We start from the raw sequence: 72089 nt of genomic DNA on the forward strand, positions 1-72089 counted from the left end.
GGTACCAGGGGGCGTTAGGGAAGTTTAATCCCTTATGTACAGACTCAATGAAACCGAGTCTGCAAGTTTCATGTAATTATGTTGCGAGTGATGATTCTGAGAATTCACACTTTCTCAGGAGTTTCTATACTTTATATCAGCAAATGCTATGTGGCAGCTGTCAAAAGCTGCCCCGTACTTTACTTCAGTTCTGTTATATTTTTCTGCTTCTGTCGGGGTTATTATTTACAGAAAAGTAAGTGTTTGAAAATTGAGTGTTTACCACTTTTTCATAATTCCCATTCATACACCACTGGGAGATTTTAAATAGATTTAGGCGCGCTCAAAGTTTTCCTTGCAAGCAATTATGAATTTTCTATTACTAGGGTAAGTCCAACAAACCGAACTACGAGTTGATTCATTGTACTTTTTTGTGCATTGGCAATATTTCCCCTCTACGAAAGCGATTCTGCAACATAGAACGAAAAGAAACCACAGCTTTGGAAGTCGGAATGATTTGAACTACCGGAAGGTTCTGAAGCAGACGAGTCACATAATTTTTAAAAAACAGTTCTTATCATGGATATTAATGATCGTTGGTTTTTGTTACTTTTTTATATTACAAATGTCTCATTTTTGATAGTGATGTGATAATTATTAAAAATTTTATCACATGTATTTGTAACTCTTCACTGACGTTTTCCATACAAAAGAAAAAACGGTTTATCCAAAAAGCCCATACAATACCAAAGTACATTTTAATCCATTGCAAAGACCAAAGACGCCCATCACAAAACATAACTGACTGTTCATGGACTGCAACTTGTTCATGCATAGCTCAAAAAGATTTTGACCCGTAGGCCTTAAAGTTTACAAAAGTGCTAGGGGCGTGGACGGTAACTGCAGTCCATGAACAGCAATCGAACCGAGCACTGCAGAACATTTTACAATTTTGCCGTGTTGGCTTTCTTTAGGGATTCTGTTTTTCAGTATTTCAATGTCACATCCGTGTTATTTCTTCCGTGTGGCAGCTGTAAAAAAGTCTCCCCGTACATTTAATCAATGATGTTATATTTTCGATCCTTAAAGATCGTTCAGCACGACATTATTGTTGTGTATACATTTTTACATGTATTTTTTAGTTTCTGGTTTTTTGGCCTTTTTCAATTTTGGGTTAATTTCCAGTATTCCTACTTGAATACTTTATAATCACGCTTAGGATAGAGTTCCTGCTTTTTAAATTTGTCTTTTAACGTCGTATCTGTGATATGTAGGCTTCATAACGTCAGATCCCCTTTCAAATTTCCATTTTACTAAGTTCGCTTATTGTTTTCTCGTTAGGGCCACACGCATTCTTTTACTTGGGGACCATACGCCGCTTTTCATAGCATGACACTATTGTGTCACATTGAAGGTTCCATGATAACCCCCGTATGAACACATCTGCGGATGCTTCTAAATTCAAAGTTTCAACCATTTTAGTGTTTAAATGTTGAATTTTTGCTTAAGCCGGTGCTAGGGGGCGTGGACGGTAACTTGCAATTTCCATTGCAGTCCATTAACAGGCTCAATCAAACCGAGCCTGCAACATTTTACAATTTTGCCGTGTTGGGCTTTCTATAGGGATTCTGCTTTTCACTACTTTATTGGTCAATATGTGTACTTATGCACCTTGGGATTTGCCTGTTCAGTGTTTGTAAAATTCTTGTCCTTTAATTAGTAAATGATTTTTAGGTTACAACTTGTGGCACATGTAGCCTAAAAAAATATTTGACTAGAGTCATAAGATTTACAAAACAGTAGAGTGTGGGAGCACCCGTGTCCTATGGCCACATTTTTAGTTTCGAACTCAATTTTTTTCTCTTCAATTCATTTTTTACTCTCCTGTATATCAATTTTGGATTATCAATGTCGGTTTAGATTGTAGCAGAATTTATTTAGCAATTTTTATCACTCTGAATTTAATTCTAGATTTTAATAAATATAACTTCAGCAATTGAAGTTAAATGAAATCAAAATTTTGTATAAGAATTTTATAATTGAGAACGTACGTCGATAAAAAAATTCCAAACACCGACAAAAATGCCAAAAGACACTTTAAATCAAAGAAACAAAAGAAAAGAAGTAAAAATCACAAGTAATCTTAAAGCATCTGACCTCTAGAAGAAAAAACTGCCGTCTTGCTAATATTTCAAAAATCCCCCCTCAAAAACATTATATACTTGAAAAGAAATCGAAATGACACTCCAAAATGCTCATATTTTAACATTATTGCTCTGAAAACAAACAGTTCGCTTTTCCACCAACGGGAAATACCTTCTTTTATTATACCACGGAATTCTTTCACCCGGGTTTTTTTTCTAGTATCACGTGATCGTACAGGACAATATCGCGACCTGTGCTCCGGAACGCACGGAATCCGGGATTTTATCAAACATATAGAGATACGAATAACTGCTTTTGTTTTTATATTTGTATTAATTCATGGCACTAAAAATTGTAATTTATTAACTATTTCATATATATGATGACCAATTTATCGATTTAACCTTTAGCTTGAAATGTGGTAGGGGCCTACTTAATGACGAAAATTGATAAACAATCCCGGGCATACCGGATACCGGGATTTTTCCGGATCACTGTTGTGACACGTGACTGCGTTAAATGAATTTTCTTCTCCTATTTATATTGACTACTGCGTTAGTAACGTAGTAGATTATGGAAAATAAAACCCGATATATTAACGCTTTTGTCAACATTCTTTCTTGAATAAAGGTGTCAGTAATGATGGATTTATACAATTAACCTAACTAGATCAGTATCAGTTATTAACATTTTCCGAAAAGTAAAATCAAAAGAATAGTTTTTTATGATAGCCAATTTTAAACTACTTGCAATACGACTGAAATGTTGCGAAAGCATGACTAGGTCCTTAAACTTGGTGATGTTAAACAGTAGGCCAGATTTTACAAAGCATTTTCAGTCTCAAAGGCAGTCTAAAATCGATTTATTTAAAGGGTTATAGGGAGAAACTGGATTAATGTAGAGTTAACATTGGTCCTTTGAATGTTACAAATTGAAATTGGAAATCTTATTGGCCTTTCTGGAATAGTAAAATAATAGAAAGGGTCTTTATGAAATGGTGCTTTTAATTGATCTCAAGTATTTCCGAATACAAACTTTCTTCTAGAGATTCTCAGATTTTAAGTTCTTACACTTTCTAGTTAAGTTTTACAGATATTTAAGTTCTGTTTTATTTTATAATATTTCATTTCATTATTCATCTATACTGCTTTAAAAATATCCTTATTGATTATTAAATTTTTTTCTCATGCGCATGTGAAAATAAAACGCACACACGCGCGCGCGCGCACAAACACACACACAACTTGTACTCTCGGTTATTTATACTTTCATTGTCATGAACTTTTAAATATGAATGAAATACTTATATAACCGCTAAAGACGGTTTGTCAATTGTAATTGTACTTTTAAGCCACTGACCTCCAGGTGGTAAAAAAAAATGAAACAAAATTTTAAGTAAATGGTAAATACTGATCTAGTTAGGTTAATTGTATAAATCCATCATTACTGACACCTTTATTCAAGAAAGAATGTTGACAAAAGCGTTAATATATCGGGTTTTATTTTCCATAATCTACTACGTTACTAACGCAGTAGTCAATATAAATAGGAGAAGAAAATTCATTTAACGCAGTCACGTGTCACAACAGTGATCCGGAAAAATCCCGGTATCCGGTATGCCCGGGATTGTTTATCAATTTTCGTCATTAAGTAGGCCCCTACCACATTTCAAGCTAAAGGTTAAATCGATAAATTGGTCATCATATATATGAAATAGTTAATAAATTACAATTTTTAGTGCCATGAATTAATACAAATATAAAAACAAAAGCAGTTATTCGTATCTCTATATGTTTGATAAAATCCCGGATTCCGTGCGTTCCGGAGCACAGGTCGCGATATTGTCCTGTACGATCACGTGATACTAGAAAAAAAACCCGGGTGAAAGAATTCCGTGGTATAATAAAAGAAGGTATTTCCCGTTGGTGGAAAAGCGAACTGTTTGTTTTCAGAGCAATAATGTTAAAATATGAGCATTTTGGAGTGTCATTTCGATTTCTTTCAAGTATATAATGTTTTTGAGGGGGGATTTTGAAATATTAGCAAGACGGCAGTTTTTTCTTCTAGAGGTCAGATGCTTTAAGATTACTTGTGATTTTTACTTCTTTTCTTTTGTTTCTTTGATTTAAAGTGTCTTTTGGCATTTTTGTCGGTGTTTGGAATTTTTTTATCGACGTACGTTCTCAATTATAAAATTCTTATACAAATTTTGATTTCATTTAACTTCAATTGCTGAAGTTATATTTATTAAAATCTAGAATTAAATTCAGAGTGATAAAAATTGCTAAATAAATTCTGCTACAATCTAAACCGACATTGATAATCCAAAATTGATATACAGGAGAGTAAAAATGAATTGAAGAGAAAAAATTGAGTTCGAAACTAAAAATGTGGCCATAGGACACGGGTGCTCCCACACTCTACTGTTTTGTAAATCTTATGACTCTAGTCAAATATTTTTTTAGGCTACATGTGCCACAAGTTGTAACCTAAAAATCATTTACTAATTAAAGGACAAGAATTTTACAAACACTGAACAGGCAAATCCCAAGGTGCATAAGTACACATATTGACCAATAAAGTAGTGAAAAGCAGAATCCCTATAGAAAGCCCAACACGGCAAAATTGTAAAATGTTGCAGGCTCGGTTTGATTGAGCCTGTTAATGGACTGCAATGGAAATTGCAAGTTACCGTCCACGCCCCCTAGCACCGGCTTAAGCAAAATTCAACATTTAAACACTAAAATGGTGAAACTTTGAATTTAGAAGCATCCGCAGATGTGTTCATACGGCGGTTATCATGGAACCTTCAATGTGACACAATAGTGTCATGCTATGAAAAGCGGCGTATGGTCCCCAAGTAAAAGAATGCGTGTGCCCTAAACGAGAAAACAATAAGCGAACTTAGTAAAATGGAAATTTGAAAGGGGATCTGAGGTTATGAAGCCTGCATATCACAGATAAGATGTCAAAAGACCAATTTAAAAAACAGGCAACATATCCTTAGGGTGATTATAAAGTATTCAAGTAGGAATACTGGAATTACCCAAATTGAAAAAGGCCAAAAACCAGAAACTAAAAATACCATGTAAAATGTATACACAACAATAATGTCGTGCTGAACGATCTTTAAGGATCGAAAATATAACATCATTGATTAAATGTACGGGGAGACTTTTTACAGCTGCCACACGGAAGAAATAACACGGATGTGACATTGAAATACTGAAAAACAGAATCCCTAAAGAAAGCCCAACACGGCAAAATTGTAAAATGTTGCAGGCTCGGTTCGATTGAGCCTGTTCATGGACTGCAAGTTACCGTCCACGCCCCTAGCACTCTTGTAAACTTTAAGGCCTACGGGTCAAAATCTTTTTGAGCTATGCATGAACAAGTTGCAGTCCATGAACAGTCAGTTATGTTTTGTGATGGCGTCTTTGGTCTTTGCAATGGATTAAAATGTACTTTGGTATTGTATGGGCTTTTGGATAAACGTTTTTTCTTTTGTATGGAAACGTCAGTGAGAGTTACAAATACATGTGATAAAATTTTTAATAATTATCACATCACTATCAAAAATGAGACATTTGTAATATCAAAAAGTAACAAAAACCAACGATCATTAATATCCATGATAAGAACTGTTTTAAAAATTATGTGACTCGTCTGCTTCAGAACCTTCCGGTAGTCAAATCATTCCGACTTCCAAAGCTGTGGTTCTTTTCGTTCTATGTTGCAGAATCGCTTCGTAGAGGGGAAATATTGCCAATGCACAAAAAAGTACAATGAATCAACTCGTAGTTCGGTTTGTTGGACTTACCCTAGTAATAGAAATTCATAATTGCTTGCAAGGAAAACTTTGAGCGCGCCTAAAATCTATTTAAAATCTCCCAGTGGTGTATGAATGGGATTATGAAAAAGTGGTACTCAATTTTCAACACTTACTTTTCTGTAAATAATAACCCCGAAGAAGCAGAAAAATATAACAGAACTGAAGTAAAGTACGGGGCAGCTTTTGACAGCTGCCACATAGCATTTGCTGATATAAAGTATAGAAACTCCTGAGAAAGTGTGAATTCTCAGAATCATCACTCGCAACATAATTACATGAAACTTGCAGACTCGGTTTCATTGAGTCTGTACATAAGGGATTAAACTTCCCTAACGCCCCCTGGTACCGGCTTGCGCGATACTTAATTTTTAACATCTAGAAGTGTTGTAATCAATGATCCCGAAGGACCATAAACATAAAACATCATTGAAGAAATGTGTGAGGAGATTTTTTACAGCAATTGACACCTGCTGTTGTTAAGTATGAAAATCTGCATGAAGTGGGATCCCTTGGAAGCATAAGTGAAAACACAATTTCATGATTAAATTTGCGTTTTGACAACTGAATTTCGAACTGTGAGTTACACTTTAGAATATTTGTTAAATTTGAATCGTGGGTAATTGTGAGTTAAACGTTTCTTTCATATTTTTTGTTGTATTAATGTAAATTACTGTTTTTCTTTTATCAAAATTGTAAAATTTTGTTGCTGCCTTATCTTCTCTGTTGCGTTTAGCTAAGACAGACACAAAATGTCAATCATTGAAAGAAATTATTTACTAGTATATTGTAGCCACTTTATCAGATCAAAATGTTGATACCCTGCATTTAATAAGAGATGAATTATCTCAGATAAGTAATGAACATCTCCAGCTATACCTTATAAGATCAAGGGTTAAATTGTCCCTTAGATGCGAATAACCTACTAAAAAAATATGGAAAAATATCAATACATTTCAAAAACAATTTATAGAATATAAGATGAAAATCGAACTGTAATATATTTTAAAAGAAACAGAAAGATATAATAAAACAATCAATTTTAATGATTTTACATATGATAAAAATAAAACTGAACTCACAGATGCAGAAAGCCAAGAGTTAGAAGGTGAAATAAATTATAAGGAGGCATCATTTGTTTTACGAAACACGTCAAACAACAAAAGCCCCAGCTCCTCTGTGTTGGAGCCGATTGTTATGAAGTATTTTGAAAACAAATTGGACAATTCATTGTAAGAGCTCTAAACGAAGCATATAATGTCAATCAGTTGTCAGTTACACAAACACAAGGAATAAGTACATGTTTACCTAAGGAGGGTAAATCTAACCTTTCCTAAGAATAGGAGATCAATAAATTTGCTAAATACTATATTTAATATTGGATCTGGGTGAATTGAATTTTTAAATTAACTAATTAGCAAAGATCGAAGGGATTTACAAAAGTAAGATATCGGAGAAAATAGTGGACTGATATATGTTATAATGAATTATACGGAGAATTTAAAATGATATTCCATGATCACTTCTTCTGCCTGACTTAAAACCCAATTGATTCGCTATCTTGAGATTTGTACAGAATACTTTATCATTTTTCAATTTGGTGCATCATTTTAAAATGGTTTGATATTTTTTATGACAATACAACATCAGCTGTTTGTCAATGTGGATTCTTATTCAATTGTATCAATGTACAGCGAGTCTTAATTAAATAAAAGTTTTGTTTGCAAATCTTTGTATGAAAAGGGAATTCACTGTATTTATGATATCTTACAAGACAATTGCCAGTTTTATACACTAGAAAAATAAGGCAAGACCTACAATATAAATATTAACTATCTTTTATATTTTAGGAATTAAAAAGCAGTTACACGCTTTTTTCCCAAAATGTCTGCTTCAGCTCTTTAACGTTTAAGAGAGAATAATTCCCAACAATTCCCATACACAGTAAAAGGATATTACGAGACCAAAATGGCTCAAAATATATGTATGATTCGCTAAATATCAACTCCAGCTAGCCCGTTTGTTAGTCAAATGATCACAAGAACTATGCCTCGCAACGGATGTTGAATACTGGAAGAATATATCTATTTTACCATTCAAATTGATAAAGGATACTTATATACAATAGTCCCAAGTAAAATATTTGGAAAAAATGTATTCACTCGGAAGCATTAAAAACAACAAAATTACATGAAATTGCGGACACGATGTGATTGAGTCGTTATTTGAGGGATAATGAAAAAGTGAAATATCCCCCACGTAATCTACCACCGGCTTGAGCGTGACACAATTTTCAACATTTAACAGTGATGAAATCAATAATCTTGAAGGACTAGAAACATAACAATACTGAATTGAAGTACGGGGCAATATTTTACGGCTGCAACACAACACATGACACCTGCTGTTGTGATTTATATCTGGAAACTTCTCTCTATTGATCAAAAACTGCATGTTTATCAGTTTGTTTTGGTCCAGTATCTTTTTTAAAAGTGTATAAAGCTATATTATCTGACGCAAAAATTATTGTTCGAATTTAAAAATGTTAACTTCCAAAATGCTTCAATGAAATGAATACGGTACAAAATCATTGCTAAACGGATAAAATCCTACTTAAAACAGCAAAATATGTTTTTGTTCTGGAACAGTTTATTCTGTTTACGTACATTTTTACGTGTATTAAATAACAGAGGCATTCTATGTTACAACTTTTTCGGACATGAGGAAATAAGGTGAGTAGCTAGTACACTCATGTCGCGTAGCGTTTTAGGCATGCACTAGACCTGGAACATGAGCGTTCCAGTCGGACTTTTGATGCTCTTCTAAGGTACCAAGCATCTTGAGTAATGTTTGGTTAAACCTCTCCAACATTCCGTTCCCCATCGCGTGATACGGTGTTGGTCGAGTCTTCTTTATGCCAGCAAGCCAAACACAATTCCTTGATTAGGGCCAATTCAAAATTTTGACCTTGGTCGCTATGTATTCTGGACGGAAATCCATAATGGACAATGAAGTTGCCGAACAGAATTCTGGCTGATGTCTAGGCAGTTTGGTTTCGAGTAGGAAATGCCTGTGCATACCTACTGAAATGATCTGTGAGGACAAGGATATTCTCGAATCCATCCTTCGATCGTTCCAGAGACAGGTAACCAATGCATACTATATCCATTGGTGACATTGACTGTACAGGGACCAACGCAGCATTATTGACAAAAGCCTTGCGACGAATACAACGATCACATCTCCTGACATTAAGTTGTCCTTTCATGGACAAAATACCTCTCCTTAATAAAGAAGTTGTCCGACTACGGCCCTGATGACCGAGGTTGTCATGTAAAGCTTTAAACAAATCAGTTCGCAAAGCTTCGGAAGGACAAGTTGAAGATGTTCTTCACCAGATACAGATGTTTTTATGTAAAGTACACCCTGAAGTAGAGTCAAACGGAACCATTCACGCAGGTAAGTAGATAAATTGCGGTTTTGTACCGCGATTCAAATTATCCACAACAACTGATATTATTGGATCCTTGGCTTGTGCTTTACACAAGTCTTTAGAGGATAAACTGTTAGACTGTACAATATCATCTGGTATACTGATGTCATCTATGTGAATTGGTAGGTCGGGATTGTGTATGGACATGACCGAGGTTGTCATGTAAAGCTTTAAACAAATCAGTTCGCAAAGCTTCCGGAAGGACAAGTTGAAGATGTTCTTCACCAGATACAGATGTTTTTATGTAAAGTACACCCTGAAGTAGAGTCAAACGGGACCATTTAGCAGGTAAGTAGATAAATTGCGGTGAAATGGCTTAGCCGGTTTTGTACCGCGATTCAAATTATCCACAACAACTGATATTATTGGAGTGTTAGACTGTACAATATCATCTGGTATACTGATGTCATCTATGTGAATTGGTAGGTCGGGATTGTGTATGGTATCTACAAGTGGCCGAGAATCCACTGTTGCAGCGTTGGTGACTGCTTCTACAACATCACGGGGTATAATTCGGCTGAGTCCATCTGCGTCAAAATGGTTTGAACCTTTCCTGTAAGTGGCAGTGTAATTGTAGTTTGCTAGTGCAGCAAGCCATCTGTTGCCCGTGGCATCTAACTTTGCTGTTGTACTCACATACGTTAGAGGGTTATTATCAGTCACAACCTCGAATTTCGCACCATACAAGTAGTCATGGAACTTTTCAGTGACAGCCCACTTGAGGGCGAGAAACTCGAGTTTGTGAGCTGGATAATTTCTCTTACTCTGTTTTAGGCTCCTGCTTGCGTATGCAATTACTCGGGTCTTTTCTTCTTGCTTTTGATATAATACAATCTCGAGCCCCAGTGACGAAGCGTCTACGTGAACAATAAGTGGTTTGGTGTAGTTAGCATATCCGAGAACTGGTGTACATTGTATTTGTCAACTGATTCTTGATGTCATCGAATGCCTTTTGTTGTGGTTCATCCCAACGAAAACCGGATCGCTTTACATTCCTTTTAAGATCTCTGGCCTTTTTCTTGGTAGGTTGGCCTATCAGGAGATCACTTAGAGGTCTGGCTAAAGCTGCAAATCCCCGAAGGAATTGTCTATAATAGCCAGCAAATCCAAGTAACTGGCGGACTTGTTTGACAGATTTTGGTATAGGCCAATTCTTCACGGCTTTTGTCTTTGAGTGATCCGCTTTAATACCATCTTGGGATACCACATGGCCGAGGTAAGTTTTTTTTTAAAGAATTCGCATTTTGGTGGCTTTATCTTGAGATTAAATTCAGCTAGTCGTTTAAGTACTGATTCAAGACGATCAAGATGGGTATCGATATCGGTACTGAAAAAGATGATGTCGTCAAGGTAGATAAAGCAGTCACGTAGATTGAGGTATCCCATACAGCGTTCCATAAGACGTTGGAATGTAGCAGGAGCATTACAAAGGCCGAAGGCCATCCTGTTACATTCATAAAATCCGAGGCCATCAACTTGAATTGCTGTTTTCTCCTTATTTTCCTCTTCAAGCTCAACCTTGCCATTACCCAGACTTAAGGTCCAGTTTGAAAAAATATTTTGCTCGAGCAAGTATATGAAGTGTATCTTCTATTCGTGGTATTCCATATGCATCCTTCTTGGTTCTTGAATACAGTGTGTTATCTATCAAAAACCTGTATATATTTACCAATAATGACATTCTGTAATAATCTAATAATTTAAATGATTACTAACCTGAAATATCCAAGATATTTATTAAACAATTTACTTACACAATATAACAAAACTTTAACTTGTAATGGTCAGATATGAAGTGCAATGGAGCATCACACAACATACCCGAACATAGCATATCAAGTTTACGGGTGAATGGTTAGTACCAATGAGAGATAAGAATAATAGAAATATAGAGAGATATAACGGTACAGAATCAGGGGTCAAATAACATGTAACGCATTCAGGTACAGTTAATATATTTTATTTGAAATGAATAACAGAATATAAGGCAATGTTTATTTTATTTTAAATAAATTCTTATCCTACGACACATTGATTAACAAGAAATGTCGAACGACACATATGCCCCCTTTCAAGGCATTGACTCATACTATTGGTAATTTTATTATAGAAACGTGCCATAAATGGGTTCATGGAAGTGTTTAGTTATAACCAATCAATATGTGAAATATGAAGACTTAATAACTAATTGATGTAATCAGAAGAAGCGGAAGACCATTTTAATATTCAAAGTTATTGTGAACTTGACCTTTGACCTACCGACCTAAAATTAAATAGGAGTCATCTATTAGTGATTATCAATCAAAATGTGAAAGACAAAGACTTGTTAACAAGTAGTTTTGCAGATAATGAATGGACACCATTCTGACATTTATGTTCCTGTGACCTTGACATTTGAATTAAATAATCAAAAATCGACTGGCGCCATATTCTAGTTACAACCTCTTAATATAAAGACGTGATAAATAGTTTTCAAGATAATAAGTGGAAACCATTCTGACATTTAAGGCCCCTGTGATTTTGACCTTTGACCTAGTAACCCGAAAATAATTACAGGTCAACTTCTTTATATGACCATTTAATATTTGAAATATTACGACTATGCGGTTCAAACTTATTCAGATAATGAGCAGAATACAGTTTGACATTTACGGCCAATACAACCTTGACCTTTGAACGAGTGAACCAAACATTTATAGGGGTCATTTAATAGTTATGATCAATCCGTATGTGAAATATAAAGACTTTGAGATAAATAGATTTCAAGATAAGGATTGAATATCATTCGACATATAAGGTCCCTGTTACATTGACATTAAACCTAGTGACCCAAAAATCAAAAGGGGTCATTAACTAGTTATGACCAATCAGAATAAGAAATATGAAGACTTTGCAATAAACATTTTAAGATAATGAGCAGAAACCATTCTGAAATTTAAGGTTGCTGTGACCTAGACTTGACACCAAAACCAATAAGAGTCATCGTCTAGATATGACAAATCAATATGTGAAATATGAAGACTTTGTGATAAATAGTTTTCAAGATAATGAGAGAAAAACAATGTCAGTTTCAAGACTAGAATTACTAAGTGTTTTGATAAGTATAAGATGTTTATAATGTGTACATGAACAGTTGAAATAGAAAATTGGCGAATCATACATTCGGACAGATTCCAGTTTGTAAAAGAAGTCTGGCTAAAAACGAACAAACCACTTCCCGCCTTCATTAACAACCGCATCAGAGAGATCGATTCATCTAGATTAACTAAATTTAATTATGTGATTCAAAGGAAAACCCAGCCGACATTGCCTAAAGAGGAGCAACAATTAATGACCTACACGTCAAGCTTTAGTGGAAAAGACCTGCAAGACTAACATACACTTTTAACGTGTTTTCAAATATATCGAAGAGTGATATTGAATTCAGATATTGAAAGTACATCGGTTGTGAAAAGGGGAAATTTGGGAAACGTGTTATATGATGGAGTTAAAGTGTCAAATGCATTGATGGGAGTAAAGGCAGCAAATTAACCCTCCCTTTTGAATAAATGATAATTCAAAAATGTGTCTGTTGACGAATTATCCGTATTACTGCATTCTCCTAACAATTTATAAAGAAAAATGAAACAACAATGTGAGAATAATTTACTGACATCTGAGGAATTGGACGCTTTGGAGAAAATGTGGATCGGTACTTACAAAAAAACTTAATGAAGCTTTATCTGGAATACACAAAAATGACAACACTTGAGAGAGCTTTTAAAGCAAGGCTTTCAACGAAAGCTTCTAGACCAGGGCTACCGCTATCATATAAAAATATTTTACAAAATTTTACGATCGTAATTTTGATTTAATTTCAAAATTCAATACTGATTTAAAAACACTTCTGTGACAATAGATTAACCAGCCTGGTTTTATGGCGAAGTTCGTAAGATTTTGGGTCATGGTAATTTTCTCTACTGTTTTTTCTAAAATCATTTAACGTTTTATTAAGAGAGGTTATGACCCTTATATTTAAAGACATATTGCATGCTTGGACTCAACTCTTTTATTTCATAATCAAAGGCCTCCGGCCCAAAAAATATATATCAAACAATAAAGCAGCATTTGTACCAGGTTATGTAAATATAATATTAGTATCTATTAACATCAATATAATAGCAGTATTTATGAAATTGTCATCTTATTTCAATATAATAGCAGTATTTATGACACTGTCCATCAACCCCAACATAATAACAGTATTTTTGACATTGTCTCAAGACAATAGCAGTATTTATGACATTGTCTTTTAACTTCAATATAATAGCAGCATCCATGACTTTGTCTATTAACTTCAATACAATAGCAGTATTTATAACATTGTCTAATAACTTATATATAATAGCAATATTTATGTTATTATCTATCAACTTCAATATAATAGCAGTATTTATGAAATTGTCTTCTAACCTCAACACAACAGCTTAGAGTTCAACCCTTTTGCAGTTGGACACTGCGCTTCCCTCTTTTGATTACATCTGACGGACCAAGTGGGAGACTCTATGATGGACAGATCTTAAAGCCCTTTAGAACTGAATTGGCTTAATGTTCGTATTCATCGGGCCCTTGTAGGTGTTTTTCTTGTTGCTCTGTCCTCCTTTAAGACATTGAGTACTTTTGTTATGGTCATTGAGTTTTCTTTTATATGTAACTACATGATAATTTTGGTGTTTTACTTATTTCACGTTTTGTAACCATAACAACTGATAGAATTTCACTTGGCGGGGATTCATCTTATTTTTACACTGTCTTATTTAAAAGAACATGGTGGGGCTAAGAGTGAGGTTTGGTGCACCATTAGCCGGTTTAAACTTCCCAGAAGTACTTATTCTGCTGACCGTTCCAAGGGGACGCCCATCTGTGTTCCTAAGATTTCTGTCTTGTTGTTTCATACTGTTTTGGTTACACTTTTGTTTGTTTCCCTTGTTTTCTCGTCTACGGTACGTATCTTCCCTTTTGCCCCTAGTCTTATTTCTTTATTTCTCCCTTCCATGAATTTTTTATACCCTTCCCCTGTGCCTTTTTACTTAGTGGACCTATCAATCAATCAAGCATTTATTTGTTTTCTTTGATTTTCATTTCGTTATCGGTTACTATTATTTCTTCAATTTTCTGTGTTTATTTAGGGTCCTCCTTGGCTCCCTGCCACTATTTCTAATTGCTGGGTCGTTTGGGTGTTGCGTTCAATGAGCACCGCCTTTCCTTGTTGATCTTGCTTATCATATTTGACTTTTTGTCGATGAAGAAGCAATTCTTCGAGCAAAGGAAGATAAGGAAATTTAGGATTGACAAAGGGAGCAAGGTAACCATTGTTGATCGCATAAAGCAATATGCTGACACAATTGATCGTTGAAAGGATTCATAAACACAACTTTTTATAATAGTGTTTCGAAAAGTTTTCTGAAGTGCGGTTAAAGTTCTGGACGTTCTGTTGTGAAATTGGTTTTACGAAAGTGTAGAACTTATCGTTATTATAAAAGTGGACTATGTAAGAGACACTTTGCACCATTGCCGTCTTCTAGAGTAAAAAAACAGTACCCTATTCTTAAAATGGACTTGATTTCTTCGGACCGCTCTTGATTTAAATAAAAGAAGGGCAACAGAAGATGTGAATTTTTGTTTTTCGTGTAATAAGCTACCAGTACCATTCATATGGAACTTTTAGAAGACATGTCAGTAGAGGAAATCCTGTATGGATTCAAACGATTTTCTCAAAGAGGGTCACGGACAGAAATTGTTATTGACAGTTGGCAAATTCGCTGTTCAAAGCGGCAAGTGAAACAAAAAACATCATATAGAGAAATATTTTCAAATTCTAGAATTTTTAGAATCAAATACAAATGCATTGTAGAATTAGCTCCGTGGATGGGAGGAGCAATTAAAGACTAGTGGGCATTGTCAAAAAGTGTCATACAAAGGTCATGAATCACTTACTTAAATTCAATTACAAACAATATTATAAGAAGTTGAAGCAACAATAAATTCAAAACCACTGGTGTACGTAAAAGAAGATTTTATTTCAAATATTACACTTTAAACGAATCGTTTCCTATGATTGAATCCAAATATTGGTATTCTGAATATGGTGACAGAAGATTTTTCTGCACATGTAAGTACAAGTGATAAATAACTGGCAATATGGAAAGAATTCAACATGTTTTAAAAGGGTTCTAGAGAATTTGGAGAAACGAATATTTGACAAACCTTCGGGAACGTACTGAGCCAGAATTGATAAAACAATCTGGACAAAGTGTGATCTCTCGGAAGCATTAATTACAACAAAATTAAATAAAAATTGCAGACTCGGTTTGAGTCAGTCTGTACATGAAAAGGAATTAAAATTTTATAAAAATGTTAGTTCAGACGAGGCGTCACAAGACAGAACGACGGAAGGAAATGTTATTTATCTGTAATTGTGTACATTTTCTTTATTTTCTTTTTTATGTAATGGTATTATACAACCTTTGATCCAGATTTCAAGAAAAATGAAAAATTCTAAAATATTGTTCAAAAGCTTTGTTATATGTTCAGATAAAATCTCGCTGTCTTCTATAAAATATTCATTTAATAGACTATCTATCCCAGTTGTGAATTTTATAATGTGTAATGTACTTATGTAAAATAGTACTTCCATCTTTAAAAAAAACAGGATCAAAATCATTTAAATCATAGACATTGTTAAAATATTCTGCTCTTTCATTCAAAGAAAAATATTTACCACAAAGAACATAGCTTCAAAATATGTTTTAAAATCATGCAAAAGTATTTCACAATTATTACTTCCCCTTTTGCTTTAAAAATAGCGCCAAAAATCACGCGGCTTACTTCTTCAAAATCTTCTTTATTATATTTTCAAAATCCTTGTTTCCATTGAAATTACGTGGCTTACCAAATACATTTGTTGCCATTTGAAACAATGACGCATTTTAAACAACACATTAATACTAGGCTTTAAAGATATACTATGCTCAAATTTGATTTTAGAAAATATTAATAATTGACAAAAGTCTATTTCTAAATATAAAATAAACATGTTTTGACTTCACACTTAGTTGATATGTTATGTTTAAAAGTTTGCAAATTATAGTGGTCAAAGTATGAATATATAGTTTAATTAAAGAAAATATCAACTTTACTTGACCGGTAATAAGTAAATTAGTTCTTTCATAATTTTATTCACAGTAGGCATATTCAATAAGAATTTTATCAATTTCAATAAATTCCTGCGATTAGAATATTTTACTCAATAATAAGCATAGTACATGTATATCTTTAAGTTTAACTTATTATAATCGAACAGACTCTGAGTGTGACATATTTATTAATAAACTTCATTTTTGTACAATTAATCGATTTGTTTTCATGCAGTCTAAATCAAACCATTTAAAAGAATCATCAATTAAGATACATCAAATCTTTGAAATGTACATGTTTGTTTTCTAAAAAAAAGAGGATCTGTCACCTCTACAACACCGTATTATTTACACTGCTTATATTATTTACAACATCACATCTCAATTATACACCATTCAGGGAGGCTATGCTGCTAATTTTTCAAGAGCGATATAATCCTTTATCATAATCATTATCCATTTATCTTTTATACTCGTAGTTTAATACTTTGGATCCATCTACGTTAACGGAGTACATAAATGTCAAATGTAAAGCATCATGACCGTTAAATTCAGTAAATTTACTGACATGACATTTGTTATAGTTTCAGAGTCTTTATCATTCAATAATAAATACTCTTTCCAGCTAGTATCAGTGTAGTTCTAACATGTAAAAACACTTTTTTCCGAAATCCTAACCTTAGCGATTGTTTGCTTTTCTAAGTGAGATAGTTTTACATATGTTTATTGCTTTATTTCCATATGAGTTACTTCCTTTGTCTATTGAAAATCATGGCAAGAGTGCATCAATACAATAATCATCTGATTCGATGTCGGGCACAATTTGATCACATCTTATATAGTCATGTTTGCATTGTGTCCTTGTATTACAATCACCTGAAACTAAAACCTACCGTTCTATATAATTTTACAAACAGTTAAATTATAACATGAAAACCCTCATAATACAACACTGCAAGAGCAGCAGTGATACGTTAGCAAGAATGTCATTTTGAATTTATTCCCGTTAACCATTGAGTATTGTTTGCATATCAGTCATAAATATCATTAATTTGTCGTCGCTAAAGGTACGTCTAGCAATCAGTTTATGAAACTGTTTGTAACTATCACGTTAGTAATCATTTTAAACTAAACGAAATCAGATTAAGCATGATTTATTACGGAGTAAAATTGTCATCATAATATTATTAAATAGAACTTTTGTGCAAATAACAATATTAATTTTTTTATATAATTCTGTTTGAAATTATTGAGAGATTTACGTGAAAATAACTAGAAGAAAATAAACGGAAATCGTTTTAAGCTTATTTAGTAGTGTTTATATTTAATATTCAGCAAATCACCAAAATTTTAATATTTTCATATCCAACAGATCAAAACGGTTCATCTGAAAACGTGTTTGATCAAGTAAGCAAAAGTTGCCTTATCATTTTTCAAGAAAAGGGGAACGAAGAATTATACCTGAAGCAGTTATAAAAAATATTGTAGCATTTAACGTTACAGAACAGCTTATTTTACACATGTGAAGCAATATTCGAAATATTTCAATTTTGAAATTAGAAAACTTGTCTTTTTAACATTCATGGATTGTCGATATTTAGAATATAAGTATTTGAATCTAACCGCAAAATGTACTTATTGTTTTACTTTTTATCTAAACAAAATATATATATATGTCATGTTTTTACGTACTAGTGTTATTGAGAACCCTTTTTTTAAAAGGGGGCGTCCGTGGCCGAGTCGGTGGTTCTACTCAGGTGCCCGTTCGTGCCTGAAATAATGTCTTCCTCCACCAGAAAAGCTGGAACGTCGCGAAATGACCTATACTGTGTCGATGTGACGTAAAACCCCCCAAAAAATTAAAATATTTTTTATAATTTATTTCTAATCACAAACTTATCTTTTTCATAAAAAGTATCATACATTCATCGATCTTTTGAGTTAATGATAATGATATTACCATAATATCTATCTAACTTGAAACTAATTTAAATGATTAAATTGTATTTTACTGCAATAAGATTAAACTTATTTTCCCTTTCAAAATTACTTTTACTTTATTTATTTATATAAAATGAGATTCATAAAGGGAATATATAAATAAAGCATTAATTGTAAAAATATGTTTAAAGGTCCTGTATGTTTTGACATTATGGTTGTATACACCACTTGCGTGAAACTATATACGAGTATGTATATAATTATGCTAATAAAACAATTTCTAAACATCGAAGAATACTTAAAATATGTACTGGAAATATTTGTACGTATTAAATGTAATCATTAAATTAAATGCATTCATTTCTTATTGAAAATTTGACTTAGAACTTATAGAAAACAAATTTCTAATTACCTCCCTTTTATTTTCATGAAATATTAAATTCGGTAATATCCTTATAAATAATGCTTTTTAGAAATAACAATTTTGGTAAATCTTAATTTGAGCATCATATTTTATATTAAACCATAAAAAATGTGTGACAGGATCTTAAAGGTGAATCATTGGTGCTCCGGGGCTCTTAAAAAAAATTTATGATATTACCTTTCGGATGGATTCGAATCTTCGTGCACGACATTTCTGTGCTTTACGAAGTCAAGATAGATTTTAAAATTTGTAAAATAGTCTTCGCTTTAGACAGAAAGTATTTTAATGTTCAAACATATGCAGAATAATAATTATCCGGAGCTTAGAAATAACATGTTGGCCACAAGTTAAAACAAAAAAAACAAAATGCTTATTTAGATTCGCGCTCAGATATATATTTTGTTATGCACGTTTAAACGGAAACTTACATCTCATTGAGGTAGCATTTGTTTTGTTTTGTTTTGAATTGAGCATAGATGTTTCAAATTCATATGTGTATGATTCATTCAATAACATAGTGATTAATCTGGACACGCGTCAATTCGATATTCTACAGTTGTTAATAAGGAACGTCCATTTTGGGATGAGCATACATGCTGTAGCCAATGCGACTGACAGTGTTATAGCAACCACAGAATGATTCTAGATTTGTTTTAGTTTGGCTTCAACTTATTTCGTTTTAAAACGTTGATTATACAAATAAACGTGTGGAATATACTAGTTTTGACAATTAATATGAATTTTGTGTGATATTCATTGCGTTTTATCTGGATTTATTAGTGATGTCTTTCTGGAGTAAAGTTTGTTTATTTCTAATTATATGGTTAGTCAATTACATTATTTAAAGGAATATTTTTCTTTGCTGTAGTATTGAGGATATTTTTTAATTCTAGACATTGTCTTTTTAATTTATGTTTTGATTTGGTTTATTATTGTTTATTTGATATCGATCATGCAATAGATATGTTTTAACTTGTGACGGTATATAAGTATCAAGGAATTATGAAGAAATTATTTTCGCAGATCTGAAAAAGAATACCAAATAAAACAAGAATTAATTTATGCCGACGTTGTGTTGGGAAAATTGATATTGTAAAAGTAGTAAAACACATGTAAAGAAAATATAAGAATAAATTTAGACAGATACTCGGTAATTTAGAAAATGTATTTGTTTACTGACATTAGATGATCTATATTATAGACAATATCGTGCCATAATGGTATTTGCCAACCCTCCGATAAAAAGCTAAAAAGCCGTTGAATTATTATTTTGTTTAATTTGAACCAGGATGTTTTCATTTATTTTGTTAGGATGTATATATACCGGCTGTATCAGACGTAAGACATTTCTGTAAGGAGTATTTAGTGATCAAATAACTTTGTAATTATGTACGTAAAAGACTGTGATGATTTTGCTTCTTTATGAATTAAACATATTCTTACAATGACCCTAATTTTTTTTGTAAATAATGTATAACCTTACAATCAAGGTTGTACCGTTATGTTTATTCAAATATAAGTTTAGTTAAGAAATATATGAGTGAATGAAATAATATCTTACAAACTATTGAAAAGATGTTACTTGATTATTTAACAAAGTGCCTTTCAGTATTCAGGGAAATCACAGTAGAATTACAAATATTATACACAGTAACCGGACTATATCTGGATGAGGGTAAAAAATATATCTTAAATAAGTGGAAGTATACACCGTCGCTTTTTACAAAAAGCACATAAAAAGTACTAGTGCGCAATTTGTTTTGTATGTAAGATCAAAACATATGTCACTTGTGAACACTAATTTTAATATTTTCATTCATGGCTACGCCACCCGTAAATATATTACATCTGGTATTAACTAGTTTAATCATATTTCGACCTTATATACAAAACAAGCAAATATATTCTATATAATAAACGTCTTAGTGATATAAATGTGCATCGATGTGTACTATAATTTCCTTATTGTAAATCATTTAATCAGTCATAAACGAGGGTTTGATTCCCTCATACAAGCATTATAAAACGGGATGGATTGACTGGCTCCATTTAAATAAATTAAGAAATGAATAGAAAAATGAATTATGTTATTTATTATCATATAGATTAAGTAAACGAACAATAAGATAATAAAGAAACAATATAAATATATATTAAATAAACAAATGTGTAATTTTTCTTTTGTATATTTGCAATGTTTTGTGTTTTCTTTGCTTCATATTCCCAATTTATTTCAGTTATTAATATCTTAGTATTCATTCAATATTAGTTTAAACATATTTATTCTCAGAATATGTACATAATAACATTTGAAATATATACACATACAAAATTTGACAATATTCAAAGAAGAGGATTAGAACGAAAGACTAGGTCTTATAGAATTCTTCTCCGTTTATTGTTAAATATATCGGTGTCGAACTGGTGATGTAAAATTTTCTGAGAAAAATATATATTACCAAACGTATAATAGAAACAAATATATATGGAGTATGAAAGAAGCAGTAATCCAAAAGAGAAAAAGGGGAAGGAGAGTCTCATAATTAGTTGTTATGTGTTAAATCGTTAAAGGAATCTTTTAGTTTTTGCTATAAAAGAATGCACGTTAGGAATATTGTTGAATTATCATCATCTGATAGGCCAGGGTTTCCGAAGAGAAGACTATCGAGATTGATATCAAAAGCTTGAATATTAATAAATAATTCATTTCGGTACAAATTGTAGCGATAACATTCAAAGAAGAAGTGATAGTTGCTTTCGACTTGACCACATTCACATAAACGTAAGGGTGATATGTTTCTTAGAAAAAGATGATAATTTAAAGAATTGCATTTTGTGCGAAGACGTGTTTGGAGAACCTGTAATTTTCTGTTACCAGAATAGTAGTATTTTGGTGTGCGTTTCCTGTTACGTGTTAAGAAGTTCTTGAATGATGAAAGTGTTTCTAAGTTCCGAACTTCGGTTGGTAAGTTGTTCCAATCGCGTATAGTAGAGGGAAGAAAGGAGAGGTAGTATAAAGAAGTTCGCGCATATATTCCAGCAGTATTATCAGAGTTACGTAAATTATACCTTGTATTAGTTTGATCAGGACTTAAGGAAGAGAGAAAGTCGGGAGTCAAATTGTTATGCATTTTATAAAATAGAATTAATCGGTGATTATACCGTCTTTGTTCTAATGTTTCCCAATTAAGTTCTTGAATTAAGTATTCGATAGAAACTAATCTTGTCGCACCTGAAGCAATCCTAGCACATTCATTCTGAATCTTATCTAAGCTTTCGAGTTCATATTGAAAAGCATTTCCCCAAATGACGTCTGCGTATTCAAGAATATGACGAATGAATGAAGTGTAAATTATCTCAAGAGATTTTCTGTCCAAAGAATATTTCAACTTTCGCATTATATTGACGCGCTTCCAAGCCTTTTCGGTTATATATTCAATGTGTGAATGCCAATTACAGTTATTAGAGAGAATAATTCCTAGGTGTTTATGATCGTTAACTTCTGGTAAATTTTGATTGAGCATATATAAAGAAGGGTGGTTTGCGTTATGTTTCCTAGATACATTAAGTGATTCTGTCTTTGATGGGTTGAATGTGACAAGCCAATTGTCTGCCCATGTTGTGATTTTCTGTATATCCGTTTGTAACTGTTGAGCTGCGACTAGTGGATTTTCTATAATAATATAGAGACTTGTATCATCAGCAAAATGGTTGACAGATGATTGGAGATCTAGAACAATATCATTTATGAAAATAAGGAATAGCAGAGGGCCAAGAATAGAACCTTGTGGTACTCAAGCTGAAAGAGTACCCCAAGATGATTTTGAATTAGATATAACTACACGTTGACGCCTATTAGTGAGATAGTTAGTAAACCATTCGAGGAGGCTGCCGGAAACACCTGCATATTTGAGTTTTGAAAGTATACCTTTATGCCAGACTTTATCGAATGCTTTACTGATATCAAAGAAAATAACCCGAGCTTCTAGACCATTGTCAAGTGCTTTGCACAGTGTATCATAGATAAAAACAAGTTGATTAACAGGAGAGTCGCCAGGAATAAAGCCGGATTGAACAGGAGTAAGAAAGTTGTTAGCTTGGAGATGGTTGAAAAGATGTTTGAATATTAGCCGCTCAAAAACTTTTTCTATTTTATTAAGAAGAGAGATAGGGCGGTAATTATTTGGAAGAGAGGAGTCACCTTTTTTAGAAATTGCAGATATATGAGCTACTTTCCATGTCGATGGTACTTTACGACAAAGAAGTGAGGCATTAAACAAATCACAAAGAGGTTGAGAGAGTTCATGTGACGCTTCGCGTAGAATTCTATTACTAATACCATCAGGACCGGATGCTTTTTCAATATTTAATGATCTTAGGACATTTTCTGTTTCAGTTTCAGTTAGTGTAATTTCAGATAGTGAAGTTGTTGTCATTGATGGACCGCAAGATCAGGTACATGCTTATTTGAATCTTCAATGAGTGTTTGTTTAATAAAATAGTCGTTTAATAAATTTGCTTTGTTTTCATCTGTAAAGTTTAGTTCGAGTGTTTCTGGATTTTGCAATCGGGGTATTGGAGTTATTTGTTGTGATGATATAAATAAATTTTTAACGTTTTCCACCAGTCTTTAGACGATAATGATCCTCTTTTGAGTTTATCCGATAATTTGCAATAATAATTTGATTTAGCTTCGCGAATTAATAAAATAGTTTCATTTCTAAGTTGTCGGAATTTTTGCCAATGATGTAAAGACTGTGTTTGTTTTGCTTTTCTGTAAATGCGTTTTCGTTTTCTAATGTGGCTTCTTACTGTACTAGTCATCCATGGAGCATCTGATGGTCTTACATGTATTTGTTTATTTGGTATATTAATTTTTGCAATATTTATGATCTGATTTGTTATATTGTCCGCATATGTGTCTATATCTGCGTGAGTGCATGTATGCCAGTTATAATTTAGTAGATCTTGTCGGAGTTTATCAAAGTCACCTCGATTGTATTTCCACATAGTTCGTTGAAATCCACGTTGAGAGGGTTTTCTAAATTTGGGAAGACAAATACTGGGCGATGGAATCGATGTTCTTGGTTGAGAAAGTGTCCACCAACACCAGCTTTTACGATGTTGTTTACATTAGTTACAAATATGAGATATATTAATGATTGTGATGTTTCGGTAAAGTGAGTAGGTTCGTCAATAAGTTGACTCATATTAAATTGTGGTGTAATTGAGTTGATTTTTCTGTTTGAAGTAATGGTTAATGCATCATAAATGAGGTCACCTGTAAGGATAATGTCAGAAATATTTGTATCGATAGCAAGAGCGATTGAGTCTTCAACCTTATTACTGTAATTTGCATCGGCATTAGGAGGTCAATAAAATAGACCGAAGAGTACATGTTTGTTATTTTTTAGGAATCAATTCCAATCCAGATACACTCCAAGTTATTAATTTCTAAGTTGTAATGTCTCTTATAATGGCAGATTTTCTCGAACATAGAGGATAACTCCGCCATGAGAATCACCAATCCGATCTTTTCGTTCAGGAGTATTGTAAGATAAGAGTTTAAGATCATCAGACGATATTGTATTGTTCAGCCATGTTTCAGAGAAGGCAAGAATATCAAAGTCAACAAGTTCGGAATAAAGAATGTCAAGTTTATGTCGTATGCTTTGTACATTTAGGTGGACAAATGATAAGTGATGTGATATGCTAAATGTTGTATCAGTATAAGATGAGCTTGTAGATTCAGGCCCTGGGTGTTCATGTATATCTCCCGCCAGAAGTAATAATAAATAAAACCACGTACACAAAATACTCCTGATAAAATTTTGAAACAAGAAATAGGTAAAAACCATGTTAATATGTACTTTTGTATGATTTATGACATAATTCCTTTTGGGATGAATTATCATTTTTTACTTATTCATGGCTGTGAATATACCTATATACAAAGATAATAACATCACATGGGTTGAGTAGATATTCAACAACATTAAAGAATGAGTAAATATTGGCAGCAGTCCGGAATATCTATATGTGTCCATGATGGTCGTCTTATTTAGTGTATTATATTTATGTAATTGATGATGATTGTACCAGATAAAATTGTATAACCGTCATGGACATAAGGTTGATTTCATAGGTAGGTAAACGTGCAGTATCATGAGTAATATGATGCCGGGTAACAATATGTGAGACTAAAGTGAAGGAAAGGGAGGTCAGAAGAAATAGAGGTAAAGGAGGAAGGAGAGTAATAGTAGGACATTGCATGTTATAGTTTTGATGACTGCAAAAAGAGATAGAATATGTACTCACTAATTGAGTGTGAAACGAGCTAAACTACACACAAATAATTTTAGTTAGAATTAGATAACAAAGTTTAAATACAGTTCTGGAATGAAGATGAATACTATAAGGTTAGACAAGGCAAAACAATGTATATGTTACATGGAAACACAGCAAAGATACCATAATATTGCAAACAAATTAGTATAAGCTGTCAAATGTATAAACAAAGCATAATATATTTATGTTTACCAACCTCATTTCGTTGATGTTGATTTATACCAAGAGATACCTCATTTCTCAATGATTCAGGTGTAGAGCGTTGTAAAAAATTAATAAAATACTTAATAAAATATGTAATCAGAGTTATGGTGAGAAATTCTCCTTGTAAATATTTTCATTACTCAATTGTATATTTCAAAAATTTAAACAAAAAACTCTGACGCAGTTTAAATAGTTAAAAAATAACTTAATAAAATATGTCACCAGAGTTATGATGAGAAATTCTTCTGAGGAATATTTTCATAACTGGATTGTATATTTAAAAATTTAAAAAAAAGCAACAGAAAAACAACAAACTCTGACGCAGTTTAAATAGTTAAAAAAATACATTAATAAAGTATGTAATCAGAGTTATGGTGAGAGTTTCTCCTTGTGAATATTTTCATAACTTAATTGTATATTTCAAAAAGTTTAAGCAAAAACTCTGACGCCATGAATATTAAGAAATGAAGCTAACATTTTTATAGAAGTTTCGTAGTACACATTCACAAGGGTGACAATAACCTCGAATTGATCAACCAAATGGAAAATCCATCACAGTTCAGTAATCGAAGGTTATAAAATGGAGCAAGAAATTAGTGCGTACCCGTCAGGTTGTCGGCGTATATTTCAAGTAGATAAACAGAAGAATAAAAAAAGAAATCAACATATATTTACATGACAATGATATATACTTTAGGTGTTTCAATAATAATGCAGACAGTTGCTTTTAACATTATGTATATAATATTCATGCATATTTCATATATAAATTCAATGATTTGTCTAGAGGTTCTGGAATTCAGAAAAATGTTTACACTATTCAAATCATAAAAAAATGTTAGAATGCAATTCCTAGGTATCGGTCAGATGTTATGTTTTATTAGATGCTCATAGCCCCCTTGAAAATATATATGAAATAAGTACATCAATCTAACATAATATGTACGTGTGTGTTCAGTATTATGAAAGGACACGTTTCGTTTTAGATTAAATTGTAGATCTTGACAATTAAACAAATTTGTGTTAAGTGTGTAGGTCAAATATTTTCATGTGAGTGACTAGGCAACAACAATTCACTTTTTCAAGTACATGCGATATATCAACAGATATTTACAATTTAGTTCTTCCGATATATGAAAGAACGTACTTGCACGAAAAATGTATTTAAATTGTATACAGTGGGATTATTTACATAAGTGTTTCTTCAAAAGTTATGATATTCTAGAATAAGAACATTCAGGAAGGACAAAATCTTTTCGGCAAATCATAGGATTATAAATAACCATAGTCTATTTACAATGCATGGGTACCTCCACAATTGCCTTAAGTACGTCATGTAGCTTATTAATTTCAGTAATTGGATCTAAATTACTCGCCATGCATGTAATAATATCAAGTAAAATAAAAAGATAAAGAATAAATAAACAGAAGACAAAAAAAACAAAATATATACAGGTTATCTTATCGATATTGTACATAAAAAGAATACGATGTGCTACTATTATTGGTTTTTCTATTAATAGAGATCGTGCACTATAATATTACGGTTTTTGTGGGATAAAAATCGCTATAAATAGCCGAATATAAATAGCATTGGTAAACACAACCACGTGGTAAGCAAGCTGTGACACATTTTAATTTTGCGTTGTGTTTTGATTTAATCAAGAGTGGTGACCAAGTATTACTGGATATAAAATGTAACCGTTTCGATAATATAAGTAGGACATTTGTTAAGGATATATTTCATAAATATTTTTGAACATAAGACGCTTTATTATAAACATGTACTAATATTTTATCTATTTATTTATTTATTTATTCATACATCCATTTATTTATATATTTATTCATCTATTTATCTATTTATTTATATATTTATGTATTTATTTATTAATTTAATTTATTTATTTATATATATCTATGGGTAGTACAATTGGGGAGGTGGTTGAGCGAGCGGTTTGGGAGGGGGGACGTGCGGGTTCAGTAATAAAGCAGTAGTAGCATAAACAATGCTAGATCCGTACATATATAAAACATATATTTTACATCATGAAACACAAATATGCATTATTATTATAGAAATATTGACACTGTCAAATGCGTGTACATATCATGAAAAGTTTGTCCAAACGTCTAAGAATAAAGCACTAAGGGATTGTCTATCGACTGGATCTCTGCTCCGATGCGTGAAGTGTATATAGTTCACCTATTTCATTTATATCAGTCAACAAGGTTTTAGACGATTGTTTTTCACTTTGTAGAAAATCCTACCATCTACAGTCCAATGGGAAGCAATAACATTTGCTTTTCTGGCTTCCTCCAATGCTTTGACCATTTGTTGACGCTTTTGAGTTAGGTCTTCTGATAGAAACACTTTGAAATCATTTGATTTTTTATATTTTAAATTTCGCGTGTGGAGGAACACTCGTCTACTTATTTTTGTATCTCTAAATTCAATATTATCTTTGATACATTTCCCACATTTACAATATCTTTGTTTCATTTACCTTTACCTTAATGTTCAAACATTTAATATTTGCTTCATCTCCTTGCTGAAATAAATCTGAATTCAATATACAATTTGAATAAAATAAATAGATAGCTAGATAAATAAATAAATATACATATGAAAAGAATTATCACAGATAAAAGTCTGCATTACTTTTATTTCATTACATCTTTTAAAAAATATAGAAAATTTTATAAGTTAATAGATATAAATAAATGGATTAGAAAAACACAAATAAATAAGTAGACAAAAAGAAGTACATTATAAGCCAGACATGAGGGTTCGATTCCCTCCCCAGGCAGTATTTTAGGCTGTTGCAAAGGGGACAGATAGCTTATTGGTCCACATTGTTTCATTTAAATACTCAACGGACAATTTTAGCAAAAAAGGTAAACATAGTATATTAAAGTAATTAAAACTTTTAATTTGTTAAACAATAAATAAAGACACCTATATCATTGTTTTGTATGACCATCATTGTATCTTCTAGCTGAGTTCAGTCTTATTTTTATTGTATTTCTTGCATTAAATTATTGACCGTATTATGTGTACAATATTATTTTCGTTATTTTGCTCCTGCGTCTTAACATTTTTATTCTTTTCCTTCTTCGCTTTATCTCCAAGCAGACGCTATCCCTCATTAGTACTTTTTTGTGTATTTATTTCTAATATATCTATATTTCTATAGCATATTGATTTTCCCTCATCTTCTCAAGGACCTTGAATTTTCATGAGGCTTCTTATCTGTTTCTTATGTTATCATTGTTAAATTTGCTGCTTTTTAATCTTCATATGTATAGACGACATCTCCATAGTCTTGCAATCTGATCGTGATACTTCAGAAATAAATAGAAACATAAACAAACACAACAAATACAGATAAATTAAAAAAGAAATTAATAAATTAAATAATTATTTGATCATTTAATATATGACCACCCTAACCCTTTAAGGAACTGACAAATTGAAAACATAGATCAGTTATATGCCTTAAACGACACCTTCATGCAAAATGTATTTTAATAACCAAACTTTACTGAATTTAAGCTTGGGCATTAAAAGGCCTTTTTCAGAAATGAGGAACCTTTAAATAATGCATAATATCAGCCTTATCATAAGATGGTATCCAATAAATTATTGTAAAGAAACAAATATTAACATTCAGCTAACGATACAACTAATCAATCTTAAAAGTTATGAAAAACGTATCAAATGTTACCCGACCACAATCATTTTAACATGTGTTGACCATTTTGTTACTTAAAAAGTTTCATTAAAAACACTATTTTTTTTAAAAAGTATATCGGTTGATCCTGTAAGATATTGAATATTTTTACCGAGTAGTTTTTGATTTTGTTAGACTTTGAAAATATAAATTACCATAGGCTGGTGCAAACGGGACAGATAGCCTGGTGGTCCCACATTGCTTTATTTATATACTTATCAAAACGACTAATATTAAAGGAAAATTTCATAAATAATGTTGTCAGTCTTTATTTTTTACATGTAAGACGAGTATATTTTTCATCAAAAATGGGACCTTTTATTTGGTACACTTATTAATTTTCTTACATTAATTCCTTTGTTTCAGCTTCTCTGCGACTGTTTTTATTTCTTGTTATGTTTGTTACAGAGCTTCACTGACCTTAACAATCATTCAATATCATCTATGTTAACATCCTTGATAACTTCACACTTTATGCCTTTATTATTTCCAATCTCCTCTTGTATGTTCATTATTTATAACATTATTTGCATTCCCCATGGACATTCATCTTCATGCCTTTATTTTTCTCCTTTTGTGGAACTTATACTATATTCGATATAAAATAAAAGAAATTCAATAAATGAATAAATAATCCGAAATACATTAAATGACAATAATCTTCCGTTTACCTGTATTATGTCAATATCTACGTTATATCGACTCTCTCGTTACTTGATGTTTTTTTCAGTTGCATTGAAACTACTTATATGTCTATTTTTCTTCTTTAATTACGATATTATTAATGTTGCATAAATTCATGGACCTTTACCCTCTTGTCGTATCTTTAAGTTGAACTTTACCTAAATAACTTAAATATTCTGTTAAGCTCCCAGTTAGAATTATATCTGAAATCGAAATATATTGAAAAGAATAGATATATCAAAGAATTCTAATTTTTTATTTATAAAATTAATGAAGCAAACCTTCAATGCCGTACGTTGATTATCGTCCCTTCCTTCGTAAACGTTAGCCCGTGTAACTCAATTACGTGGTCAACAGGTAGCTAATACAATGTTGAATATCGTGTGCACGTGATATGTAAACCATATTAATATGTTAACAACTTTGTTAAGTATCAGCGCAACGCATATACTCGTGAAACACTACTATTTATAGCTCTGACGGCCATTTTGTGCAGCAAAGCGGAACATACCGTCGATATTAACAATAAATAAATGATACTGATTATTCCTGTGAAGTATCACTAAAATCCCTCCAGCAATTTGACCTGTGAAAGACCGACAATATTTTTCTATTTTTAGCTATTTCGGCTATCTTGTGCAGGGCAGAAAAGCATACCGGCTATATGTACAACTAATGGTTGTACTGATCACTCCTGTGAAGTTTCGTTTAAATCCCACGCGCAGTTCACATATGAAAGCCAGACAAGATTTTTATATTTATAGCTCTTGTGGCAATTTTGTGCAGCGCAGCCAAACGTGCCGGCGATATGCCCAACTAAAGATTATAGTGATCACTTCTGTGAAGTGGCATTGAAAACCCGCCAGTAGTGTGACCTTTGAAGATGGACATGCTGAATGCGGACAGACAGAAGGACGGACGGAAAGACTGACGGATAGACGGCAAAGGCAAAGATAGTATGTCTTACAACACTTTAAGAAAACATAATAAATTTATGATGCCCTGAAATACATTGTACTTTGAGACTGAAAACACAGTTTTATCACGGTGGCCTAGAAAATAAAAAAAGGTTTACAAGTCAAAACTGCACAATAACAAATGAGAAACCGAGGGCAAAAGGTGGCAAACTCGGTAGTTTTGTGGAAAATATTAGTCCTACGGTACTTCTTATGGCTACGAAGATAGCAAAAAAAGATAATAGATAGATTTATTAGATATAATCGAAGAAAGTTATATAGGACTGGCGTTATTAAATTTCCTCAGCGACAGAGACACGATGGGAGAATTTTCGAGATGTTGGTAGCGAGCCTATGTATTATATTGATTGTCTCTCTTCTTAGCGATAATGGGGGTACATACAAATTAAAAATAATTCAATATCAACTACAGACAAATGTAATTTGCGGATTTAATTGCATAGATTATATTCATTTATTGCAAACTACTCGTCCAATCTATGGCATTTTATGTACATTTCTACATGTAAGTGATTAAAATCAAAACGAAATTACTATTATTAGTTATTTAACTTGTTTTGTCTTAAAATCATACATAAACAGTAATAACCTTTAAATTATTTTCACTTTTCAAGTTTTAAACGTTTCTCAGACGTCTACATAAATATCAAGCTTAGAAACATTTGATATTGTTCAGTTTGGACACAGATTAACCAGTGGTCAAGTAGTTGTACAATTAGCGGTTGTGCTAAAGGTGGCAGTGATTGAGTTTACAATCGGTATATGGCAAAGTAGTCAAATGGCCAGTGGTCAAGATGTAAGTGAGACAAGAGGTTACATAACCCTTAAAATACATACTATTTGGATCCCAAAGAGGTTTTACATATAATGCGCTTGTCTACTTTAAGTTATGTAAACCCACAAATGAAGAACACAAAAACGTAAAAGAACTGGGAAAACATACAATGAGGAGTTGCAAAATCGTGTTTATCACCATAAGTTTGATAAATAACCGCCATAATTTGTTACACAGGTAGTGCCATATTATATAGCTTTCATATCAAAGCAATTTATAGAAGGCCAGATATTGAACAAGATTGTGTTGTACACAAACATACAAGACAGGGAATCAAAATAATTTTCAAAATCAATTAAAAATATATTTTGAATTGCCAAAACTGTCAAGTGACAGTAATTGGTATATAGAATTTCAAACAGCTGTTGTTATAACTACGATTGCTTGAAAACACACACATGACCACATTTATTACTGATAACCCAAAGTATCAGATAACTTTACATGTCATTTCATATTGTTATAATCATAAATGTCATTTTATTGCGTTAATTAATACTGTTAATGTAATTTCAACTACCATTCTGTCTTTAAATAGCAAGTGCTCGTAGCAAAGCAAAATAAAAAATACCAGTTTTTCTATTGTTTAATTGTAAAATACTATACAACCACATTAAAACAACACTAAATAGTAGGAATATAATATATTTTTGCTATATATTTAAATGAGCTTTTCAATAATTTAGGAGTGTCTTGAGATTTAAAATTATCATTATATACATTGTTTGAATCATTATGCCCAAATATTTAATTATAAGGTGCACAGATTATTATGTTATGCTCAGATCATTCAATTTATATCCATGAAAAAGAAATATCATTCTCACTAGAGATAATGACCTTATATCATTTCATCAGATTCTCTGGAAGCAAACATCTCTTTGTTATTGTCTTGAACTTTGGACAAGCTCCCGGCTATTGAATCGTTTTTTAAAAAATTATCGTAGCATGTACACATGTGTTAGAGAAATATGACGGCCCTACCATCGCTTAACTGCATATACACAATCTTTGTGACAAGTGAAACTGTAAACTATTAACGAAAGCAGATACAATATCACAAAGCTTATATTTGTACTTGAAATAATGAATATGTAATGACAATAACTTGTTGTGATTACTTAGGAAAACCAATAGTTACTATAGAAGTCAGTCGTCTTGTTGCTTTGCAAATTAGTTGTTTCTTTGTTAGTCAGTGAATGTTATGAAATTCAAAAGTAGATTAACTTCTGGCTATGGAAAGTTAATTTATGCGATGGAAATCACTGGTTAAAGCGGAAATTTACTGTTTGCTTTGAAAAGTCAATGACTGCTATGAAGTCAGTGTGTGCTATGAAGATAAACAATTGCTATAGGAGTCGACAGTTCCTATGAAAAGTAAATAAATGGTTCTTATGGAAAATGAGTCTTTGCTTTCGAAAGATTGCTATAAAGTTTATAATTTTTTTCTGAATGTCTGTAAAAAGTGATCCATGAGAAGTACTTAAGACAGCAAAATTGCATGAAAATTGCAGACAAGGTTTGTCTTTTGACGTCTTATCTGTGATACGCAGGCTTCATAACCTCTGATCCCCTTTCAAAATTCTATTTTATTTAGTTCCGCCCATTGTTTTCTTGTTTAGGGCACACGCTTTTTATCACTTTGGGGACCATACGCCGCTTTTCATGGAATAGCACGGAAGTGTCACATTGAAGGTTCCATGTTTACTGCCGTATGAACACATCTGTGGATGTTTCTAAATTCAAATTTTTGCCATTTCATGTTTAAATGTTGAATTCTGCTTAAGCCGGTGCTAGGGGGCGTGGACGGTGACTTGCACTTTCCAGTACCGTCCATGAACAGGCTCAATCAAACCGAGCCTGCAACATTATCAATTATGCCGTGTTGGCTTTTCTTTAGGGATTCTGTATTTATCTATATTATTTGATAAACGTATAAGAATTACACATCCTTCACGTCCCTTTGCAGCGGCTTGAGCGGTACGAGCGCTACGACTCAATTTCCAAAACTTAAAAGTGCTTTTTCCCAGAGGATCAGAAAAATAACAACACTAAAGTAAAACACGGGGCAATATTTAACGGCTGTTACACAGCACCTGCAATCGTGATGTATAAATATTTGGAAAAAGTGATATCTCGGAAGCATTAAAAACAACAAAATAACAAAAAAAATCAAACTCGATTTTGATTAAGTCTTTTCTTGGGGGAATTCTCAACACTTAAAAGTGCTGGAATTAATGCTAAGAAGTCAATGATTGCTGTATAAAACGACCGATAGGAATGAAAGTCACTGGTTTTCAAAAGAAAGTCACTGGTTGCAATGGAAAGTCATTGTTTGCTATGAAATTCACTCTTTGTTATGAAACGTAAGTAGATACTTCGGAAGTTAATGGTTCCTATGTAATGTCAATTGTTTCGATATTGATCATTGGTTGCCCTGGAATGTCAAGGGTTGCCATCGAAAGGTAATGGTTGCTTGTGGCTATGGAAAGTCAATAATTGCTGTCAGTTTCAGTTGGGTGCTAATATAGTCTATGGTTGCTATAAATATATAACTGATATGGAAAGTCAACAGTTGCTATTACATCACTGGTTGGTATTAAAAGTATATAAGGACAATCTATGTCTTCAGGGGTTTGGCAAATTCGGACTCCAGGGGCCCGTTTTACTTACTCACTTAGATTCGCGTAAGTTTTAACGTACCTTCGATTTTTTAAGTAAAGGCGTTTTACTAAAAGATGCGTACTTGAAAATTTCGTAACTTGTAAAATTAAGTTAAGCTTAAAATTTGTTTGCTTAAAACTTACATAATTAAGACTCATTTGTAAAACATAAAAAGAGCAGGAAAGCGGAAATTCTAGAGACCGATCTGGCTGCTTATATATTGTTATCGTGGAAGCACCTCTAGTTAAGATTAAGGTATTAGCCCTCTAAGGGCTATTTAAGGTACTATAATATTTTCAAGATATTAAATAATAATGTATGCAAAATCTAAACAACGTTTACCGTATGGTTAACGAGTTTTGGAGATTTTTCATATCTAAAACTTAGCTATAAGAAGGGTTCGTTTTCAGAAAGGAGAATCTATTATATAATCAATACATATGATTTCCAATTGAACATTGTTAAGAAACAAATATTAGCATTCAGCTAACAAATGACACAAGCAAAATTATTGTATCTAATCTAAAATGTATAAAAGCCCTACTCTACCCATCTTAAATAGTTGTTTTACCATTTTACTACTTAGAGGGCCTAATTCAAAATATTCTTAAAATTTGAAAATAACAGGTACCATATTTGATGAAATTTGACATAATTTAGCAAATAAATACCAAAACTAATTATATAATTTAAATATAACACTTCTCTTTTCATGAGTGATCCGAGCAACACATCAATAATGTTGAAAGAAAATAAGAAAGAAACAAAAGTTGCCTCCCCTGGGGTTTGATCCTCAGTTCCTTAGTTTCAATACAATTCACAGTAGTTCTAGCCTATTTTCAATACTCTTCAAAGTGAAAATAATTTATAAACCTACGATGGTAATTGATAATATGGCTTTACGGGCTTATTAAAAGTGACGTTAAATAGCATAAAAACTTGAGAAACATTTTTTACATGTAGTAAGTTTATACCTAGCCGCTGAACGTTTTGTGTTATCTAATTTTTTCTCGAGTTTTTCGCATGTATTTTTCGGAACTCGTTTAATATCACACCCTTTTTTTACTTGATAGACATAGAGTAAACAAATACACAATAAAAAATATAAAAAAAATAAATTTAAAGAATGTGTTACGCTAATAAGCTAAATATTTCATATAAAGGTGAGAAAAAATCCATTTCACTTGCGGACATGTTAAAAGTTTTCTTACTACTCAAAACAAACAAATACCTTCTTAAGTTGTTCACCATAAAACAGCCATGATGAACTATATTGGTTTCTCCTTACTTCTCTATGAATACATTTATTAAAAATCGAGAGAAAACCTTTTAGTGATATGGGTGGCCGTTAATACAATATGCGCTTAAAAACGAATTGCTCTTCAACATTTCTGAGTGTCTGTAGATGAACTCATGACATTCCTGTTTGGCCTTTTTTAAATGTTTTTGAGGCCACAGATATACCCATAGCGCCTCTTTTTTAAATAATTCTTAAATCAGTAAACTATTTTAACGTAAGTTTAAGAAAAACTTTTCGTGATTTTTTTTAAAGTTTAAACGTAAGGTTGAAGTTACAGGAATACTTATGAAAAACGAATTGTTAGTAAAACGGGCCCCAGGGCAGCGTTTTACTAACATTGCGTCAGTTTTTCCTGAAGAAATATCGTAACTTTACGCTTACGTTTAAACTTACGTAAATCATAAGTGTGTTCTTAAAGAGGTTTTAAGAGTTAGTCAATAAGGAAGCGTTTTGGTAATATTCAATGAACCGCACATGATCCATCATGGAAGATATGTAAAGGGTTTTTTGTTTGTTTGAGAAAAGAAAGAACTGTCATGTCCGCAAGTAATATTTGCAATCATGTTATAAGTTTCAGTTATAGTAGATTGTTAATACTAAATTTATTGCACGAGTGGAATACAATCATATTATGCGGACCTCTTGCGAGCAAAATATTGTTTTATTCAACGAGTTCAATAAATTTAGTATTGCATTTACACGAAATACAATGTTCTACTTATCACATACATATAATTTGAACAGTAAACTGTTAAAATGAGTATTTTTCCAATAACGCGCCCATAGTGTAACGCTAAAATTAGCGCGCTGTATCGCTATGTTTCCATATAGCGCCAATGTCGTCACATCAAAGTGTTATTACACTAGTGTAATATCGTTTTCATTAAATGGCTTTATTACACTCATGCTCCGCGATTTATGTGATAAAATATTTTATGTTATTTATAAAATTCATCATAAATTTAGTATGTTGAAATAACATAAAACACATAATAACTGATTTAAATACTTTGGGTGGAGGTCAACCACGACTAAAGGCGGTATGGGGTACCGGCATATTTTTTGGAAAGAAGATAATAGTTAAAAGCTGATAGGATGACTTCCATATTCGTATATGTTTTTCTTTTACTAAATTTAATTTTCAACCAGTCTGAAAGCAACAAGTCCAAAAAGCCAAATTATCCATTCCTTACTTGGACCTAATGATATATTACCAGTCACATCCGTCTCTAGAATTCTCGCTTTCCTTTATTCATAGATGATGATAGTCTTATATACGTAAGTTTTAAGTCAACACATTTGAGGCGTAACTTTACGAAAAAATTTACGAAATCCTAACTTATGCAAGTTATAAATAAAACGCCTTTAGGTGAAAAAAATGTTACGTAAGTTAAAACTTACGCAAATCTAAAGCGTAAGTACGTTAGTAAAACGCTAATCGGGACTATGATTTGAAAAAAATGTCCACCAGATTATGTTTCATTTTCAATACCGTACGATATAGCGCCTACATTTTTTAATAAGTCGATGTATAGAGCGCAGGTTTAATCTTCCTCAGGTCAAGGTCAAGGTCATTATCAATTATCAATATCAAAATGTTGTGTAAATACGTTGTAAATAATGCATATAAAATGCCAAATTTGCAAGGCAATTTATCAATTTATTAATGTATGTAAGTATGTACTACCAGTTGTTGATTTACAATGCTGCTTCGGTTTTTTGCCATATTGTGGGCAGTCTTTAACTGAAAGGCTTATATGGGTTGAAAGGCTGGTATAAAGTGGATATACCTGTTTAATTAAATGTTGAAACTAACTATATATTTTATGAAGAGATAAACTAAAATCCTGCAGAAAGTTAAGCCCATGACCACTAGTGTATTTTTGAATTGTTTACTTTTAAAAGCTTTGAATAAGGTCATATGCCAATGAGGCATTATATATTTGTTAAAGCTTGGATATTTTGCATTAAGCATGCTTTGTTGACACCTACAAAATATATATAAATCATGCTCATGGGGTCACATAGTAGTAACACTGATAGATAAACATACTTTCATGAATGCATTCTTATCTAAAGTTCCAATGCATCCAAGTTCTTAGTAATCTGGCATGTATAATAACATGGAACGCCAGTATTGGTTTATATTAACGTTTGTGTTTGATAGTTAATTTAGCACTGCTATACCGATATGTGTAATTTGGTATTGCTGAACCTTTTACTTGCAGGGTCGTCCCCCTTGTTTTTCGCTTCGCCATATTGTTGGTCATTAAAAGTTCAATTTAGAATAACGTTGTTTGTTGGAGTTTCCTTCCCTACTGGCGGAAGAACGCTGCAATGTATTGGTTGGCGGGTCTCACACAGTTACATCTAATCAGATTTATATAGTATATATGTTTGAAATTCTTTTTCTCCAACCTACAACATGTAAGACATAAATTTTAAGCATGTATCTAACATTTGCAAAAGTAGAATTATTTGATTTTTACAAATAATGAACATAAGATTAATGTTTGTGTGAGTATTGATATTATAAATGTAAAGGGAGGTAATAAAAAAGAGAAAAGCTGTCTAAGAGCATGTTGGGTGACATGTTTGAGAGTTTGTACTCCACAACAAATGTTGTGGCATATGTTATTGTCATTAAGTACTCATGTGACAGATGTGTAGCTCTTTGGCATATATCAATATAGATCTTAATATTTGAAATTGACATAAAACATGCTGTGGAAAAACGTAAAAATCGTCTCTGTTTAAAAACTTTCAATGGTCACATTTGCTATCGGGCGTATATTTCCCCGCCTATACCCTGCTCTTGTTCTTTCTTTCGTTCTGTCTGTCTTTATTATTTATTTCTTTATCTCATTACTTGAGTTTTTCGTTTTAACATTTTTTATTTAGTGATTTATTTATTTTGAAATCAAGATCACGTTCGTAACACAAGACGGAGATGTTATAAAAAAGAGATAACAATAACATTGACATTGATAACGGTTGAAAACATTGCTTTTGCAGGTTGAGAGGACGATTGTTGTGCATATGGTTTGGTTTAGTAACATGTACGATCATCATATATCTGAGAAACAACGTAGGGTATACAACCGAAAAATCAGTATTGAATGAACACTCTCCTACCGAAATTTCTATGTAAGGTCCAGATCTTTCTCAATTGAATAACTAAAAAAGCACCACATACACTGACGAAATTCGAATTTAATCAATATTTTACTGATATAATTTACAATCGTGTAATCAGTTAAGTAAATTTTTAGAGAATAAAAAGGTATTTGTGAACGAAAAATTTATTTAAATTAATCGGATAAGGATTATAAGTTACGATTAATCCAAGTTGTTTAATATGAACAGGTATTTGATACCTTTCCGAAATAATTAAACTGAGTTTATATGCTTTTCTATTTCTTTTATATATTGCCTTTATCTGTATATAAATTACCCTGTTATGTTTTAATAATAAATTACCTAAAAAACATTTCTTTCTGTTGTCAGATTAAAAAGTAATGATTCATTTAAAAAGACATTGCAAATATACCAAACGAGTAAGAAATGTAACGACGCTATGTTAGCTGCTGATCCCTTGCGCTCCACTATATATATGATAGGTAATATAGATTCAATAGCAATTTAAGCAATGCTAATTACAATTTGTCTTAACTTAAATATATTCATTTTCTTTTATGGGATTTCATGAAAATTATAACTAGACTGTCTATGTTAAATGCGTTTGAAAACTTAATAATCGTTTAAATTAAGATGTAACAAAGATATTTGTGATTTTAATCAGGAAGAAGTTCAGTTTTTCTCGGAGACTATATTGACTTTAATGTTATACTGTACAATGGATATGATAAACCTAAGAATACTGGAGGAGATCATTTACGAGCACGTTTATACAACGACTTACTTGGTGCATATACTCCTGCAACAATTTTTGATCATAATAATGGCACTTATACCGTAACTGTACAAGCGTTGTGGATAGGACGGGCTCAGTTAGAAGTAGAAGTTTTATATACAAAAGAAACCATCATTACTGCTATTCGTTTAAGGAGAACATGGGTATGAATACTTTGATTTAATTACTAAGCACATAATAATCAATTTTGAAAACTAATTATTACTTATTTGCATTTGTTATTCTATTAAATTGATTGAATACAGCTAGAGGTGTATACACTTACAACACATAGGTGAAGTCTCTTAAATATGATCTGAAGGACAATTAAGAGGATCATTGATGCCAGCACTATAAGTTGTTGAGAATTGAATACCGCTCAATTGAGAACCGCTCCAGCCGGGGCTATGGGGCGTGATGGATGCTTCACTTATTCAGTATCTCTCATGTACAGACTCAATCAAACCGAGTCTGCCATTTTCATGTAGTTTTGTTGTGATTTATGCTTCCGAGGGATCACATTGTTTAGGTAATAATTTTTTTTTAAATAACTCATTTTCTTGCAGAATTCATTTATATGTCAACAAACAGGAATTTGTCGTGTAAATGGGTTCATGAATAGCTTTTTATTGTTTCACATGTTCTTCAATATTTTCTAGACCGCCTCCGTGGTCGAGGGGTTAGAGTCGATGACTTCTAATCCAGCTACTTCTCTGGCGTGGGTTCGATCCCCGAGGGATGCTTTGGTAGTTTAGCGCGGAGGAAGGTAGTCTAGTACTGGTGTAACTCTCCAGGAACGATGGTTAGAAACTTCCCGCCTGTTTGACTGAAATAGTGTTGGAAAAATAAAAAAAACAAACAAACAAAATTAAATTATCTCCCGTTTAATTAATATAGTATTATTTACCAGCAGTATATACTAACACGAAAAGGACTTTTTGTACATTACATGTCATTGAGTTATTTACATTATACATTTATAAACTGTATTTAAAATTTTAAGAATGTCCTTTATGTAATTGATCGAAAAAAAATTCAATTTCGTCCGTTTCAGCTAATGTATTACTATTCTTTTTTTTGCAAATGATTACTTAGATTTAGCTATTGATAATATTTGCTTAATGAAATGTGTTTAAAGTTTTGTTTTTGATGACTGTTGTATTTTTAGTATATTTTAAATTGCTTTATATATTGAAATGTTTCTTTATTAGGCTTACAATTATTTTTCAGAAGTGTTTCACTTAAAAAAACGTTTTTTTTTATTGATTCCTGTTTTCAAATCTAATTAAAGGATACGCCTAGATTTTAAAGAAATCTTTAATCTTCTAATGTATTTATTGTTTGTTTTTTTTCCATCAGGAAATACTTTTGCATATTCTAGTAGCTAAGTAAAATGGTGAACTTGTTTACTTAAAATGTCCAAAAAAAGTAATGTTTTTCACTTAATTCTTTTATAAAGTTGATTTCATGATGCAAAAAATATATAGTGTAAACTTGTTAAGAGCATCCTACGTTATTTAACAGTAATCCAGATACCTTTGCCGGTTATATTTGAAATTTTACGCGTTTCGATAGTAAAGCGTCAAATGTTTGTCTTTGCGTATTGCTTTCTATACAGTGATTTGTCATGTTTTTCTCGTGCTTAAGTCTCAATGAACGGTTAATGTAAAATGTGTACTGGTCATTCTACCAGACGTTTTGGAGCAGTTAACATATTCAATTTCATATTGTATCCGACCACGTGTTAAACGGGCAGCCATGTCGGAATAAAATGCACTTCTTTCGCGAATGGAAGAGCGTATCAGTTTCAGAAATTTGAGGAACGCATAAATTCTACTCAGCGTGAGTTGTCGCAAGCACAAATTTCTGCTATCCAGGAGAATTTGGTTTCCGATGGTTATACGTTTAAGAAAAAGGGACAGGAGCAGCAGTTTAAAGTATATGCTAAAGTGCTTGATAAAATGCAACAAGCAGACGGCTACTTCCAAGAGGCTGTCAAGGATTCTTCGAATGACGCTGCAGAAAGTGCACGACAAAAGCAAATCGAAGGTATGAACATTTTGAATTATCGACAATAATACATTGAACTTGCTGATTCTTCTGAACACGGGTGGAAGGTGGTACAAGAGTATGAATCTCATCCGTTAGCATACGACGACGAAGATGAGAAGAAAATTGCACGTGCGCAAATACAGGCAGACAGAAAAGTCAGGCAGGAGCGTCGTCTTCGAGCGGCACGTTTTGGTTCTTCTCTGTTTTATGGTATGAACCAGTCTTCTTATTCGAAAATTTAGAGCAGCAGCAGGGCAGACAAACATGGACGACCTCGAGGAAACCCGGTTCCTGCTTCAAGTGTGGAAGACCTGGTCACTGGCGTGCTGATTGTAGAGTACGTGGGATGGTTGAGGGCACTCAAACTGAGAAATCTGATCAGATAAGTAAAATTTTATTTTGCGGAATTAATTAAAATACTGAAAATAGAAAAAAAGCTTGAGAAATTGAATAAACCCTATTTGTCTAGGTATGAAAATTATAATCCCGGTCTAGAAATATCACCGGAAGTAGTCACTCCGGTAGGTAGGTTAAGGGGAAATTGAAAGCATTGGAAGGAGCCATGTTCTAATGAATATATTATTGATGTTATAGACAAATGCTATAAACTGCATTTTATGAATTTTCCTGCTACTACTGAAATTAAGAATAATAGTTTTGTTTTAGGGAATTCTACCTTTGTTTCTGCAGAAATCCAAAATTTGGTAGCTAACGGGTGTGTTTCTGAAGTACTGTCGGTTCCGTTAGTTGTTAACCCGTTGACTGTAGCTTTTAATCGTTAAGGTAACGCCAGACTGGTTCTTGATTGCAGACATGTAAATCCGGTTTTATTTAAATCACAAAGTCGGTACGAAGATCCGTCTGTTGCTAGGCAACTTTTTCATAAAGGTGATTAGGTGTTTTCGTTTGTAATTAAAAGTGCATTCCACTATATAATGATCGATTGGTTACATAGGACATATTTAGGTTTTAATTGGACACAAAATGGTCACAAAAAGTATTATGTGTTCAACGTTTTGCCTTTGGGATATCCACAGCAGGATATATTTTTACAAACATTTTGAGGGTTCTTGTAGAAAAATGGCCTATCTTGGGTTTAATAGTCGTATTATTTTAGATGACGGCCTTGTTGGCAATCACACTTTCGCTGAAGCTATGAGAGATAGTTCTTTCATTAGACAAGACTTGATAGATTTTGGGTTCTTGATAGCGGATGAAAAATGCAACTGGCAACCTTGTTTATTGTTTAACATGGCAAGGTTACTTCTGGGACATTGAACAGGGACTTTTGAGAGTAACGGAGGATAGATTAGAGAACTTTTAAGCTTAAAGAACAACTTGTTTTGAAAGTTAGTATAGGATAAGTTTTCATTCCAGTCTGTATGTTGGCATGTTTAACAGGCCAGTTATTGTCTATGCAATGTGTATAAGGTCCATTCGTCCGTTTAAGGTCAAGGTCTTTTTTTCAGTGTATACAGTCAAAGACAAGTTGGAACGCACCTGTTAAGGTTTCGTCCAAGGTTTTATCGGAATTGATTTTTTGGAAGGAAAATTTGTGGTCACTGTACATGTGTAGTTTTGGTTTTGGACAGTTGGAGAGCGTTGATAACGCAAGCGTCTCCGTTGACGTCACTGATGTAAAAAAACGTCTTTGTTGACGCCCTTGGATCTGGATTTGGTAGTTATGTTGATGGAATTGGCGATAGTCAATTGTTTGGCACTAGGTCCGAATATGAGCAGATTTTAAGCTCCACGTGGCGAGTGCTAGAGCCTGTACGGAGGTCTATTTATTCTTCTTTGCACTATCTGCAGGAAAATAAAGTTTTAATAAATTCTGACAACAGAAATGTATTTTCAATTTTGAAAGTTGGCAGTAAAAAGCCTTATTTGAATGATATTCCTGTGCAAATTTATGATGTTTGCAGAAAGCATGACATATAATTGTTTCCTCACTGGATTCCAAGGGAAGATAACTCGGAGGCTGATTTTCTCAGCAGGTGTTTGACAGTGACGACTGGTCAGTTACAGACTGGGTGTTCGATTTACTTGTGTCAAAATGGGGTCCTCATTCTTATGATCGTTTCGCTTACAATAATAATTGTAAATGTTTAAAATTCAATTCTAGATGTTGGTGTCCTGGAACAGCTGGTATCGTCGCTTTTGCACAAGCATGGGCTGGTGAAAATAATTGGCTTGTTCCGCCCCTGAGATTAGTTTTGATTACTTTGAACAAAATTAAAAAGGAAAAATGCATGTGCACTTTATTTGAACCCATTTAGCGGTCGGCACCTTATTAGTCCGTTTTGTTTCCTCATAGAAAAAATCAAACCGATTTTGTACTTGAATATCTTCTCTTTTAGCCAGGAATTTTGACAAAAAGAGTCAGAGGGAGAAACGGAATATTTGATGGTAGACCATTGAAGTTTGGTTTTATAGCTTTAAGATTTATATAAATTATTTCTTTATGCTTCTGCATTGTTGTACTTCTTATTCAGGCTTGAGTTTGAATCAGATGATAAGCGATGAGCTCACAAGGACCGGGATTGATGGCCCAATTTGAAGAATCTTGCATCTCAAATGGCTGATGAACTGTTAGACTCTAAAAGTGACACTACTGTAAATAAATGATTCTCTTATTTCATGAAATGGAAAACATTCATTACGCCTAAAGGAGGGAGTGCTTTACCTTCTTCACCAGTTTGTATAGCTTTTTATCTAACTGACTTGATGAAAAGAAGTTGTTCTAATCACGTGATTTCCTCAACTGTTTATGGAATCAAATGGGCGCATTCTTTAAACAATCTTCAGGATCCCAAAGAGAACCATTTTGTAAAAAACTTAGTTGAAATTGCTTAAGGTAATTTATCTAGACATGTGAATAAGAAACAGCCAGTGACTAAAGATCTTTTAATTGAATTGTGTAGTAAATACAAAAGTACAACTGATGTTTTAATTTTAAGAGATTTTGTGCATGATTTTATTAGGATTTTCAGCGTTTCTCCGTTTTGATGAAATAAGAAATTTGCATTGTAATGATATTACGATCCATGACGATTATTTTTCTTTACATATGCGTTAAAGCAAAACCGACCAATACAGGCACGGAAGCGACGTGGTACCAAGGGTAACACAATCGCTTGTCCTTATTCTATGCTAAAACGATATTTCGTAAAGGCTAACATTTTTTCTGCAAATTCTCATTTTTTTTTTCAAGCTGTGTTTCAGAACGCGAGGTATTTCTAAGCTCATTTATAAAGATAAATCAGTTACACTCGGGGTCGGGAACGCTTTTACATAGATTACGTGAAATCGCAGGCAATGTTGATTTCGGGTTACATTCTTTAAGAAGCGGTGGTGCTACGGTTGCTGCAAATGCTTCTGTCAGTGATCGTTGTTAGAAACGTCACGGTTGTTGGAAATGCGATAAGAGCAAAGACGGCTTTGTTGCCGATTCACTAGACAGAAGGTTAGCAGTCACGAAACAGCTAGGTCTATTATAAGTGCTGATTGCGGCTTCCAAATTTCTACGTACCCCGTCTGGTCATGCTAGTATAGTGTTTGTTGTTATTTAAGTTAAGGAAAGACTTGAAATTTTACGCGTTTCGATAGTATCGCGTAACATGTTTGTCTTTGCGTATCGCTTTTTATACAGTGATTGTCATGTTTTTCTCGTGCTTAAGTCGCAATGAACGGTTAATGTATAATGTGTACTGGTCATTCTACCAGAGGTTTTTGAGCAATTTCATATTGAATAAGGTTTTGTTTTTAAGATATATTGACAATACAGTGGAACCTGTCTAATCCGAACTCGTCCGGATCACAATTAGAAAGGTTTCCGGATTAGAAGTTTTTTTTTACATGTTTGTTCATGTTATTGGCAGAATAGTTCAAGGAAAGAAAACGGGAATGCATTTGAAATGCCAAAATAAATATTTTATTTTTGCTATCTATTATCTTTCATTTTAATACATGTGAATACAAATTTGAATAAAAATACATAAAAAAGCAAAAATGTTTTGTCATTAAGGGTTATTTAACATTCGGTGTTAAAATGATAAACAGGAGGCTAAGACATGATTAAATATTCGTATTAGCATTTGTCAATTGTTGGTTACTCTTATCCGATTCAGCGATTATCTGAATTAACTGACAGTTTCCATTAATTCCCGTTACTTAATCACGTGTCATTAAATTCATTATAAAAGATTAAAATATATTTCTATTGTACTGTATAAAATATTGAATGTGACGAAAAACAATCAATCAATTGAGCAATTAAAGTAGATATTCAGGCAAGCTAAGCGTAATTTTCACACCTTCGCAAATCATACATTTCACCCATTAATCAAGGGAACTTACTATCATCAGTTTGGTTTATGTTTACACCTGCAAGATGTGAGAGTATTTGTTGTTTTGAATGTAGGTGTGACATTTGGCTAAATCTGTTCGGATCCGAGAGATTAATTTTAGAGTAAAATAAGAACAAAAATTAAAAAAAAATCGTTCGGAATTCGGAGAAGACAGGTTCCGAATCCGAAAGGTTTTTTACTGCCTTTTTGTGATTATCAAGACTTTTTTAAAGACAACAGTTCATCATAAGATTTTACAGATTTCCGGGACCATGATGCATCATCTTTATTTGACAGCACTTCACTACCAATTACTTTAACTACTGTACCATCAACTATACACGATGATCACTTCCAGTGCTTCAAAAAAGGACTTCATTTTTTACACCTAAATGTAAGATCTCTTTTGCCTAAAATTTCTGAACTTAGAATAATTGCATTAAAAACTAAAGCAGCTGTTATTGGTATATCTGAAACAAGTCTGTTACAGACTCAGAAATTAATATTGACAATTATACAGTTATAAGATATGATAGAGACAGGCATGTGGGAGGAGTGTGTTGCTATGGGAGGAATGATATTGCCTTTACTGCTAGACCTGACTTAAATGTTTTTAATGATGAAATTTTAATTGAAATCCTTTTACCAAAAACCAAACGAATACTTGTAGGTACCATATAGAGACCTCCAAAACAATCAATTTTATTGAACATTTTGAAAATGTTTTTTTATAGTCTTAGATCAGATTGTGAATGTTACATGGAGATTTTAACTTTTGTTTTTTACCAAAAGGATAGTTTTAATCCTACACTAGCATTTTGAAAATTTTTGATCTACAACAGATCATTTCTGAAGCCACTAGAATTACTTTATTAAACAAAAGTATAATTGATCATATAATTACCAATCCAAAAGATAGGCTAAGTCAATATGGTGTTATTTCTGTTGGTCTTAGTGATCACCTTTTGTCTTTTTGTACAAGGAAAATCAGCAAACAAAGTTTCTCAAAACTTTATTTCTCTAAAGTTAGATGTGTACAAAAATTATAGTAAAGATTTGTTTATTGAAAAACTAGGTCAAGCAGACTAGTAAATGTTTTTATTCTGATAATGTAAACAGTTCATTGGTAGCTTTTAAAGATATTTTTATGTCAGTGTTGAATGCCATTGCTCCTGTTAAAGAAATTAGATTAAAACAGAGAACTGAACCTTGGATGTCATCAGAGATTTTAGACCATATCAAAATAAGAGATCATTATTTATACAAGTTTAGAAAATATGGTTGCCATGAAGATTGTTCTTGTTATTGTAAATTTAGAAATGTTGTTCAAAGAGAAGTAAAACATGCTAAGTCTTCTTATTTTACTGATCAATTTGCTGAAAATAGAAATAATCCAAAAGGCTTATGGAAACATTTAAAACAATTGGGGTATAAATCCAAAACAACAGTGAATGAAAATATTGTTTTGAAAATTAATAGTGAAAATTGTCATAATCCTTTAAAAATTGCTAATCATTTTAATGACTTTTTACTACTGTTGCTTCTAAGCTAGTGGATAAGTTACCTTGTGCTAGCAAAAAGTTTGACATTGACTCACAAGCTTTGTTAGATTTTTATAATGATAGAAATACTAAGAATAATAAAATGTAAGACATGTGTCTGAGACATTTGTATATAAAGAGCTTAAGAATTTAAACTCATCAAATAGTAATGGTTTAGATGAAATTCCTGCTAGATTTTTAAAAGATGTAGCTTCATTTTTGAAAATTACAATTACTTTTATCATAAATATGTCAATTTCAGAAAATTATGTTCCTGGTAACATGAAAGTAGCTAGGGTAAAACCTTTATATAAAAAGAACAGTAATCTTGAAGTAGAAAATTATAGACCTGTAAGCATTTTAAGCATTGTATCAAATATTTTAGAAAAATCAGTGTATTCTCAACTTGATAAGTTTTTAGTTGTTAATGGTTTATTGTATGAATTACAGTCAGGTTTTAGAAATTCCTATTCCACTGACACTTGTCTTATCCATCTTATGGATCATATCAGAAACAATAATTCCAAAGGTTTATACACAGGCATGATAATGCTAGATCTACAAAAAGCATTCGATACTGTTCACCATGATATTTTATGCGGAAAATTGAAATTGAAATCTAATACTGACTGGTTTATGTCTTATCTTAAAGAAAACAAACTGTTAGTGTTGATAATATTTTATCAGATTATATGCCTGTTATATATGGGGTTCCCCAGGGCAGCATCCTGGGTCCTCTTTTATTTTTGTGCTATGTAAATGACATGAGAATTATTATAGATCAAGAATGTAAACTTATTCTGTATGCCGATGACAGTTCAATTCTTTTTGCTCACAAAAACCAAGTATTATTTCCCAAAAACTTAGACAAAGACTAGAGTCTTGTTCATCTTGGCTTGTAGATAACAAATTGTCACTTCATCTAGGAAAGACTGAATGTCTTATTTTTTGTTCCAAACGTAAACTGAAACAAGTTAAAGAGTTTAAAATTGTTTGTAATGGACATACTATTGAATCCACAAAATCTGTCAAATATCTAGGTTTAAATATTGATGATTCTTTGCCAGGTGAATCTATTGTTAATAGTATTCTTACAAAGGTGAATTCACGTCTTAAGTTTTTGTATAGGCAAGCACTAATACAATGTCACCTTGATTATGCATGTTCTTCTTGGTACCCGAGCCTGAACAAGTGTTTTAAAAATAAGTTTCAAATTTGTCAAAATAAAATTGTTAGATTTATACACGCTATGGGACCTAGAGATAGTGTCAATAATGTTATTCTTGCTAATATGTCTTTACTAAATGTAGAAAACAGAAATAAGCAATTACGTCTTAATCATGTTTTTAAAATTGTTAATAACCAGTGCCCTTCATATATGAAAGAAAATTTTATACCTGTTAGAGACATTCATTCTCATTCAACTCGGGCGAATCAGTACAATTTTAGAAGTTATAGGAAAGATAATGTAACTTTTTTCAAAAAGCAATTAATGATTGGAATTCCTTGCCAACATGCATCAAAAAAATTATTAAGATAGGAGCTTTCAAAAGCTCAGTGAAGGCCCATTTACTAGAACAGTTAGGTTAGGAAATCATAATAAAATCCACTAGTATGACTAGATATTGATCTCATTTTTATTGTTTTCCTTTTAGCAAAGTTAATGGAAATACTAAAGTTTGATATTTTACGTAAATGACATCTTCCAGTTTCCAAAGTTTTGTATTTTTCAATGTTTTTGTGTTTTATATTGTATATTATAGTAAGTATATATCCAAGGACCCCATTGGAAATAAGCCTTTGGGCTTTCATAGGCAATCCGAGGTTATTGCACACTACTCTATACATGTTTCCACTTACGTCGTCACATTTTATTAAACTAGTAAATTGATATCTAGTCATAGGAATGAAAGAGTTTAAGATTATGTTTTAAGTTATAATATTTTATTATTTAATAAACCGTCTGTGATATTTATGTTTGACAAACTTCCGAAATATTTACAATTGTGTTATCAGTTTTATATAAAATGCTTAAGTGTTTGTATAATGTATACATGTATGTGTGTTTTAACACTTCATTATTTAGCATTTCATTCGAAGGCAAGGGCGTATACTATAATCATGTAATGAATATTTTGCAAGACCAGAACAACTGATATATTAATAACGTGCTTAGATTACATGTCCTTTCCATTGTTATCAATTGTGCGTTAAAATATTGCTCTGTCTTAAGCCCGAATACTTGTTTTGCTCATCAAATAAGCGTACCCTGTATGGTCATGCTAGTGCATGTATAGTGTTTGTTGTTATTTTAGTTAAGGAAAGACCTGATATTCTCTGTGATTTTTATTGTTTATTTGATTATGATAAGTGTATAGTATTTCCTCAAAATATGCTAGTACTAATTTTACATATGTCGATGCAAATTAAGTACCAAAAGCATTGCCGTTTCTTTGATTGAAAACCTTAAGTGTAGAAGTTCTTGATGTTTTGTTTACCACACTGTAATGGCTTGAATACTGATTCATATGGTGTTATGTATAAGTGTATATATACATTGGTAACATCAGACACAACGAGTAATAAGTCTGTATTCACAGGATATAGGATAAATGTTACAAAAATTGATATCACCCCTTATAAGAACGCTATCAATATATTGTTTCAAGTGTGTTAGGTTGCAAAGTCCTTTAAAGTGTTTAACATATAGGACATATCACAAATTGTCTAATTTTTCTTCAGGGTTTAGGTTTTCTTTATATTCTCTTATCGTTTCATTTCATTTATCTTTTATCCATTTGCTTTTATGATTTTTTTGTTGTCCGTAGAATGAACTTCAAATCCGTTTAAATTCAAAATCTTAAAATGTTATTCTTTTATTAAGTGTAGGATATTTGTTTGTGTTTTTTAAAACTAGATGTTGCTTCACTTGAAATGATGAATGCCATCTTGTTTTATGTTTCCTGGGTAATAATATTAAAAAATATATATTTTTTATATATAAGGGTAGATACTGTATTTTTACGGTTAATAAAAATATGTTTTAAGTGACATTTGTGCTAAGTGACATAAGTATTACTTCAGCTATATATATATATATATATATATATATATATATATAATATATATATATATATATATATATATATATATATATATATATATATATATATATATATATATATATATATGTATAATTACGATTGTTATTATAGAACACAAAAGCTTTGTGATATATACTACTTTTTAGATTAACCACTCTGTACAATGTCACGTAGTTTTATGTGTAAATGTCTGTGAACCTTAACTGTTGATTTTGTAGGACTTTTCCAACATTTTGGCAATTTTTTCGTACAAGAACTATACTGATAAAACAACATGTGGCCCAGACAACGAAACAGTAAAAGGATATTCTAAAGAATCTAAATTGTGTAATTTTTCCTACTGGAATAATTCACAACAATGGTTTTGTGGGAGACCCAAATATCCGCTTTCATGTAACCATTGGAGAGCAATTACCCGTAACTGGGAGAATTTTACCCGAGGAATGAACACATGTGAACAACAGCTGAATAAAAGGTATATAACCTCATCGTCGGATAACAAGGTTGATTAACATGTAATTAGGTCAAATTAGATCAAATGATCCTATTTTCGTGTATATACGGCAACCGACGCGTTATAAGTCCACCAATAAAATCTCGTTTAACAAAATATATATTCTTCAACGGCAACGGTAAAAATTATATCAGTTACAATAATATTTTACACTGCTTTTGCTTGAAATCGTTAACATTATTTATAATGAAGTTTCCACAAACATAATTTAAATGATTGCCACCATTTTGATATTATACTAAATGTCGTTAGTACAAGCGTTTTGATTGGTTTTAATCGCATCATGAAATCGCAAGGGAAACAGTTAAAAATCTGTCTTTGGCACACGTCTAATCGACTCAATATTTAAGGAACTCCACAGAGGTTCAATAGCCTAAAATGATTAATTTTGAAATTCTTTAACAACAACAAAAACACGGCCAATTAATAATAATGATTCGGCCGTGTGTATCCGACGGTGATTAAAGCCTACTACAAATACTAGTAGTTTAAAATGCGACTTTATGGACATTTGATTCATAAAAAAACTAAGTATGTAATAATTGTTTTAATATGTAAACAAATTTCAATAAAATAAGCAATGCCTTTTAAAACTGTTTGTAAAAAAGATTCAGTTCAATTTTTACACATTTTTTTATGATTTACTAAACCATCTTTACTTGCCGATATCAAAATAAAGTGTTCTGGCGGTGCTAGGAAAACAGATATAGTCAAAGACGTTTGATACGCTTTCCTTAGACGGCTAAGTAAATAAGGGACTCTAAATTGAAGCAGTATTTTTTTGTGAATAGCAAATTAGTTAGTTATACGCTTATCATGAAATTTGCAAAATCTACTTTACTTGCAAGATACATGACAAACTTCCAAAACTATAAAAATTGATATTGTTAATGGTTGATCGATCATCAAGCAGATACACTTTGTCAGCATTTGTTTCATTTCTTGTCATGACAATGTCAGGTATTGGTTAAACGGTACTCCTGCAAAATGCAAGAAACATTGATGACATCAAAAAATACAAAGCATTACTTCCTCATTTATATTTATCACGTTTTTTTTCCATTGTTATCCTCAACATATTTAGCATATTAGTTTATTTTCTTCTTCTCAGATAATTTGTATACACATTCAATTAAAAAAGAAACTGTTTAGATCAAATTAAATGCAATCCGCTTTTTGTCCAGGGATCGGCGTACACATATACAGTCTAACATAACTGTAGAAATACTTCCAAATGCAATCGATAGTGCAAACAGGACTACATTTGAAGAAACCAGTATCTCCTGTTCAAATTACAATATAACAAAATTGTGGTTCAAAGAAAAACCTACCGGATATTACTACAAGAACAAATGGATTCTTTTGCACTGTAAAGGTGATATATTAATTTCAAACATATTGATATAATAGATCATATTAAAAGGCAATGCTTATTCTATTCACAACAATTGTGACGTTTATTCAGTCTCTTTCTCTCAATACTATAAAGATTGCAAAATATTTTATCATTATTGAATCATATTTTAATCAATTTCTTTGTTTATAATTAGAAGGTATAATTTTCTATGAGATTTACGGATAACCTACTTATAAAGTTTTGTTTTGAAAAGATGATAAATGCAATATTTTCCCTTAATATCAATGTAAATGAAAGCTCGTCTGTACATTTGTAAGATCATTTTTACAAGAATTGTATTGTACTTTACAAGGTTTAAGAAGCTTCAATAAGGAGTGTTTTCGTAATAAGACTTTACTTTTTTGGGGTGACTCGACACTTTATCAGTGGTTTGTTTATCTAAAAAACAAATTTCTTGCTGTAAGTGAAGCAACATGCACTCATGGACAGGGGTGGCATGACTATCAAAGATGCAACTTCAATAAATACAACATGACATTAAGTTTTCTTGGACATAACATTCCAGTGTGTGGTTTTAAGAGGAAAAATCTTTACAATTTTTTTAAAAGCATTTCATTTGAAAAAGTCATTGAATCAGAATCAGAAAATAATGATGGTCTTCTACTCGTTTTGCATTTATATGCTCATCTGCAACAATATAGTTTCAAACATTTTGCTGCACATATATTAGAAATAAAAACGAGTTTAAAGCGGATCTTTAAAACCAAGACTAATATAAAAGTGTACATAAAATTACCCCATGCCTATCGAAGATTGGAGGAACCTATATGGAAAATTAGACGAAATGATTTCATCGGTTTCATCTTTACACATATCATGCGAAACATTTTTAAGGGAATCTTAGATAGAATAACTGTATTGGATCACATGGACTCTACTATCGCCAAGCGGAACTTAGACATTCATCCATCGGAAGAAATTGTTCGAGAAATGGTTCTCCAGTTAATGAGTTATACATGTACAGATGATTAATAATATAAAAACTGAATTAACTGGAATAAAATTAAGGTATGATATATGTATATACTAGACATAGTAAAAGTCTATTGATGATAAATGTAATAAAACCATTTTTAAGCAACAGTCTGTCATTTGCTTTCTTTTGTTTTGCTTTAAATATATAATATATAATTTATGTAATTGGCTTCTGACGCCATTTGTTATAGTAGTTCAGAAACATTTCCATTAGCACCTTTGCATTAATTAGCACTGTATAACTGTGTGAACTCTGATTTTCTCCCGATTTTTTTAAAATCAGTATATGTGTTGTTGCTATTTTACTTGTTTGATTGCTTTTGTGTGTTTTATTTGTCTTGTTTGGTGTTGTTGTTTTACATTATACCATTGCAATATTAAGCAGACTGTATTTAAAAATGACTTGAAAGTAAATGAATCTAAAAGAGAGTGATTCCATTGAAGTTTTTATCACAACAAATTTGCATGAACAATTGAAGACTCGGTTTTATTGAGTCTGTGCATGATGAAAAATGAAAAGTACAATATCTCTCACTCAACCGTACATCGAGTGGAGTATTATGTTCTTTTAGACATTGAGAAGTGTTGGAATCAGTGAACCCGAAATAAAATAAAACTATGATTCGTTAATTATTGCACACTATTAATTTTTATTCTGATCTGTTCTAATAATTTTGGAATGTGAAATGAATTATATTGTAATATCTCTAGACAAGAACTTAAACGAGCACAGTTTTTGATATACCAATATACAAAAGAAGAAGGCGTGGACGATAACTTGCACTTTCAAGCATTTTCCCTGAAAAGGCTCAATTAAACCGAGACTGCAACGTTTTCTTTTCATTCTTTTGTTTTTGGATTTATTTAAAGATTTATATTATCTCTAGTTTATAGAATACCTATTGTTATTGTTGTTAAATGGCTTAGCTGATGCATTAGAATAGCCTTAATCAGAATCATAAAATACTGGTGTCTGCAATCTCATCACACTAACAAAATAGATCATCAGTTTTGTTTTTATTTAGCAAATCTTCTTTGAGAATGAATCAATTTATTTGTAGTTTTGTAAGTTGTATTTGTAAATTTTAGTGCCATGAAAGTTGTAGGAAGGTATTTTAATGATACTAGAATTTGGTTTTCTTTTAAATATCTACAGACTACTTGCATTTCTTGTATCCACACATAATTCATTCCAATCTTTGAAAGTAAAATAGAGAAATAATTTTGAGAACAACTGAGAGATACAATGAATATTATGCCTATTTCTTATTTTTTTTTATTTGTATATGAAATGATGTCTTCAACTACTAAAGGTACATAACTTTAGATAAGAAGGGACCATAATGTAAACCATTTCTTAGAACATAATTACTTTGTGATTACGTCTCCTTGATTTTAGGGTTTCTAAACAAGACTAAGTGTAATTGTTAGAAAGGTAGTGTCTCCTGATAAATAACAAGCGGTCTCCAAATCAATTTGCACAAAATCGTTTGATTCGTTCAATGTCATATTATCCCATACTACCTTAGCGTACTCTTAAATAGGTGTGATAAAAGAGTGATAAATTAATCCAAGATATTGCCTTTCAAGAGTAGACTTGTGTTTCCCATAATGTTGAATCTCTACCAAGTAATAAGTTTTATATCAATTATATATTCTGTACATGATTCTTTTAAGACAGAGTGATTCCTAGATGCTTATGAGATTCTTCTTCAGCAACTTGAATGTTGTTCAAAAAGAGGGGTGGATTGGTTATAACTTCATTTTGATATAAGAATAGATTCAGTTTTATTTGTATTGAGTTCAACCAACCATGCTTCTGCCCAATTACTAATCTTCCAAATATCTGAATTTAAAATTTCAATAAGTACCAATTAAAGGATTTTCAACAATGATGTAGAGAGACTTGTCATTAGCAGACGGTTGGAATGTGTGTAATTTGTTTAAATAAGATCAATTAGAAATGTTTGTTATTTTGTGTGCATCTCAAGTATTTTCTGTGTTCAGGTCTTACTAGGAGAATTGTCTGCATGAGTTTATGAGAAAGGATTATAGGCAGGAACTTTTCTATCTTTTTATTTTCAAGTCTTTTATTTTTTTCTTTAGTTTTTCGAGCTTGAGCATCCGACAAATTTGGTTATTTTTTCAACATCCTTTTGACTGCGCCTACTACTTTACTGTTTACATTTTAGCCCTCCCTAATTGTTCAGGAAATTAATTCGTAACACACATTATCAGGATCACCAGATCCGTTTAAAAATCGATTGTTTTTAGTTTCACCAATTGTTTCCTCGTCTAGGGCGCAAGCAGTTTTAATTGGGGAACTTTTTCCGCTTTTAATGGAGGTTCCTTGATAATCGCCGTATAAAGACATCTGCGGATGTTTCTAAATTCCACATTTCACAATTATCATGATTAAATATTAGGTTCTGCATAAGTCGATACTAGGGGCGTTGACGGTAACTTGCACATTTCATTACCATCCATGATCAGGCTTAAATAAACAGAGCCTGCAACATTTACAATTTTGTCGATTTGGACGTTCTTTAGGGATTCTTTATTTCTCTATATTTTAATTTATAAATCTGTCACTTGTCCTTTTGAAAGGTCTGTACAGCAATAATTGAAAACTAAAATATGCTCTGACCTGTAAATCAAGTATTAATGCTTCACACATTAAGATTTTCATGAACATCTATGTTTTGAATGGTGATGCACTCTTAAATCCTACTGTCTGGTAAAGCCTCTAGAAAGAAAGAGGACAATTTTCAAAACAATGCGATAAATAACAAAAAAATGGCTTGTGTGGTATTTATCTGATATAAAATAGTCTCAACCTTTTCCCAACAAATGATTAGACGAAAACACTGCCAAAATCTTAATGTAAATTGTATAAATCATGAAATATGATTGTGATACAGATCATACAGTTTAGTAATAATTTTGCAGTGGCTGAGAGTCTTTTTTATTATTTGTATTATTAAAAACACCGTTAAGATGCAGTGTATATTTTGCATGCAATTTCATGTATACACAACACTTTTGATAGTAAACAAAATCGTTATTATAAATATGAAAAGTTGATATTCTTTAAAAGGGTGTATAGATAAATATATATTATAGAATATTTTTTTGAAAGTTTAGAAGTGAATTTTTATGCAAATAACTCTCTGTAGAATAAACGAAACTGTGTTACCCACTTAAGTACGGCGTTTTCTCGTTCTGCTATCATTTAACATTGGCATTGCCCTATTTTACACCATGCAGTCTATCCTATTACTATCACCCTGCTTTCGACGATTTCTTTACTATGTTGATGCTCACAGGCATATTTGTTTTAATATCATCAAATAATCACATTTAAAAAAAACTTTGAATTTCAAAATTGTTAATAAAAGATATCAATATTCCTATTCATTGTAACTGTGTTTGTTTCATTTAAAAGTGATAAAACATTTGCATATTGTTGTTCATACTTAAATTTAATATTAAAGTCCAACAACAACACGTATTCATCTTCAACATTTATTTCCGGTTTCCCGCTTTTTCATAAGCACTTGACAAATAAACGCATAGTGTCATATGGTGCAAAATTAAACATAACGATTATACTTTACAATTTATTGTAGAAATATAAAAGCGTATAAATCATAAATATTTTAAACACAATTTCTGTAAAGTTGGAATAAATAAATGCATGCGTTATGGAAAACAAGGTAAGCGTGATAAATAAAATCCTTGAAAAGAAACAATCAATTCAAGCATAGAGAATGCTTAGAAGGAAATATATGTAATGTAATTTAAAAAGATAAAACATTTGAATCATATTTTTATAACAAAACAGCTCATTCAGATAAAGTAACACTTTTCTATGTTGTCCATCTGAACATGTACATCCAAAATTATTCCCTTTAAATCGGTCCATGTTATCATTCACAACATCAAAAGTTATAAAGAACTGATTTTTAAAAAAATAGTTTTAATTTAAAGTTACACATACGTATACCGCGAAATTATATGCCTTCTCAATTTTCCAAAATACCAATTGTGATCTTATCATTTTCTGTGCGCATAATGTATTAAAGTATTCGTCTTTAGATTTTATATACCTATATGTGGCTCAAAGGTGAAATTATCAATATATTTTCTTCAAATCATATAATTAAAAGAAAAATTCAATGTCACCTATTCCGGGTTTGTTTTGAAATAGAGTTTCTTTTACTAAGCAACATTGAATTTTTCTTGACTGCCTCTTGATATCTAGTATACAGCACTAACACGTAGTCCCATACCGTTTGATTTGATTAAAGGTATTAAGCTTATCCACCTCCTGTTTTCCGACTACGCTAAATTTTCGACATTAATGGTCAAAAGCATGACATTTTCGTAACAGGTTTCTCGGCAACTGCTTATAAAAGCCTCTTGATGTGTGATATTCACGTGATACCATACCGGTAGATTCGATTTCATGTCTTCCTTTTTTCCGACTCAGATAAAATTTCAACAGTTATGGTCAAATATTTTCGTAACAGTTTTATCAGCAATTGCTTTTTACAGCCTCTTGATATTTAGTATACAGCCTTAACACGCGGTCCATACTGTGGGATTCGATTTCAGGTCTTTCGCTAATCTACTTCCTGTTTTCTAACTTAGTTAAATTTCCGACATTAATGGTAGGAATTACTTTTTACAGCCTCTTAATTTTAAGTAAAAAGCATCAACACATGGTCTCATGCCGTTGGATACGATTTTCGACCTGTCACTCATCCAGTTCTTGTTTGCCGACTTATTTAATGTTTCGACACCAATGTACAATGGTAGAACATTGAAGTAACATCACTGCTTTATGATGTTTTGTAAACAAATTCAACTCGGTATTTTCTTTGATCATTTTTCTTTCGATTGTTAAATATCAAACGTCGCATCAAAACATGTCAATCATTTCAATGGAAAAAAATGATAATAAAATGTAATCATAAGGATGGTATTTTGGTTTCCTCGCATTTATATTAATTTCATAGCCTTGATTAATATACATGTCATAAAACAAGTTAATGGCGAACATTCCTTTTATTCGTTATATATATCTAAGCCTATGTCATAAACCGTTTCACTCTTTTTACTTGAAAGTTCGTGTTTTAGCTCGCTTCCGGGTCATTGAATTATTATTTATACTCAATCAAATAAAACCACGAAACAAGTGATAGATTTTTATAAATCTTTATTTTTGGCATAACTGGCTTAGACACATCAGACCAAATTGTTATATGATAAATATAACTAACACTGGGAATAAGATATAAAACATGTTAAAACCACTAAGTCTTGTGTAGTCCGAGCTAGTATGCCTCCTTCTTTCTTGGTATTGGCTTACGAGCCTAATCCCCATTAGAGACATACTGAAAAGATCTTAACCAGAAGGCATTGTTCTTCAATGTAAGAGGCGGTGATTGATGGTGGTGTTAAATTACTTTTTGAATTAATGTGCGTGTAAACAAAGAGCGCTGTGGAAATCGAGAGGCTGCATACGTATTACTTGCTGATGCGGATCCTACTTTGTAGATTAAGTCACGTGATATTAGAAACCGGATATTAGCCAAATACCGACGATGTAAACATCAAATCGAAAGTAAAATTAATTTAGATCTTGCATAAACCGCGTTTACTATGTAAACTTCAATTTATACCCAATCAAATGAAAACCACGAAACAAGTGATAGACTATTAAATCTTTATTTTTTGGCATAACTGGCTAAGAAACATCAGACTAAATGAATGATTATATGATAAATATAACTAACACTGGAAATAAGACATAATACATGTTAAAAGTTTGGTGTAGTCCGAGCCATTATGCCTCCTTTTTTCTTGGTATTGGCTTACTAGACTAATCTCCAAAAGAACATGGATGATAGAAAAGCGTTTGCAACCATCCAGTGTTTATGCCAAAGAAAGAAGGGTACCTTGAAGAGCAATACAAGTCTTTGTTAGCATAAAGTACTGAAATGTTCAATAAAATAACATTTGTACATGTATATATTATAAAGAATTACCAATAATGACACTTAAGCATGATAATGAAACATTAAATTATAGAGGGTTAAATATGTTGAAAATATCTTAATTTCAATTGCTTATATAATTAGATTTTAGCACAAATTTGCCTTTTAAGCATACACATATAAAGATAGCAGACTTGAGATGAACTATTGCCTACGATAGCAGACACATACGAGGGGTTATCCAAAAATTCGTGGACTTTTTAAATATCTTTTGAACGTAAACATGTATTGTAATGAAATTTTATCAGCATACATTGTAGAATATATCAACACGTTTTTTTAACGAACAGTTAACTGCGTCAATAAATAATGATTTTATATTGCTTTTAAATAGGCACATACACTGCACCCGCTAGAAAAGCACAATTAGTCATCGTATATTTTTGCTAAAAAACTAATAATTAACGTAGAAAACCCGCTAAACATCGTTTATTTATTCAGTAATTATTTAAAATTATGGACGTTATTTCCGTTATTTTTTGTTGAAATCGCCAGAAACGCCAGACGACTATATTGTTTACAACGGAAAAATGACGACACGCAGTAATTAGGAAATAGCTTGCTCATAAAATTTTGTTGTAATTTGGGAATGAGACTAACAAAAACATTTGAAAAAACAGCAGGCGAACAGAGAAAATAAAATTTCATTATCATTAGTGTTAAGTGGCATAAACATATAGTGATAGACATTACTTTGTGAAGCAGTAATGGTTATCGACTGCGTAACGTTGCGTCAATAACTTTTTGGAGTGCGCCGCTGTCGCTGACATGTGTTTATGTAAAATTACGTATTGTTGTAATAGAAGAAGCTACTGACATGAAATTTTCTGTGTTTATTTGTTATTTATTCTTTTAAGCAGTGTAAGAATTTCAAATCAATATCTCAAATATATTTTACGCAACAAATAAAGTCGTCCACGAAGTTTTAGATAACCCCTCGTACATGACTAGTCTACAATAGCAGACTTTAGATAAATAGAGCCTACGATAGCAGGCATCTAACAGGAAAGGTCTACGATAGCAAACTTGAGATAAAATTGTGCCTACGATAGCAGACACATACAGGAATAGTATACGATTGAAGACTCTAGATTAATATTGCCTACGATAGCAGACATCTAACAGGAATAGTCTACGATAGCAGACGTTAGATAAATATTGCCTATGATAGCAGGCATCTAAACAGGAATAGTCTACAATAGCAGACTTTAGATAAATATTGCCTACGATAGCAGGTATCTAACGGAGAATAATCTCTGATAACAGACTTGAGATAATTTTGTGCCAACTATAGCAGGCACAAAACAGGAAATAGTCTACGATAGCAGACTTGAGATAAAATATTGCCTACGACGTAGGCATATACAGGAATAGTATACGATACGATGGCAGACTTGAGGTAAAATATTACCTACGATAGCAGGCATCTGAAAGAAAAAGTCTACGATAGCAGACTTGACATAAATATTGCCAACGATAGCAGGCATCTAACAGAAAAAGTCTATGATAGCAGACTTGAGATGAAATTGTGACTACGATAGCAGGTATCTAACAGGAAATAGTCTATGATAGCAGACTTGAGATGAAATTGTGCCTACGATAGCAGCCATCTTACAGGAAATAGCGTACGAAAGCAGACTTGAGATAAATTAGTGCCTACGGAATCAGGTATCTAACAGGAATAGTCTACGACAGCAGACGTGAGATAAAATAGTGCCTACGATAGCAGACATCTTAAGGAATAGACTACCATAGCATATTTGAGATAAAATAGTTCCTACGATAGCAGGCATCTAACAGGAATTGTCTACGATAGCAGACTTGACAAAAATAAAGCACCTACGATAGCAGATATCTAAAGGAGTCTTCAATAGCAGATTAAAGATAAAATGGCACATACGATAGCTAGCAGGCATCTTATAGCGGGAGTTTATGATAGCAGACTTGAGATAAATAATGCCTACAATAGCAGGCATGTCATCGGAAGTCCACTGGAATAGTAGACCACATAAAACTTGTTTGATGATAGCAACATTGAACAGCAGGCGTGTTTACAGTAGGAGACAATTACATGATATATAACATCTAAGATGTTTGACAGCAGTACCAGAAATGAATAGTCTATGATAATAGCAGTTTGATAGTGTCTACCATAACATACTTCATACACACTAGATCTTATAAAAATGCATATTTTAATACTAAACTGTAATTAATACTGCTAGGAACAACATAACTAAGCAGTATAATCTTTACGACATGATAAGCAATACAAATTTTACAACAAAGTAAAACATACTGTTATGTATGCAACATATTACATGTATATAGTTCATTTCTGACAAGTGGGTATACCCAATATTATTATTATTCTATTTCTAGAGCATAAACTGCATGTATGTACTAGAAGATTCTTAACTGTTTAAGAAAAATCTAGATTATGATTCGTGCATTATATTTAGACAGAAATTTCAAGATTATTCTTAACTGTCGAAGGTACTAGATTATGATTGCTGTAGACTGTTCTGGAATGTTCTTAGCTTATATATAAGGGGACATTTTTCATTTTCTTTACCTTTTAAGTCATCAGTTACATTCTAAGTCATCAATACACTTGCAGTATCATTCAACTTGGATATTAAGTAATTTCTTGGAACTTGGATTTAAAATAAATTAAATTATTCTTGTGCATTTTATTGTGGGAATTTATTCTAATGTGTTTTTGGATATAACTTGGATTTAACTGTGCTGTTCAAAAAAGGATCATTCCAGGATCAGACTAGATATTTGAAATTTACATTTATATGAACTTCAGGTATTTGTAAAGATAAATTGTTATTTAATTTTTCCTTAATATTTTTTCTGTAATAAATTTGTTTTTGTTACAAGTTTGTTGCTGGCTTTTCTTTCTCGTTACGCTTAGCATGTATCAGAAATTGGGGGCTTGTCCGGGATTGAATATTTCTTTTAGGCTACATTATTGGAAATTAGTTTATTTTACATTTATTATTACCGTATTTACTCATCTCAGTTAATATCATATTTGTTCTATTAATTGTGCCTTTCGATTCTGAAATTGTTAGTTTATAACCAGCAGCAAGCAGTCATGTCTTTTGATTGAGAAAAGTTTGTAGCTAAACCTTCCCAGGAGGTATTAGATCTGGCTAAGAAAACTTTGCTTGATCTTGCAAAAAAGTATAATTTATCAGAAATTAAATCTTCAATGCGTAAACAAGAAATTAAAAATCTTTTGATTCATTATTTTGTGGATGAAGATATTTTTGGAGAAGATGCACTTTCTCACATTGTTGAAACACACTCTGAAATAAAAATAAAAGAGCTTGAACTTCAATTTAAGTTTGAACTAGAGGAAATGCAGATTGAAAAAGAAAGGGAAGAAAGGCAGAATGAAAAAGAAAGGCAATTGGGAAAAAAAGGAAAGAAAGACAATTAGAAAAAGAAAGTGAAGAGAGAGAATTTCAGTTAAAAATGAGAGAATTAGAATTCAGAGAGAGAGAGAGAGAAAAATCAGTTTGAACATAAAATGAATGCAAATTTGATGTCACTAAAAATATTAGGCTTGTTCCATCTTTCCAATAAAAAGAAGTTGATAAGTATTATTTCTCCATTTTGAAAAGGTTGCTGAAAATTTAAAAACTTTTACAGAGCGTCTTAATTGGTAAAGCTCGTGAAATCTATACACAACTTACTATTGAACAAAGCTCTAATTATGATAATTAAGAATTAATTCTGAAAGGTTATCAGTTAGTACCTGGGGCTTACAGGCAAAAATTCAGAAACTCTAAAAAAGAAATTGGTCAAACCCATGTTGAATTTGCAAGTGAAAAAGAACAACTTTTTGATCGGTGGTGTCTATCTAAGAAAAGTAATAAAAATCATGAAAAGCTCAGACAGCTAATGTTAGTTGAAGAGTTTAAACGTTGTATTCACTCCGATGTTAAATCTTTCTTAGATGATAAACAGGTAGACACTTTAGAAGAAGCTGCCCGTCTTCCTGATTTTTATTCTTTAGCCCACAAAGTCTCATTTAAAAAGAAAGGGAAGTCCACACCCTCACATTTTAATTCCAAGTTCAGTTCTGGTAATTTATCTGGCTCATCTATAAAGTCAAATACTCCCAAACTAAAGTCATCTGATGAACATAAAGGTCATAGTCCCTTATCTCGTCCTACATGCAATTATTGCAAGAAAACTGGACATCTTATTTCTGATTACTTTACCTTAAAAAGGAGGCAACAGCAACGTGATTAGGACAAACCTACAGGTCTTACCACTTCAAGGTCTGAACCTCAGTCTTGTATTGATAACAAGGCCATTTTGAAGGTCATAGAACCTAAAAAATAGATAAATACAGAATCCAAAAAGAAAGCCCAACACGGCAAAATTGAAAATGTTGCAGGCTCGGTTTGATTGAGCCTGTTCATGGACGGTACTAGAAAGTGCAAGTTACCGTCCACGCCCCCTGGCACTGGCTTAAGCAGAATTCAACATTTAAACATGAAATAGTAAAATTTTGAATTTAGAAACATCCGCAAATGTGTTCATACGGCAGTCACCATGGAACCTTCAATGTGGCACTTCCGTGCCATTCCATGAAAAGCGGCGTATGGTCCCCAAGTAATTAAAAGCGTGTGCCCTTAACGAGAAAACAATGGGCGGAACTTAATAAAATGGAATTTGGAAAGAAGATCAGAGGTTATGAAGCCTGCGTATCACAGATAAGACGTCAAAAGACAAATTTAAAAATCAGCCAACATATCCTAAGGGTGATTCAACATCATTCAAGTAGGAATATTGTTACCACCCAACTAGAAAATGCCGAAAAGTTGAAACTAAAAATACCATAAGCACAACAATAACGTCGTGCTGTACGATCTTCAAGGATCGAAAATATAGCATCATTGATTAAATGTAAGGGGAGACTTTTAACAGCCGCTACACGGCACAAATAACACGGATGTGATCATGAAATAGATAAATACAGAATCTCTAAAGAAAGCCTAACACGGACAAAATTAAAATGTTGCAGGCAAAGTATAATTGAGCCTGTTCATGGACGGTACTGGACAGTGCAAGTTACCGTCCACGCCCCTAGCACCGGCTTTAGCAGAATTCAACATTTAAACATGAAATAGTAAAATTTTGAATTAAGAAACATCCGCAGATGTGTCCATACGGCGGTCACCATGGAACCTTTAATGTGGCACTTTCGTGCCAATCCATGAAAAGCGGCGTATGGTCCCCAAGTAATAAAAAGTGTGTGCCCTAAACGAGAAAACAATGGGCGGAACTAAATAAAATGGAATTTTGAAATAGGATCAGAGGTTATGAAGCCTGCGTATCACAGATAAGACGCAAAAAAACAAAGTTAAAAAGAAGGCAACATATCCTAAGGGTGATTCAACATTATTCAAGTAGGAATATTGGAACCACCCAACTAGAAAATGCCGTAAGTTGAAACTAAAAATACCACAAGCCCAACAATAACGTCGTGCTGAACGATCGTCAAGGATCGAAAATATAACATCATTGATTAAATGTACAAGGAGACTTTTAACAGCCGCCACACGGCATAAATAACACGGATGTGATCATAAAATAGATAAATACAGAATTCCTAAAGAAAGCCTAACACGGCAAAAATGGAAATGTTGCAGGCTCGGTTTGATTGAGCCTGTTCATGGACGGTACTGGAAAGTGCAAAGTACCGTCCACGCCCCCTAGCACCGGCTTAAGCAGAATTCAACATTTAAACATGAAATAGTAAAATTTTAAATTTAGAAACATCCGCAGATGTGTTCATACGGCGGTCACCATGGAACCTTCAATGTGGCACTTCTGTGCCATTCCATGAAAAGCGGCGTATGGTCCCCAAGTAATAAAAAGCGTGTGCCCTAAACGAGAAAACAATGGGCGGAACTAGATAAAATTGGAATTTGGAAAGGGGATCAGAGGTTATGAAGACTGCGTATCACAGATAAGACGTCAAAAGACTAATTAAAAAGCAGGCAATATATCTATAAGGTGATTCAACATTATTCAAGTAGGAATATTGGAACCAACCAACAAGAAAATGCTGAAAAGTTGAAACTAAAAATACCACAAGCACAACAATGACGTCGTGCTGAACGATCTTCAAGAATCGAAAATATAACATCATTGATTAAATGAACGGGGAGGCATTTTACAGCCGCCACACGGCACAAATATCACGGATGTGATCATAGAATAGATAAATACAGAATTCCTAAAGAAAGCCCAACACGGCAAAATTGAAAATGTTACAGGCTCAGTTTGATTGAACCTGTTCATGGACGGTACTTGAAAGTGCAAGTTACCGTCCACGCCCCCTAGCACCGGCTTAAGCAGAATTCAACATTTAAACATGAACTAGTAAAATTTTGAATTTAGAAAAATCCGCAGGTGTGTTCATACGGCGGTCACCATGGAACCTTCTAAGTCTGATTCTAAAATGGAGATTTATGAACCATTCCTTTCGGAAGGTTCCGTGTCACTTATGGATGATACTTTCCCTCCTACTCCTTTAAAAAATTTAAGAGACACAGGAGCTTCTCAATCTCTTATTTTAGCAGATGCAATGCTTTTTTCTGAGAAGACTTCTACTGGATCTAGTGTCCTTATTCAGGGTGTAGAGTGTGTTTTTTTCTAACGTCCCTCTTCATAATATTTATTTGTCCTCAGATTTGGTAACTGGACACATGGCTGTATGTATAAGATCTTTCTTACCCTTTTAAGTTGTTAATTTATTGCTATGTTATGACTTGGCTGGAGATAAGGTAGTGGTTAATCCACTTGTAACTGACACTCCTTGTGTGGATCAGACACCTGATCCCATTGAGCAAGAAATTCCTGACCTTTACACTTAATGTGCAGTTACTCGAGCTATGACTAAGAAGGCCATTCAAGAAGATAATTATTGTTCAGATATTGACTTAGCTGATACTTTTATAGGTCAGTCTTTTGATAATGAAATCGACTTTTCTCTCACTCCTACTCTGCCTGAAACACAGACAGATTTTTCAATATCTAACTTTTCTACACCAAGATCTATAGATCAAGGTCATGACACGCTGTCAAGGTCACAGCTTATTCAGGATCCTGAGATTTCAGTCTTTTTTCAAAAGGCTTTTAGTGGTGATGAAGCTTCACAAGTCCCTGTTTGTTATTATGAAAAAATTGGAGGATTGTAATGAGAAAATGGCGACCGCCCGATGTCCCTGCTGGTCCCTAAATCATATCGCCAGGAAATATTAAACTTGGCTCATGAAACACCCATAGCAGGTAATTTAGATGTGAATAAAACCTACCATAAAGTCTTAATCATTTTTATTGGCCTGGCCTTAAAGCAGATGTATTTAGGTACTGTAAATCTTGTCATACTTGTCAGATGGTTGGAAAATAGTTAGATACAGAATCCCTAAAGAAAGCCCAACACGGCAAAATTGAAAATGTTGCAGGCTCGGTTGGATTGAGCCTGTTCATGGACGGTACTGGAAAGTGCAAGTTACCGTCCACGCCCCCTAGCACCGGCTTAAGCAGAATTCAACATTTTAACATCATATAGTAAAATTTTGAATTAAGAAACATGTGTTCATACAGCGATTATCATGGAATCTTCAATGTGACACAGTAGTGCCATTTCATGAAAAGCAGCGTATGGTCCCCAAGTAAAAAAAATGCTTGTGCCCTAAACGAGAAAACAATGGGCGGAACTAAATAGAATTGAATTTTGAAAGGGGATCTGAGGTTATGAAGCCTGCATATCAAAGATAAGACGTCAAAAAACAAATTTAAAAAGCAGGCAACATATCCTAAGGGACATTCAACATTATTCAAGTAGGAATATTGGAACCACCCAACTAAAAAATGCCGAAAAGTTGAAACTAAAAAAACACAAGCACAACAATAATGTCGTGCTGAACGATCTGGAAAACCTAACCAGACAGTACCTAAAGCTCATTTACAGCCTATTCCTGCATTTGATGAACCTTTTAGTAGAGTTATTATTGACTGTGTAGGTCCGTTACCAAAAAACTAAATCAGGTTCTCAGTACTTATTAACTATTATGTGTGCATCTACGCGCTTCCCTGAAGCTATTCCTTTAAGAAATATGAAAGCAAAAACTATTGTCAAGGCTCTTGTGAAATTTGTCACATTGTTGGTTTACCTAAATCAGTACAGTCTGATCAAGGGTCAAACTTTATGTCTGGTATTTTCCAGCAGGTCATGCATGAGTTGGGAATTACTTAATATAGGTCTTCAGCCTATTACCCTGAAAGTCAAGGTGCATTAGAAAGATTTCACCAGACTTTGAAAAATATGATAAGGTCATACTGCTTTGACACTGATTAGGACTGGGATGAAGGCATCCATTTATTGTTATTTGCTGTAAGAGACTCTCTTCGGGAATCTCTTGGCTTCAGCCCTTTTGAATTAGTATTTGGTCACACTGTCCGAGGACCCTTAAAACTTCTGAAAGAGAAATTCCTGTCTGAAGATGACATATTTTTAAATTTGCTTCAGTATGTATCAGATTTTCGAAACATGTTGACTAATTCATGTGAGTTAGCTAGGCTTAATTTAAAATCAACACAAAGTAAAATGAAATCAAGGTATGATGAGAATGCTCAGGAAAGATGTTTTTACCCTGTTGATAGAGTACTTGCTCTTTTATCTATACCTGGAAGACCATTACAGGCAAGATACTTTAGTCCTAATACTATTTAAAAGAAAGTCAGTGACCTAAATTATATTATTAATACTCCTTGGAGGCGAAAGCAAAAACAAATGTGTCACATAAATATGTTAAAAGAATATTTTGACAGAGATAGCACAATTAGTAAACCTATATCTGTTTTAAACTCCACAAAATCAATGTTCAGTTGAATCTAATAGTTATGAAAGTTTTGAAAAGTCTGATCCTGGTTCAGCAAAGCTTGAAAACTCTGATATTTCCTAAATAATCTTGATGAAAAACTCACTTAGAACCGTCGAAAAGAGATGAACTAAAACAGCTCATTTATGAATATGAACACTTATTTCCTGATATTCTTTTCCCACACGGACTGATAAAATACATCATGGCGTCATTCTTGAAAACACTGAACCAATAAAACAACATCCATATAGAACAAATCCTGTAAGACATAAGTACCTTAGACAAGAAGTTCAGAATTTGTTGGATAATGACTTTATTTAACCAAGTTAAAGCAGTTACAGCTCTCCATGTATTCTTGTACCAAAATCAAACGGATCATATAGAATGTGTACAGAATTTCGTAAAGTGATATTATATGCTGTAACAAAAACTGATTCATTTCCTATACAAAGAATTGATGACTGCATTGACAAAATTGGAAAAGCAAAGTATGTAACAAAACTTGATCTTCTAAATGGATTCTGGCAAGTTCTTCTTACTGATAGAGCTAAAGAAATATCAGCCTTTGTAACACCAGACCGCCTGTATCAATATAAAGCCATGCCATTTGGTATGAAAAATTCACCAGCAACTTTTCAGAGGCTTATAAACATGGTAATAACTAGTCTACACGGATGTGACGCATACATTGATGACGCAATTATTAACTCTGATGAATGGGAGGAACATCTCAAAATTATAAGAGCATTCTTTAACCGACTAAATTGACAGCTAATCTTGCAAAAGTGAATTTCGTCATGCAATTTTAACTTTTTTAGGACAGGGTGAAGTTAAACCAATAGAAGCTAAGGTCAAAGCTATCTCTGAATTTCCTGTGCCTTCTTGTAAAAGACAACTGATGCGATTTCTTGGTATGGCAGGGTATTACCGTAAATTTTGTAATAACTTTTCGGTTATTGCAGAACAATTGCCAAATTTGTTGAAGAAAATAAACAAATTCATTTGGAATGACAAGTGTCAAATAGCATTTGACAGCCTTAAAGCCATACTTAAGAGTAAAACAGTTCTCTTGGCACCAGATTTTAGTAAAAACTTTAAGTTAGCTGTAGCTGCAAGTCACATAGGTGCTGGAAGTGTATTGATCCAAGAAGACAACAATGGTGTTAAACATCCTGTTTGTTACTTTTCTAAAAAGTTTAATGAACATCAGAAAAATTACTCTACTATAGAGAAAGAGTGTCTTGCTCTTATTCTTGCTATTCAGCACTTTCAAGCATATCTAACTTCTTCAAAGTTGCCTGTTGTTGTCATTTTAGTGATCACAATCCCCTCACTTTCTTGCATAAACTTAAAAACAAAAATCAAGGCTGTTGAGTTGGATTTTGTTTTTGCAAGAATATAATCTTGACATTAGACACATTAAAGGGAAAGATAATTTGATACCTGATGCACTTTCTCGTTTCTAAAACTGATATTTTCAGTAAAGTACATTCAACATCTATATCATATGATTGTTTAATTTTACTTTGTTGTTTGCTATTGTTTTTGATGGACATATATATGATTTTACATATAATTTTTTTTAACATTTCTCTTAAGTTTTTCATTGTTCGGATTTATGTAAAAGAAATATACATTTCATTCATATTTCTTTTTCTTGAAGAGGGGAAGTGTTATGTATGCAAGATATTACATGTATATAGTTTATTTCTGACAAGTTGGTATTTCCAATATTATCATTATTCTATTTTTAAAACATAAACTACATGTATGTACTAGAAGTTTCTTAACTGTTATAGAAAATTCTAGATTATGATTCGTGCATTATATAATTTTAGATAGAAATTTCAAGTTTATTCTTACTGTTGAAGGTACTAGATTATGATTGCTGTAGACTGTTCTGGAATGTTCTTAGCTTATATATAAGGGGACATTTCTCATTTTCTTTACCTTTTAAGTCATCAGTTACCTTATAAGTCATCAATACATTTGGAGTATCATTCAACTTGGATATTAAGTAATTATTGGAGCTTGGATTTCAAAATAAATTGAATTATTCTTGTGCATTTTATTGTGGGAATTTATTCTAAATTGTTCTTGGATTTAACTTGGATTTAACTTTGCTGTTCAAAAAAGGATCATTCCATGATCAGACGAGACATTTGAAACTTACATTTTTATTTGGACTTCAGGTATTTGTAAACATAAATTGATATTTAATTTTTCTTTAATATTTTTTCTGTAATAAATTTGCTCAATATTATCAAAGAATATGATATAAAATGTACATAAAATTAAAGCAAACATGTGAGATTTCTATAAACATGACTTTTTCAGAACATAGTACAGTAAAGACTGTCTTAGTGACCCCCTGTATATAGCGACGTTCTGTCTTTAGTGACCATAGTTAGGTGCGCCGAACAGTATTTACTATATAAATGGTCTGTATGTAGCGATTCCCTGTCTAGTCCGTACAACGTCCATGATTTAGTCATCTGTTACGGCATTTGAGCTGTGAAAAGCAACTTTTGCAAGGGGAGCAGGGCTTGAACTGGGTGGCGACTTGGGCTTCGGATCAGCGACTTTGCCTTAAACAAACTTCAGAGATTTTGAAGTCGCCCGATTCTTATAATTTTCTGTCATACTTATTTACGCCGCTAGGTCTGTTAACACTTTGTTTACCTCTCAATAATAACCAATTACCGTTAATCCGCTAGTTAAGAACGCGTGTCAACATCAACAAAGTCTGATGGCAAGAGTTCACTATGTATATCTTCCTTATTATGTATTTATGCGATTGACGAATCAGAACGCGCGTTGTATCTACGGCAGTTTGCATTGACCAATCGGCGACACGCTAATACACTGCGGCTGTTTGTTGACAATTACACAAAATGGCGACAGATTTAATTAATTTTCGCCGATAGAATGATTAAAGACACCAGCATATACATAATTGCTGCAGTGTTTTGGCGAGTAAAGATAAACAATGCCCATCGTCTTAAAGGTGTGGTTATGTTCGAAACCTCGATTGTTAAAATTTTTTCGGAGCACTTATCTGTAGAAATTATGTGAAGATTTGTATCTAATGTTTTATTAATACATTGAACTCCGTAAAGTAAACAGGCTGTTTATACAAAATTAAATGTCTCTACAGTAACATCTCATTAGTAAAATTGTAATTAAACGTTTTTTACAAACAGATTAATCAATATAAATTACATTTTTAATCAATATGTAACTTTTAAATACTAATGTAATGGTGTAGTTTATAATCTTAACCAATTATACATGCAATTTTCATACTGTCTTGTTTTTTATAAATGATTGTTGGTATGTTTAATATCAATAAAAAAATATAATTAAACCCTAAGTATGGAACTATCCTGCTTTTCAACAAAATATTGGTATGATATGTTCATATATCCAAATTATGTAGAGACTGTCCACAGTGACTCCCTGTCTATAATGACCTTTTTTCTTTTCTCCCATCGAAGGTCACTGTAAAC

General features: G+C 32.4%; 1 protein-coding gene across 2 annotated transcripts; it reads left to right on the forward strand.

Annotated features, from left to right (window-relative positions):
• Positions 1 to 19052: 19052 nt before the first annotated feature.
• LOC132740121 (NXPE family member 3-like) lies at positions 19053 to 55935 on the forward strand. Of its 2 annotated transcripts, XM_060727973.1 has the most exons (7): positions 19053 to 19809; positions 38748 to 38879; positions 39240 to 39352; positions 39535 to 39809; positions 50910 to 51166; positions 52390 to 52580; positions 52915 to 55935. In XM_060727973.1, the coding sequence occupies exons 1-7, from the start codon at positions 19769 to 19771 to the stop codon at positions 53592 to 53594; spliced, it is 1689 nt and encodes a 562-aa protein (XP_060583956.1). In that variant the 5' UTR covers positions 19053 to 19768; the 3' UTR covers positions 53595 to 55935. The 2 variants fall into 2 exon arrangements, with proteins under 2 accessions (XP_060583956.1, XP_060583957.1); XM_060727974.1 differs by lacking the exons at positions 50910 to 51166; positions 52390 to 52580; positions 52915 to 55935 and adding an exon at positions 40305 to 41774 and having other exon boundaries at positions 19448 to 19809.
• The last annotated feature ends 16154 nt before the right edge of the window (positions 55936 to 72089 follow it).

The sequence above is a fragment of the Ruditapes philippinarum genome, unplaced genomic scaffold, assembly GCF_026571515.1.
Source record: "Ruditapes philippinarum isolate M1 unplaced genomic scaffold, ASM2657151v2 ctg5165_1_1_1_1, whole genome shotgun sequence".
NCBI lineage: Eukaryota > Metazoa > Mollusca > Bivalvia > Venerida > Veneridae > Ruditapes > Ruditapes philippinarum.

What these genes read in the sequence shown, in the direction of transcription:
- LOC132740121 (XM_060727973.1), top strand. Translation starts at nt 19,769, where the DNA reads ATGTCTTTCTGGAGTAAAGTTTGTTTATTTCTAATTATATG. An exon ending in CTCCACTATATATATGATAG is followed by an intron (nt 39,353 to 39,534) that starts GTAATATAGATT and finishes GATTTTAATCAG; the next exon opens with GAAGAAGTTCAGTTTTTCTC. An exon ending in GAACAACAGCTGAATAAAAG is followed by an intron (nt 51,167 to 52,389) that starts GTATATAACCTC and finishes CTTTTTGTCCAG; the next exon opens with GGATCGGCGTACACATATAC.